Below are 72089 nucleotides of genomic sequence, written 5' to 3'. Positions count from 1 at the left end.
TCCACACTTGGTCTCCATTTAATCGTGGTGGAGGTGATGATGTTTCTATCCTATTCTTTAGGAATGCACTTCGATTTAACCTATATTCATGATCTTCAGGTAAAAATGTACGATGGCAATCAAACCACGTGTACTTTGAGCCATTTTTGAGATAAAAAGATTTTGTTTTTCCCATGCAATAAGGGCATGCATATTTGCCCGCAGTAGACCATCCCGACAACATGCCATATGCAGGAAAGTCACTAATAGTCCACATAATAGCTGCCCTCATAAGGAAATTATTTTTTTTAGAGACATCATAAGTTAAAGCTCCCATTTCCCACAAATCCTTAAGCTCTGCAATCAACGGTTGTAGATATACAACTAAGTTTCCCTTAGGTGATTTGGGACCAGGAATTAACAAAGTAAGAAACATAAATTGTCTTTTCATACAGAGCCATGGTGGTAAATTATAAGGAGTTAGGATAACTGGCCAACATGAATACGATGTCCCAGACTTTCCAACAAATGGATCAAACCCATCTGTACACAATCCTAATCTAACATTACGTGGTTCAGCCGAAAATTCTGGATATGTTTCATTAAAGTTTTTCCATGCCTCCCCATCAGATGGATGTGACATTAGACCACTACCATTAGTGTTTTTTGTGTGCCACCTCATGTCTTCAGCAACACCCTTAGTCGCATAAAGTCTTTGCAGCCTAGGTGTTAATGGGAAATATGTTAGTACCTTTTCCGGTATTTTATTCTTTCTATATCGATCACTGTTACATATTCGACATCGGTTTAATTTTTCATCTTCATTCCAGAATAACATGTCTCCGGTGGGGCAGACATCAATTTTCTGACATGGAAGTTCCAGCCCTTCAAGCAACTTCTTTGTTTTAGAGTAAGTGTCTGTCATCTTGTTATCAGTGGGACACATATCTTTTAGCAAGGAAGCTATGTTATCTATGGCTCTATGAGGAATGTTGAACTCACATTTAACGTTTGTAAGTCTTGAGGCAGCTTCTAAAATTGATAACTTACACCCCTCATATAAGGGCGCTTCAGCACTTTTCAACATATCAAAAAACTTTTTTGATTCAGCATTGGGTTCCTCTTCAACATCGTCTATTAATTGTCTATTATTGATATTAGAACCCGATGCATCCATTGTGGGTTAATATCCGTATACTACCCTTTAATTGCAGGACTATAACGTAAATTTAAACATGCAATTTATAGTCATAAAACGATAAACACAATGAAATGATTAATGTATAGAAATAACCTCGGGTCCTTTAAAATTGCGGCGTAAAGAACAGAAATCAATGCAGATTTCCTCCTAATTGTTACACCCAAGACTTTGTCCGAGATATGCCCTTGTGCTAGAACAGTGTTCTCCGATTGCCTTGCAATATAGGGAGAACTGATGTGAGTTTGCTTGAGATGTGAGATCTCGGTTTCTCTGAGAGAAGAATGCTCTTGAAACCCTAAAAATTTAGCAAGAATGAATTTGGTTAGACAAGAGGAGAAAGCTCTCCTTTTGTCTTGGTGATTCTCGGCCAAACCGAGTGAGAGGAGCCCGTATGGGCTTTTCAATTTCTCTTCACTTAAACTCGCGGTCCGGTCCATCACTCGCTAAGTGTATATGACGTGGTCGATTATAAATGTTATCGGTTATCGGAAATTAAGGCATCGGCTAATAATACGGGTTATTTGAATTATTAATACGTGTCCGACAAAACAAAGTATTGTATAATTATTTTAATATACATTTAATTAAATATAAATCACGTATATTTAATTTTACGAATTAACTGGTTAATTCGCCTTAGCCCATGATATTTAATCCGTATTAAATATAATATCTCAACATCACATATTTGACTAATTACTTAGTCAAATAACTCGGACTAACTGGTTAGTCAATTTTTGGCATCTATATGACAAGTATTTTTTCATCTTGTCACATCTCTCGAACGTATCCTATAGGTGTGACTTTTAGGGACCAGTTGATCACCGCCATCCGTATGACAATAACGTCAAACTTATCTAGCAAGCCAACCGTTATTGATAAACGTGGATCAACGGATAATAATACCAAAGTATGCCCTTTGATCCTTTTAGAGGTTTATAAGTCCTTGCACTAATTGTTAAGGACACCAACCCCAACAAGCTCCCACTTGTCCGTACAAGTGTATGTGCAATGACGTTATCCGCACTAACCGGAGGACACAAGCTCCAACAAACTCCCACTTGTCCGAACAAGTGTAGGTGCGATAACCGATTCTCATATTCATTTAAAATTTCTCCCACTCAATGTAAAACAATTTGCAGATCTGGATCCACAAAGGTCGTATTTTACAATCGATCTGTATCTAGAGTGGTTTCCCCGACTAGAGAGTAACTTAACTGATAAAACGAATCCGTATCCGAGCATGGCCATGCATTTCGATTCTGACTCCTCGAGTGGCCCCGAGAAATATCGAGTACCGATAAAGGCTGAATATTTCCTTCAACTCGACTCCTTCCGATCTAAGCACAGCATGAAATGACCCAGAAAAAAATCTACTTGGCCCCTGTTACGGATGACCGTGAGAAAGAAACCAAAGTCACCCAAAATCTGCCGTAGTCTCAAGAGACAGTCGATAGTCTAAGAATCGACTCTTAGGATCACCATGGAAGTCCTATCCACGACCGGGCAACGAATGTTATAAAACATTTAGGACTCCACGTCGATGTCACAATTGCGTCCTACGAAATATCCGTATAAATCGCCTCTGTGATTGGTCGGTCAACTTTGTTGACTTATGGCTCGTTGAACCCACCATCAACCAACGTCACGAGAATAGTTGCGAGTTATCAGCTCATGTGGGCAATTAAGGACTAACAAGATATGATGTTTGTTCAGATCACTTTGTGGTGTTCAAAATTGTCGTACAATTCCACATGAAAAACAAAATATATATAAAAATATCAAAACGATGATGTCGTATAGAGTACAAAGGAGAATGAATCTGATCCATAAAAGAGTACTACAACTCAGGAACACGTTTGATTCCCATGGAATTTACGTGCCCTTCATGCTTATCTTGTCGTAATGCTTTAGTGAGAGGATCTGCTATGTTATCATCAGTAGCAATCTTTTCTATCACTACTTCCTTTTGCTCCACGTAATCACGGATTAGATGAGCTTTCCGTTGTACATGTCTAGATTTGTTGCTAGACTTTGGCTCCATAGCTTGGAAGATGGCACCACTATTGTCGCAATAGATGGTGATCGGGTCATTCGAACTAGGCACTACAGAGAGCCCATGTAAGAATTGACGCATCCATATCGCTTCCTTTGTTGCTTCGGACGCGGCATAGTACTCGGACTCGTCGTAGAATCACATGTGAGTTTGTTTGAACTCTTCCGGTGATCGCAGCGCCATTAAGAGTAAAAATGAATCCAGACGAGATTTCGAGTCATCTCGATCCGTTTGGAAGCTAGCATCTGCAGAACCGGTTGCGCATAGCTTTTGTGAGCCTCCATAAGTCAATGCCCAATCTTTAGTCCTCCGGAGGTACTTAAGAATGTTCTTGACAACCAACCAATGTGGTTCACCTGGTTTCTTTGTTGGAATCGACTTGTCATACTCAATGCATATGCCACGTCCGGACGTGTGCATATCATGGCATACATGATTGATCCTATAGCCGAAGCATAAGGAATCCGTGTCATGCGCTCTTTCTCTTCCGGTGTCTCGGTGCACGAGACTTGCTCAAATGCACCCCGGAGCCATAGGAAGGAACCCCTTCTTGGAGTTAGTCATCTTTGAATCTCTCTAGGACTTTGTCTATGTAAGACTCTGATCGAGAGACAACATCCGTCGTGGTCTATCTCGATAGATACGGATGCCTAGAATTCTCTGTGCCTCTCCCAGATCTTTCATCTGGAAATGGTTCTTCAACCATACTTTCTCCGAAGTTAAGAGAGGTATGTCATTCCCAATCAGAGTATGTCGTCAACATACAATATTAGGAAGACAATCTTGCTCCCACTCGACTTGATATATAGACATGGTTCCTCGACGGATCGAGTAAATCCATTTTCTTTTATCACTTGGTCGAAGCGATGATTCCAACTCCTTGATGCTTGCTTAAGTCCATAAATGGAACGCTTAAGCTTGCACACTTTCTTAGGATGTACTGGATCGATGAAACCTTCGGGTTGTACCATGTACAACTCTTCCTCCAAAAAGCCGTTTAAGAAGGCGGTTTTCACATCCATTTGCCAAATTTCATAGTCATGAAAAGCGGCGATCGCTAAGATAATCCGAATGGAACGCAGCATAACTACGGGTGCAAAAATCTCATCGTAGTGCAAACCTGGCACTTGGGTGAAACCTTTAGCAACTAGTCGTGCTTTGTAGATATCTTGCTGACCTTCCACAGAATGCTTTATCTTGTAAAGCCATTTGCATTGAAGGGGACGAACCTTAGCGGGTAAGTCAACAAGATCCCACACGTTGTTCTCATACATGGAGTCCATCTCGGATTGCATGGCCTCAAGCCATAGCTTTGAGTCGAACTGGTCATGGCACCTTTATATGTTGCGGGTTCACTACTCGTTAAGAGTAGAACGTCATCTATGTCATGTTCCTCGACCATACCGATGTATCTGTCCGGAGGAATAGAGACTCTTCCCGACCTCCTAGGTTCCTCGGGAATATTCACCGGTAGGGATTGAAGGAATTGGTTCCTCCAATGGTTGCTCGGTGTTTGGTTCTGGAATCTCCGACTGGTCGAAGGTTCTATCACTCTTTGCATTCTCGAGAAATTCCTTCTCTAAGAATGTCGCACTAGCCGCAACAAAAACGCGTTGTTCGGTTGGCGAATAGAAGTAATGACCACGTGTTCCTTTAGGATAACCTATAAAGTATGTCTTGACCGATCGCGGGCCGAGCTTATCCTCGTGTCTCCACTTGACATAAGCCTCGCAGCCCCAAACCCGTATAAAGGACAAGTTAGGGACCGTTCCCTTCCATAGTTCATATGGAGTCTTGTCAACAGCTTTAGACGGACTTCGGTTAAGTATTAGAGCGGCTGACATAAGAGCATAACCCCACAATGAATCAGGTAAAACCGTGTGACTCATCATGGATCGAACCATATCAAGTAGTGTTCGATTTCTCCGTTCGGACACACCATTCAACCGAGGTGTTCGGTGGAGTTAAGCGTAGGGCAACCCCACAAGTCCTTCGGTGTTGATCAAACTCGTGAGAAAGATACTCGCCACCACGATCCGAACGTAGTGTTTTAATCTTTCTACCTAATAGGTTCTGTACCCTATTTTGGTATTCCTTGAATTTCTCAAAGGATTCACTTTTGTGCTTCATTAAGTAGACATAGCCATATCTACTCAAATCGTCCGTGAAAGTGATGAAATACCTATAGCCTTCTCGTGCGGTGATTGACATAGGACCACATACATCCGTGTGTATGAGCCCTAATAGGTCGCAGCGCATTCCAACACCTTTGAAGGAAATCCGAGTCATCTTACCGATGAGACATGATTCACACGTGCCAAATGATTGAAAATCAAAGGCCGAGATAGCTCCATGTTTGATGAGTGTTTTACGCGTTTCTCATTAATGTGTCCCATACGGCGATTGCCATAGATATGTTTGATCTTTGTCACCAACCTTTAACTTTTTATTCATTACGTGTAATATTTCCGAGGTCTGATCTAAAACATAAATTCCGTTCATGGAAAGCGCCTTGTCAGTAAATCATATCGTGTAATGAGAAAATGCAAGCATTGTTTTCTATTACAAATGAAAAACCATGTTTATCAAGCGCAGAAACTGAAATAATGTTTTTGGAAAGACTAGGTACATAATAGCAGTCATATAATGACAACTCAAATCCGCTTGGAAGCTGGATCACATATGTCCCCTTGGAGATGGCAGCTACTCTTGCTCCATTCCCAACACGCAGGTCCACCTCACCCTTTACGAGGGGTTCGATGTTTCGGAGCCCCTGCACATGATTACACAGATGAGAACCACAACCAGTATCAAGTACCCAAGTTCCGTAACTTGCGTGGTTAATCTCAATCATATGAATAAAAGTAGAAGAGAGAGAAGACATACCAACAGGTTTAACACGACCTGCCTTTAAGTCCTCATGATAAACAGGACATGTGCGTCTCCAATGCCCAGTCTTGTGGCAATGATGGCATTCCATGTTTTCACTCTTGCTCTTTGTCATGCACGATGAGTTACTCGACTCACCAGGACTACTCTTACCCGAACCCGACTTCTTGAACTTCGCCTTACCTACTGTTAGGTTTGCCGGAGATTTGCCCTTACCTTTCCCTTTGTTTGACACAACGAGAATATCTGTTTGAGCTCCCACCGCACTTCATGTCCTTCTCGGTCTGTACGAGGAGGGAGTGCAGTTCATGGGGAGTTTTCTTCAAATCATTCATATAGTAATTCGCTCTGAATTGCGAATAACCATCGTGGAGTGAGTGAAGAATACGGTCGATAACAATATTCTCGCTGATGTTCTGATTAAAGGTCTCCGACTTCTCGACATTCTCAATCATGCTTTGAGAATGTGTGGGCTAACGGTTGGCCCTTTCGAGTCTCGCATCAAAGAAGCGAGTGGTATGCTCATAGGTCACGATTCTCGGTGCTTTCGAGAATTCCTTAGTGAGCGTGGTGAAAATCTTGTTTGCACCTTGGGCTATGAAGCGTTTCGGCAAATTGGGTTCCATTGCAAAAATGAGTACGTTCTTTACCGCACTTTTGACTTCTAAAGCGAAATCGTTATACTTGTTGATTTCGTTAATTCCAGCCGTGGGGCCTGGGTTTAACGGCATGGGATCAAGCGGATATCGAGCTTTCCGTCGCAGCGGCAAAGCATTCCGTAATCTTTGCCTCCCGATCCGCGAAGTTGGATCCGTCATTCTTGATCGAGTGGTGATTCATCTGACTCATGAAGATCCTAAGCCAGGACTCACGGTCCAATGTGGCACTTGGCATTGGGTTATCACTTGAACCAGCCATTTGATGTTTAGTAGTTTAAAACGTGATCTACACTGAAAAAGAAAGAAAAACAAAACGAAATAAGCAACTCATCGAGGTGATTTAAGTCTATTTTAAAATTCATTTTAAACATGTAGACTCTCGCACTTGCATAATTGATCTCCCTCAAGAATGATACAAGTGATCCCAAGACTCAATTTCAGTAAATTGATAAGCCAACTGTTTAGCTAATTCTTCCGGAAGAACTCTTGGTCGATAGATTTCCGTAAATCCTATCTATAGTCCACCATGATCACAGGATCGTACGAGTGACCATAGTGTTGAGATAAAATAGGTCAATCGGTTCCAACTTACCCGACGTAGAAGGGGTCATAGTATGCCTACCGACGAAGAAGGGACTCATTGGAGTTTGACCTATAAAGACCGTTCTCAATTTTAGTTTGTACGAGGAAGATCCCATCAACAAAATTATAATTCATTTTAAGTGAACGAATAACTAGCGTCTGTCGTGAATGAATTTATTTGGAAGATGGCTTAAAAACGTGTGACATGAGAATGTCAATGAAAACTAACTCGTGACCTCTATATGTGTCAGTTTTCATGCAATAATTAGGTGGTTTGGTTTTTAGGCGGAATATGATGCAAATTATCGTTGCGAAAAATAAATAAAGGAATGCAAAAACGTAAATAAAATTTTCCTAGTGTGGCCTATCCTAGTATAAGAACATAATACAACTTTGGAATCCACCGTTGGACCCGAAAAGCTTGTCTTGATGTTCCATCTTGATCCAAGTAGCGGGAGTGAGCATCGGTCTCCATCTTTGGTCTTCTCAAAAATTACAATTAAAATTACAAAATATAAACCTATTTACATTCTAATTAAAACTGCAATTACAAGTGAAAAAATCCAAAACGGAGATGCAAGATCTCAAAATACAACCAAGACCGTGCTCCATCATTACGGTAACACGTTCTACTAAGGCCACACTAAGTTACAATCGCTTGCAAAAATTAAATACGTAATAAAAGGCATTCACGGCATTCATAAATTAACGATAAATAAAAATGCATCAACTAAAAACAAATTCATTCGTGACATAATTCTGTAATTATGTTAAATTTATCCAAACCACCTTTTAATGATTAAAATTCGTGTGATAAAACCGCTTCTATCATTTAATTTTAATCTATTATAATCCGTTACTTTAAATATAATTTAAAATAACTTAATGGTACGTGTGTGAACCGTTTCACAATCATAGCGAGTGTACTATATCCGGATAAAGTACATATTGAAGCCAAAAGAAAATTTAAATCAAAAGAAACAAATTTTCAAAGCTGTTAAAGACGAAATCCCTCGATCCAGGGATTGTATTCTTTCATTAAACGATTAATAATAAATGTTGTTTCTTTATCGCTGTTGTTTGATTATCATACCTCGGGCAACCGAGATGGTGATGTCTCCATACCTGAGTGGTCCTGGTAAGGCACTCGGAGTATGGAGACATCACCATCTCGGTTGCCCGAGGTATGATAATCAAACAACAGCGATAAAGAAACAACATTTATTATTAATCGTTTAATGAAAGAATACAATCCTTGAAACCCAAACTGATAGTACGATACATTATTCCAAACTGTCTACTCAAACTGAAATGTAAATAAAAGCTAAACTACAGCGGAAGACTCTATCGTCACGTCGTGGCCATCCCAGCTATCCCGTATCATCTCTATACCTGCTCAATATCTGCTCACCATCCCCGAATGGATCACCGCAGTTTTCAAAAAACAACAGGGGTCGTACTAATCACACAATCAAACAGATAACAATAACAAGACAAACAGACAGTAGAACCGCCACACACACACACACATCCAACCAACCGTCTCAATCATCGATTGTCCACTTTGGACCAGCCCTGCCCGTGGGGGACGGACCGTTCCCACCTAAGCCCCGCTCATCGTACGAGCGATAACCCTGTCCATTAATGTGCACATCCCCTTTCGTGGCGGGTTCCACTAAGGGCGAAACTAGGGCGTGAGATCACTCCCACAAGTGACCCCACTCAACCGAGAACGCATCTCGAGAACCATCAACAACACAACCACAATCACAAACACAATTACAATCAACAAATCAATTAACTAACTACAAAGACATCACCAATATCCCATTATGGGACTAATGCGAGTAGGAAATCCTACGGAAAGCACACAAGGACGGTATCTACAAATTTGTCTCAAAACGCCTCCTCTATGAACTCTCCTCCTAACATAAACATACGAATACTACTATTCAATCACTTATTCACAAAAACCCCCAATTACTAAAATTAGGGTTTCACTAATCTTATCAAAACGTTATAAAAATTATGCTAGAAGCTTACCCTCGACGCAAGGAATCCAACGACACAAACTACGATGCAAACCGACCGTCTGAACTCCGGGAATTGTTAAGGACGCGATTAGGAAGATGACTGACTGCTTTCTCTCTTAAACAGGTTTTAGGTTTTGGTAAAAGTGATTTAGAATAAAGACGAATTGATTTAAATACCTTAATCGCGTAATTAACGAAACCCGAGAAAAACCCCCGATAAACCGGACACTCGATCGAGTACCCAAGGTACTCGATCGAGTACCCCCCTACTCGATCGAGTGCCCCAGCTACTCGATCGAGTACCCATCAGGTCAGAAACTGTTTTATTCTGCGACACACCCTTACTCGACAGAGTAAGGGCTACTCGATAGAGTACCCCCAAGACCATAAATACGGAGTATTACAGTCTTCCCTCCTTAAAAAGGAACTTCGTCCCCGAAGTTCAAACCACTACCAAACAAAGGTACTCCCATAAGCTTCCCGACTCGAAGGTCAAACTAAACACAACGTAAAACATGCTACCCAACCCAACTTATCCCGACAACATACCGACACAACATATACAAGGGGTGTAAACACTCTTAAAAACTCTCGCGATATGATTTGGGTGATAGTAGATCGTCTGACCAAGTCAGCTCACTTTGTTCCAATGAAAGATACATGGACTAAGGCACAATTGGCCATGGCCTATCGAAAGAACGTGCTTAAGTTACATGGAGTCCCTAAGGACATAGTGTCTGACAGAGATGCGAGGTTTATATCAAGGTTTTGGAAGGAGTTGCAGGAATCGTTGGGAAAACTTTGAAGATGAGTACTGACATTTCATCCTGCGACAGGATGGGCGACCGAGAGAACAATCAAGACCTTGGAGGATATGTTGAGAGCGTGTGTGATGGACTTCGGTGGTAGCTGGGAGCAGAGATTGGACTTGATAGAGTTCTCTTACAATAACAGCTATCACACTAGTATTGGTATGGCACCGTTTGAGGCTTTGTATGGGAGGAGATGTAGAAGTCCAATCTGTTGGGACGACAGTCTTTGAGGCGATGGTTTTAGGACCAGAGATGGTACATGAGATGGTGGAGCAGATTAAGATGATCAGGGAAAGGATGAGAGCGGCTCGGGATCGACGGAAGAGTTATGCGGATCTACATCGACGAGACATAGAGTTTCAAGTTGGGGACAAAGTTCTTCTGAAAGTGTCTCCTATGCGCGGAGTTATGAGATTTGGGAAGAAAGGCAAGCTAAGCCAGAAGTTTATAGGGCCTTATGAGATCTTAGAGCGAGTTGGGGAAGTGGCTTATCGTTTGGCGTTACCAGCTGCTTTGGAGAGAGTACATAATGTGTTTCATGTATCGCAGCTGCGGAAGTATGTGAGTGACCCGTCACATATGTTGGAAGCAGAGAGCTTAGAGCTGGATGAGTCTTTATCGTACCTTGAGATGCCTAAGCAGATCCTAGACCGAAAAGTTAGAAAGACCAGGAGTGGTGAGACAGTTTTGCTTAAGATCCTTTGGTCTAACCATGAGACTGAGGAAGCTACATGGGAGGCGGAGGATATCATGAAAGAGCGTTACCCTTTCCTTTTTGATCAGGTATGTATGGTTACGGGGACGTAACCTTGTTTCTTTTAGGGGGGTAGGAGATGATCGCGAGAGTTTTTAAGAGTGTTTACACCCCTTGTATATGTTGTGTCGGTATGTTGTCGGGATAAGTTGGGTTGGGTAGCATGTTTTACGTTGTGTTTAGTTTGACCTTCGAGTCGGGAAGCTTATGGGAGTACCTTTGTTTGGTAGTGGTTTGAACTTCGGGGACGAAGTTCCTTTTTAAGGAGGGAAGACTGTAATACTCCGTATTTATGGTCTTGGGGGTACTCTATCGAGTAGCCCTTACTCTGTCGAGTAAGGGTGTGTCGCAGAATAAAACATTTTCGACTGATGGGTACTCGATCGAGTAGTGGGGCACTCGATCGAGTAGGGGTACTCGATCGAGTACCTTGGGTACTCGATCGAGTGTCCCAGGTTTATCGGGGTTTTTCTCGGGTTTTGTTAATTACGCGATTAAGGTATTTAAATCAATTCGTCTTTATTCTAAATCACTTTTACCAAAACCTAAAACCTGTTTAAGAGAGAAAGCGATCAGTCATCTTCCTAATCGCGTCCTTAACAATTCCGGAGTTCGGACGGTCGGTTTGCATCGTAGTTTGTGTCGTTGGATTCCTTGCGTCGAGGGTAAGCTTCTAGCATAATTTTTATAACGTTTTGATAAGATTAGTGAAACCCTAATTTTAGTAATTGGGGGTTTTTGTGAATAAGTGATTGAATAGTAGTATTCGTATGTTTATGTTAGGAGGAGAGTTCATAGAGGAGGCGTTTTGAGACAGCTGTAGATACCGTCTGCTTGTGTGCTTTCCGGTAGGATTTCTACTCGTATTAGTCCCATAATGGGATATTGGTGATGTCTTGTAGTTAGTTAATTGATTTGTTGATTGTAATTGTGTTTGTGATTGTGGTTGTGTTGTTGATGGTTCTCGAGATGCGTTCTCGGCTGAGTGGGGTCACTTGCGGGAGTGATCTCACGCCCTAGTTTCGCCCTTAGTGGAACCCGCCACGAAAGGGGATGTGCACATTAATGGACAGGGTTATCGCTCGTACGATGAGCGGGGCTTAGGTGGGAACGGTGCGGTCCCCCATCGGGCAGGGCGGGTCCGGTGGACGATCGTGATTGAGACGGTTGGTTGGATGTGTGTGTGTGTGTGGCGGTTAATTTGTCTGTTTGTCTTGTTATTGTTATCTGTTTTGATTGTGTGATTAATCCGACCCGGTGTTGTTTTGAAAACTGCGGTGATCCATTCGGGGATGGTGAGCAGATATTGAGCGGTATAGAGATGATACGGGGGATATTTGGGATGGCCACGACGTGACGATAGAGTCTTCCCTTTGTAGTTTAGCTTTTATTTACATTTCAGTTTGAGTAGACAGTTTGGAATAATGTATCGTACTATCAGTTTGGGTTTCAAGGATTGTATTCTTTCATTAAACGATTAATAATAAATGTTGTTTCTTTATCGCTGTTGTTTGATTATCATACCTCGGGCAACCGAGATGGTGATGTCTCCATACCTGAGTGGTCCTGGTAAGGCACTCGGAGTATGGGGGTGTTACACGAGTGCTCGATCGAGGGACAGGAGGGCTCGATCGACTGAACTGCAAGTCGATCGAGAGGTATGCTAATCAGAAAGTACTCGATCGACTAAGCTGGAGGTCGATCGAGTACCTATATCAGCAAATCTGCTCGATCGAGTACGAGGACAACTCGATCGAGCAGTAGGGTTTAGAAAGGGGTCGATCGAGTACAACAGGGACTCGATCGAGCAAAAGGTTTTTGAGACAGGGTCGATCGAGTACAACAGGGACTCGATCGATCAAAAACAAGACAGAAACAGCACTCGATCGAGTAGAAATACGCTCGATCGAATGCAAAAGTGGCTGAAAACTTCAAAACCCTCGTGAAAACAAATATCGAGACAAGATCAATTGTAATTTTGATCAAAAACGCATCAAAACAAATTTAACAATTGACAAAAACTTGACATGTTGCTATAATCTCTGTATAAAATAACAACATGTAAAAACAACATGAAATTTGAAACAAAACAGCCGTGTAAAACATGGCACGGTTTGGTTTTCGAGACAAAACAACAACAAGAGCAACCGTGTAAACAAGACACGGTTCCCAAAGCAACCAAAAAAACGCAGCAAATTAAAAAAAAAATTTCTGCCGAGTAAAAAAAATGGCTGCCGAGATAAATTTTTAACCAAAAATCATCGTTTCAACAATCGTTTGATGAAAAACACATATAAAAATTTACGTGGCCTCGCTCTGATACCACTTGTGGGTTAATATCCGTATACTACCCTTTAATTGCAGGACTATAACGTAAATTTAAACATGCAATTTATAGTCATAAAACGATAAACACAATGAAATGATTAATGTATAGAAATAACCTCGGGTCCTTTAAAATTGCGGCGTAAAAAGAAATCAATGCAGATTTCCTCCTAATTGTTACACCCAAGACTTTGTCCGAGATATGCCCTTGTGCTAGAACAGTGTTCTCCGATTGCCTTGCAATATAGGGAGAACTGATGTGAGTTTGCTTGAGATGTGAGATCTCGGTTTCTACAGAGAAGAATGCTCTTCGAAACCCTAAAAATTTAGCAAGAATGAATTTGGTTAGACAAGAGGAGAAAGCTCTCCTTTTGTCTTGGTGATTCTCGGCCAAACCGAGTGAGAGGAGCCCGTATGGGCTTTTCAATTTCTCTTCACTTAAACTCGCGGTCCGGTCCATCACTCGCTAAGTGTATATGACGTGGTCGATTATAAACGTTATCGGTTATCGGAAATTAAGGCATCGCTAATAATTCGGGGTTTGAATTATTAATACGTGTCCGACAAAACAGTATTGTATAATTATTTTAATATACATTTAATTAAATATAAATCACGTATATTTAATTTTACGAATTAACTGGTTAATTCGCCTTAGCCCATGATATTTAATCCGTATTAAATATAATATCTCAACATCACATATTTGACTAATTACTTAGTCAAATAACTCGGACTAACTGGTTAGTCAATTTTTGGCATCTATATGACAAGAGTATTTTCATCTGTTGTCACATCTCTCGAACGTATCCTATAGGTGTGACTTTTAGGGACCAGTTGATCACCGCCATCTGTATGACAATAACGTCAAACTTATCTAGCAAGCCAACCGTTATTGATAAACGTGGATCAACTGATAATAATACCAAAGTATGCCCTTTGATCCTTTTAGAGGTTTATAAGTCCTTGCACTAACTGTTAAGGACACCAACCCCAACATCCATAACCATATCATAAAAGGAATTAGGCTCAGCACTAAATGACAATGACTCGTCAACGACATTTTCTGCTTGGGGAAAGCTCTCCCCATGACAAACCCAACGAGTATATCCTGGACTAAACCCTTCCTTGTACAAATGTAATTTAATAGTGTCGACATCCAAATAGGTCCTATTGTAACACTTAATACAAGGGCATTTTAGTTTTGATGACTTTTTGAAACTCTTTTGTTGACATGCTAATTTTATAAATTCATCCACTCCTTTAACAAAGTTATTCGACAGATATTTTCCATTTAATCTTTTGTACATCCATGAACGATCAGACATAACTGCATTGACAAAAAGACTAAATAAAATATACATTCAAGTTAGTGAAAATAAGTTACACTCTCATCACCTATCATCACAAAATGAGTTTTCGCAACATATTAATAAACTACATTCTACACAAAATTGAGACTAGTAATAGTAAGGCTGTATTCAGAACTAAGTCACTCAGCATCAACAATTGGCATGGATGAGTCAATATAGCGATAGTGTTGTAGCTGAGAGCTCAGAAACTGATAATGATATATGCTCATGTGGTAAAACTTTAACTTAGGTGCAAATTTTAAGTTTGGTGAATCGAAATTAACACGCACAAAACCGGCTTAATACTACAAACTAAAGGTAATACGTATACAGGAAATGGAAAAAATAAGACAGCTAGCTAATTTCAGATTTTATATTTATACATATTTATTTCAATTGTCATTTGAATGATATCATTGTTTGTTACATTGATCCAATGTATCTGATGATTTTCTTTATTTAATCTGTATTTATCTTCTTGTCTGATATTTGAAGACAGAACACATGCCTGGTTGGCCACCCTAAAGTTGTAGCTCAAATTTTCACTAAAGTTTAATGTTGACTTAGCAGCATTCACGAGTGAACAACCAAGTTTGCATCTACCAAATTACGTCTTTGATTAATGCAAATACTACGAGTATTAAATCCATAATAGTTTATTAAAATTAGTACAACAGTAATTAATCCCAATAATGGGACTTGATAGAATGTACGGTCTAAGGCCATGTCTAGTCATGAGCGTGAAAACCGATCCTCTGATTTTGGTCATTAAAATTACAAGTTTTATTGATGGAATTCAATCCAAACCTTAAAATAGAGTACACTTATACATTTATATTTGAGACCTCATTTTTTCGAGCACAAAGCCTCCAATTCTCTTAATACGCCCCTTGATAATTTTAAAACTCTAACAGGCATGGTGCAAATTACATAACTTAAATGATGATAGAACCACGTATACAGAAAACGGAAAAAATAAGACAGAAAAAAAAAGTTGCTAGTCAAACATACCTGGTAGAGTGAAGTTGAAGTTAGTGATCTGGTACTCAAATGAGGGCTTTACTTAACTGTCATGTCATAAACAAGATGCAAGTGATTAAGTGTGTATGAAAAAATGAGGTTACTCAAATAATTTACTAACTTTAATCTTGAAATACGATTAAAAAAAAAATAAGGGAACATCCCTCATTAATGGAAGTATCATAAGTTAATGTTCATTCTACAAAGGACAAATTTGGAATCATAGCATACTGAAGTTGACAAATTTGGAATCATAGCATACTGAAGTTGACGTAAGCTAGCTAGCGAAAGGAAAGACAACATTAAGCATCCGTCATATTCATATAATACTCCCTCCGTCTCAATCATTTGTCTAACTCTTTATTCTTTGTGAGGGTATTTTAATCAAAGGTAAAAAAATCAATAAAACGGAGTGAGGTCTTAACACGATTATGCAGATAGAGATATTTCTATTGATAGGAACGGAACATAACCGATAATCCAAACTAATTAGTAATACATACCGATTTTATAACAAACTAAACAAGACATTATATTCTAACAAAGCTTGTGTCGGATATCACCGTCACAAATGAGATTTAGTAATATTCCAAAGCAATCCAAATTAATAAACGAAATTATACGCTAAAGCAAAGAAAGGAGAAACCTTGTACTTAATTTACTTTGATCCATTATCGTTATCCAGAAAAAAAAACATCTCAAAATTGATCTAATTCATTGTTGTTATTGGACTTTGATACTCCCAGAAAGTCAATCAATTGATCTAATTCATTGTTGTTATTCTCAAAATTTGGGATTTTACTACTTATTTTTTTTACTGTGAACATCCAATTACAAAAGTCTTCCTCTATTCTCATAAACAAACAAATCAAACATGTTTATCTTGCTCTTACCCCCATTCAATTAAACAATCTAATATGAAAGCAACATAAGCAACCAAAGTAATTTAACAACAATTGATTGACTTTCAAATTATCTATGAAAACCTAAGAAAATAATCAAATTGACATAGCAAATAGTTATATCGACATAAATTAATCAAAGAGATAAAGAAAATATAAGAATCTAACCTCAATTAGAATTAAAGTAATGACTGCAAGCTATTTGTGAATTATAATCATAGGTAGTTATATATGATATGAATTGGTGGGATATGGGAGAGAAGATAATTTGAGGGGATTTAGGTTAATTAGGCTAACTGAGTATTAGGAAAAAACAAAGTATCGCGGGAATTAAAGCGGGTCGGGTGGAGGAAAAAAAATATGCGCGGGAATTAAAGCGGTCCAATAAATTGCTTTGAACTAGCTATCTGCGGTAATTTTGGTAGCCAAATATACCGGTTGCTACGAAATTAGCTACAAGTCACATTTGGTCTCTAAATTAGCGTCTAATTTCGCTACACCTATAAGTTAGTATCTAAAATTAGAGACTAATTAATATGTAGTGGCTAATTTTGTTACTAAATATTTCATTTTGCTACTGATTTTCACTCAGTTGCTAATTTAGTCTCTATCTACGTCTTCTCTTGTAGTGATGGTATATCCACTTGCAAAACTTTTATTGCATTTCAAATAGTGTAAAAGGTACACTAAATATTATAAGATATGAAGTAGTTATAGTGTATTGTCTATTCATATATGATAATCACATTTATCGTTTGAGTTTTATTAAACTCACCCATTACTTTGTTATATCCAAATGGGTTGTTGAGGCAAATTGAACTCCATTAAAGTGAATTGGATTGACATAGTATTCGCCCCTAGTTACTTAAAGGAGGTGACGTCTCGAAGTGACTAGAGTGTGATGCGATTGATGGCAAGTTCAAGTGCCATTGAGTTATATGGGATGACTAGCCGATCACATAGGCAGACTGTGTGGGACACTCTGTCGGGCAGTGACCGCTTATAGAGTTCTGGTAATTCATAAAGCCTGATCGTGGCAAGAGCTGCTATAGTATTCTTATGAGTCAATTCTTTTGACTAAAGACTATTCGCCCAAGTTGGCACAAATTTCTGATTGGCTTAGATTTATACTCTACGACTGTCATAACTGAGGTCAAATGAGTATATTTTGGGTTATGATGAACTGTGGTTGAACGAAGGGAATAGTGCAATAGGAATTGCCCACCCCCTTGTCAGGGTTATTTGAAATCTCAAGGCCACTCGAGAAGTAGTGAACTGGAAATGCGTGACCACGCTCAGAAAGTATCTATGGTAGATAATTCCGGTCAGACAGTTACACTCCAAGATTGAGGAAACCACTCAAGATATGATCAAATGCAAGTATGGCCTACGAGACACCTTGCAGTGAGTGGGAGATTGTAATAGGACAAGGGAATTGGTGACGCACACTTGTCTCGGACAAGTGGGAAATTGTTGGAATATGTGTCATCAACAATAGTGCGATCACATGTTTAAATCTCATATTAAGAATACGTAAGGGATGATTCATTTATATAGTCAACTGATCAACATTAATCCGTAATGATCAGCTAACTAGAGTTAGACATTACTGTCGTTTGACGGTGGTGATCAGTTGATCCCTTAAGGTCACACGTAAAGGATAATTCCCTTAATAGTCAAATTGATTAATTGTATGACGATACAAGTTAATCAATTTCTTAAAATTGAACAATTCAATTGTGAGAGAGAATATTTTATATCTTATTGTAATTGGATTAAGTAAGATTTATTTTAGTAATGGAAATACTTTATTACTAAAATTGATTATTGTTTGTGAAACATTTGAGATAAGAATGAATGGTTAATTATATTACAATATGTTGTGAATTATAATTATATGACCCATTTTATTTATGTGATCAAGTATCACTAGTCAATTTGTTATATGTAATTTAATTAATGTATAAAATGATATTTATTTGATAAATATGCATTAAATTAATTAATAACATGTAACATACTACATGTGACATATTGTGTGACAAATGACAAATTGACAAAATAAAATGGTAGTCCATTTTATGTGAATGGACCGAAATATTGTAGGTTGTAGAGGATAATGGGTGATTTATTTTAATGTTTAAAATTATTATAATCAAACCTACTCTACCTATTCTTACATACCTACATTTTGATAAGAGTAAAAGCAAAAGCAAGATATCAATTCTTGGCCTCTCCTACCCGACTCCATGCTCCTCTTTTATGAGAATTTTTGTTCTCATTTTTAATATACATTCATTCATTCATCTTACATGCACTCTTCTCTCCCACTTCTCTCTAAACTTGCTTTAGAAAAAACAAAAAGTTGTTCATCATAAATTCTAATCACAATATAAGATTACTAGTGTAGTAATAAGTATATTATTAGAATTAATTTCAAGGGCAATACTATATTAATCTAGTTAATTAATATACTAGTTTAAGGGATTAGTTATGGGTGCAATCAAAGGAAGATCTCTACATTGGGATTTTGGAGGATCATCCAACACATTATAGCTCAAGAACAAATAAGGAAGGTAACCTTATTTGTGCCCTTATTTTCGAGCCACTCAACAATGTAAGGGTCATTGTTTTTCCTTATTAATCTCTTATTTTGTTATGCATGCACTAGATCTAAAGAACACATATTAATAAGTTAATTAGTTCACTATTAGAAGAGTCTAATAATAGGTATATGAACCTAACAAAAACCTCTTCTAACACAATTTTTGATTTTTTCAAATTATCTCATAATTTGTTTAATATGTTAAACATCAGCATGCAAATTACAAGCCTAAGCTCTGATACCACTTGAAAGATCATAGATTATAATTAGACTCTCTAATTAAAAATAAATTATCTCATAATATTATGTTTTGGTGATCTATTTAACATGCATGCAACATAAAAGCATATTAATTAAAGATTAAGGAAATACAATTTCATTACATTGATTTGAAGGTGAATATGGGCACAATCAAGATCTCCTACCTTGATTGTTCTTGTGCTAATGAAAGAATGAAGGATCCTCCTTTACCAAATCTCCAAATTAGAAGATCTCCTTCAAGAAGCACCCAAGAACAAATACCCAATAATCTAATAAATATTAACTAGATATTTTGTTAGAAATACCTTTGATAATATGTAAAATATTACTAACACTCTTAGTAATTATTTTAGAATACTAACATTCTTAGTGAAATGATTTCTATTAATTTTAGAGATATAAACAATTTTTGTTCTTCACATGCAAAATGTTCAAGTAGTGAAAAATGAACAACTGAAAGTGTATAGAAGAGGAAGGGGGGCCGACACCTATGAGGGAGTTGGAGTGTGCTTTTTTTCTTTCTTTTTTATGTCCAATAAGATGGTACATGGAATAGAGAAAAAGATAAAAAAGGGAAGAACAAAAAGCATAAGTGTAATCATCATGTTTCATGCACAATTACACATACAATATCCCATTTTCGGGTCCATTTTGGTTCTAATATTTATCGCACAAATACGTGTAATTTTACTTTAAACATAGTTTTACGTTTAAATGCTTCCCGATTAATTTTGTCCAAAACACTTCGTAAATACACGTGTACCGCTACACATATTATTTACGTACTAATATTAATCTGGTGTCGTCTAAACTCGTCGTCAAAAGCTATCAACCAAAACAATATTTATAACTTCAGAAACTACACTTAGCAAAGAGGTAAGTAAAGGTCGGATCCCAAGGGACGCGTATTGATGTAGCATTTTTAATTGCAAGTGGCTATGTCTTAGGGTGTCACAAATTGGGTTTGAGATGAGATGTGATCTAAACTAATCAACAAGATGAATGTAAATTAAGTAAAGCAATTAAAGGGGTTGTAAACAATTGATTAAAAGCACTAGGGTGTCATGGGTACATAGAGGATTCATGGAAATAGATTATACAAACATGTTCTCAAATAGATGCAAGCACTTATTGTTGTGATGGGATCGAGTTAGTGTATATCTTACAATCCCTAGGATAATTTAGGTTCCGAAGGTGAGTCGTCTAGACTGTACAACACCTACAAGTCGACTTAGTCTCCTCCTATTCAACTCTTATGCATGGTCTAATGAGGCTCGAGTTGGTTTATGTCTTACAAGCATCATTGAAGAGATAGGAGATGGGTAAAAAATGCAAGGATTCATAGGCTCGTATTCAATCAAACATAACATGTGCATAGGTTGAAATCACAACAAGCAAGCAAATTAATTATGAAAACATATTAGATTAAGCATAGATTAATTCCTATGTTTGTTTCCCCTAATTTCCCATTAACCCTAGCAAAAGAACTATTCACTCATGATCAAATTTAGTATGCTAATAAGGTTGTCAATTATACTAACTAAGCAAAACATGATGAATAAATGATGTGATTAAAAATAATAAACAAGGGCAAAAAGGAATTATATCTATGGAGATGATCCAAATAATAAAGCAAAGAATAATAGAAGTACTTGATGATTGATGGAAGGTTGTCAATCCTCCAATAAACCCAAATGATCTTCTAATTACCCAAATAAAACTAAGAACAATTGAGAAATTAAGGAAAGATTAAGATGTGATTAATATTGGGAAATGTATTACAACTAAATTAAGAGATGATTAAGAGTTGATTAAAATGAGATTAAAGCTTAATTAAAACTGGATTCTAATCTAGGTAGTACAAAGGGGTATTTATACTAGAATTAAGTACAAGGATTAGGGTTACTAAGGGCTTAAATGACTATTAAGACCCTAAGAGAAGCTTGAGGAAATGCAACTCCCGAGGGACATGCGCGGATCATGCTTGCAACTCCCACCAGGATCCGCTCGGATCACCTGAAGCACGGGTTGTCCTGTAAGAGGATCCGCTCATCCTGGAAGTCGGGACGCTCGGATTATTGCTCTGGCACGCTCGAGTCATTGCTCTGATCCGCTCGGCCTGAGCTCGGGTCGCTCGGATCGTTGGACAGAGTTGTTCTCTTGTTTGGCTCCTTAACAATCCGCAAGGATTGTGTTGGGGATGCAAGGATCTATTCATCATTGCCCATTTCACTTTATTTATCTACTTAGGCCTCTTGTGTCGGTCTTCTCTTTGATGCTTGGTCATTGGATGCGATCCATTTAGCTCCATTTCGCCTCATAAATGCAAGGTTAGCAATCCTCGCCTACCAAGGACACAAAACCTCAAAGAATATGCAAAATGGAAAAATAAAGATAAGAAATAACTCTAATATATGCTAGAAAGCATGGAAATAAGGCTAACTCGGGGACTAAATGTGCTCAAATATGAGTCACATCAAACATCCCCAAACCTAACCTTTGCTCGTCTCGAGTAAAGAGGTGACTAAAACTATGACCTTTATTTAAACTATCCTACTAATATAGCCGATATGAGACAATTAGCGGGTCTCACTCCGCCCCTTCAACTCACAACAAGACATCCATGAGGTAAGATGCCTTCTTGCAAGGCAAGGTGGGGCTTGCCAAAATGGCGATACATCCAATCATTAAGCACACAAAAGAAGGTAATGGATGCATCTATAAAAGAATAGGCACTTTCCTCATCTAAGTGGCGGAAATTATCTAGAAGGGAAGCAATTTAAGGGTACACATTCCATTATAGATATGGTTTCTTCAAGTTACTAAGCCTAGAAGGATACCAATAAATCACCTCCAAGTTGTGTCAAGCTAGGGTACCTTCGTCCTCAATTGCTAAATGCTTTCGTCAAGAGTAGACTCCTTATGATGTTATAAACACTGTAGGATCGCGGAGTTCCCCCTCTTTCCTAGACAAGAAGAAGAGTCGTCCCCTCTCTACCATGCACAAAAGTGGATTTAATGGAAAAAGGGATCAATAGATTTTGAGTTTTATAGTGGGAGTTTGCTTTTGGTTTTGTTATTCCCCCCAAATTCTTGTGGCATTTGACAATTTTGAGAACACTTTTCTTTGCCATTTCTTTGATGTTTGGCAATTTGATGCTTGACAATTTTCAACTTTTGCATTTTTTTTTGAACATTTTCAAAGTCACCCCAATTTGTAACAAGGGTGCTTTTATTTGAAGCATAGAAGTTCTTATTTTTGTACTCCTCTTTTCTTTGATGCAAATTTGCGCAAACTTCTTATTTTTCATTTTGGTACTTGAACTCAAGTTGATAATTTTTGTGCCCATTCCCTTTTTGTTGACAAAAATGATGATAGAAGTGGAAGATGGTTGTATGGTTTCAAGGGTTACCTTGGAATAAACGGTAGCCAAGGAGTCATCACATCACAAGGTACTCTTGACTAGGCTTTAGTCCGTGGGTCATAGGATACTAGCATGACACATCTTAGGGTGTTTTAGAGGTATTCTAATAAGCAAAGTCTCAAGAAGAAAAAGTATCTACAAGGGCCTTATATACACTTGTCAAGTTTCTCAAATAGATGTTTTCACAATTTTTTTCTAAAATGCAACTACATGCCATGATGCAACTAACATTTATGTAACCTAATACATATGCTTCTATCAACTAGTATGCCATATAAACTATATGCAACTCTTAAGATCACATTGGTTTGTACCGCATCAATCAAAATAAGCCACATAGTCATTAACATGGAGAGGAAAAAGGAAATTGGAAAGATCATACCAAGCGGTCTCCATATTTCTCATGCCTCGGATGTGGCGTAGTCGATCCAATGTGATAGGAGGACAAACAAACACAAGTATATACAATATACAATTCTCTACTACAACGGAAAGGACATGTTTTTGGATTTTTAAATTTTTCAAATTTTTATGGTTTTTGTAATTTTTCAATTTTTATCATTTTTGATTTTAAAAGTTAAGTTAGATTTTCCCATCCCTACACTAGTATGGGCATTGTCCTCAATGGCCAAAACGATAGAAAATTATGCGATGTAAGCTAAATGAATATGCATGATTTCTACACTAATATGCAAGCTATATGACATATATGCATAAGTGATGCAATTTAATCTATTCTATATGATGCATGATTTCTATTGTTCGGAGAGGTAATTTGAATTAACTCGCATCCTTTGTGTTTGAACTTCCCCAAACCAAGTAAGACACTATTTTTAGTGTAAAAATAAGGGGAGTTCATGCACAAGGAAATGATGCAATGCATGAATCCTAATTGTCATTTTGGATTTTCAAAGCGGGAACAATAAATTTATCATCATCTTGATGTTGCTAAGGTGGAAAAATAGTCCTTAATTTTTACAAGGACACCTCTAAAGTTTGAAACAATTAATCATTAACCAAATTAGAAAAGCATGAAATTTTTGACAAGAAAAATGAGGGGGAAATGAAGAGATTTATCGAAGCCATGGTGGGTGCCTCATGCCTGCTCCACCAAGCCTATAAACATCTTCATTGGTTACTATCATCCCCTCCAAGATCACTATCCCATTGCGCTTGTGATTCATCGCTTTCATAGAAATCCATAAATTCGTCTCCATCGCTATTGACCTCCACCGTATCACCGCCACTTGACCCCGCTCCTTCTCCTTCTCCATGTCCATGTGCTCCACCGTTGGCATGCTCCGAGTTTGGAAAAAGGATTTCCATTTGAGCCCAAGAGGGAAGCATTCCCTCTTCACTAATGTGCCCTTGATGAGCCAACTGGTGAAATTGTGGATAAAGAGCATAATAGTTATCTACTCTAGCTTCATATTACTTACGGTGTAAATCTTGGAGTAGACCCGTTACAAAGTCATCTCTAGGAAGGATGAAGGGATTTGGGTTATTGTAAGATTGATATGGAAAGGGGTAAGGCGGGATAGCAACTTTTCCTTGATCATTCGCTTGAGGCTCATTTTGTTGAGGTTGGGTAGGAGGTGGGGTTCGATTTGCTTGGCTTGAACGAGTTGGCACAAGGTAAGATGGTACTTGTGAAAGGGGGCCCCTCCTAGGTGATACTCTTGTTAAACCTTCTATTGGAAGAAAAATGGGGGTGCTTCCTTTGGTGAGCCACATGATCCTTCGCTCATAGCCTTCAAAGGTAATCCAATGGTGGTGTCGGAAGATTAGCATCTCATCAATCTTGGTAGTACCCGGAAGAGGTACATAAGCATTGTTGTTGTTGTTGTTGAAAGATGGATTGAAGAACTTAGCAAGTCTTGTTATTAATCCTCCATTGAGAATGTGGATCATACCATCATCATCTCCATTCCGGAATTTTGCCCACCTCTCAAGAAGCACTAAGGGGGCATTGAAATGATAACCGCTCCTCCCTTGTATCTTCAAATAAGACTCCATAAAGACTAGATCAAGTTCGTTCACAACCGCGGGATCGCGGCGAGCTATGAGAGTGCTTGCAATAAACCGGTAGGTGAGCCGGATGATGGGGTTTTGGATATTAGAGGCCGAGCATTCCTTGATTAATAAGAAATCGCGACCAGTCAAGGCTCGCTATAGTGGTGCTATGCTATAGTTTCGAGGTTTTGATGTACGGGTAGGTGATACATCAAGACCCAACACACCCGCAAATTCCACAAGGGTCATCATTCTTGTTGTGTTCTCAAGTCGGAATTCCACACAAATCGTCTTGTTTAGGGTTGATATTTTCAGAAAAATCAAGAATTCGAGGACTAATGGTCGATATATAAGCTCATGTATGTTGAACAAGGTTGAAAGACCAAATAATTCGAAGAGTGCCTCGGTTTGATGGTATATCCCTAGTTTCCTCAATGTCTCATGGCAAATAAACTTAGTTGGAAGAATATTCTTACTTAGGAGGCGGTGAAAGAAGAATCTTTGCGCATCATTGACAAATTCAATGTTTGAGAACTCATTAAGTCTCGAAAGATCAATGATTTCTTTATTCTCTCTTCACAATGTGTTGAGATGAGAGGTAGAAGAGCTTCCGATAACCCTTGTTCTTCTTCTTTCTTTTGGTAGGGATCCTTTTGGTCTCATCTTGAAAGTAGATCTTGAGATTTTTCTTGAATGAGATAAAGATTAATCATTTCAATTGAGATCCCTTCAAACCCTAAATTTTGGGTCTTTTTGTTTTGGAGATGCAAATGGGTGTTTTTGGTGTGTTTTGAGCATTTGGGAGAAGATTCTATGTTTTATTGAGGAGAGAGGGATGAGGTGTCTTGATATGTATGGTTGAGGGAATAGTGAACTTTGACGAAAGTAGAAGAGTAGCACGGGAGGGATTCGCGCGGATCGCAGTCAGGACGGGCGTCTTTCGTTTTATAGAGAAATAACACAAGCAGGTAGGGGCGCGCAGATCAGGCTCAGGACACGCGGATTTCCTTACAGGGAATTCTGGAACAGCAAAAATAGCATTGAGACGCGCGGCTTCAGCTCGGCTCGAGCGGATTCTTTCTGGGACGCTTGTCTCGTGCCTAGGACGTGCAGTTTTTTTACAGCAAGATTTCATTAGTTTGGAAATTCCCAGGACGCGCGACTCGATAGTGGGGTGAGCGTCCTTTAGTTGGGGACGAGCGTCCTGATGCTGGTCTGCATAGATCTTCTTACAGGACTTTTTTTCCACATCTTGAGGCCTCCAGCCCCCACGTTCCTATGTCAGGACGCTCGGATTGTCAATGGGGATGCTCGGATTGTTTCTGGGGACGCTCGAATTATTTCTGTGGACACTCGGATCCTCTTCATCCCCCACGAGCTCAGGTCTGCTCGTGGGGATTCCTCCTTTTTGCTCTTCTCTCTTCTTGTTTCATTCATTGACAAGGATGCTTCCCCACACTTGAATCGTCATATCCTTCTTTCATCGAACAAGATTAGTGGCACTCCCTCACCATATCTTATGCCGAAATCATGCTATAGGAAATTTAAATGCAAATGCAATAAAATACAAGTAAGAAGGGTTAGTATATTTACAAGTGGTGGTTTAGGGAGGACTCCACCAAACTCTCTCATTTGATGGTCTTCTCATGGTGGGAGAGGTTTGAGGCGGATGACCTCTACTTCTCCTATGAATGCTCTTCATAGTACGGTGTCAATCTTTGACCATTGACTTTGAACTTGTTTCCATCCTCCAACTTTATCTTAAAGTCTCCATACTTTCCCACTTCGGTGATTACATAGGGACCCATCCATCTTGAATTTAACTTTCCCGGAAAAAGTCGATATCGGGAATTGAATAAGAGGACTTTGTCTCCTTTGTGTAAGGCTTTTTGCCTAATCCTCTTGTCATGAAGTAATTTGGTTCTTTCCTTGTAGATCTTTGTATTTTCGTAGGATTGTAGTCGGAATTCTTCCAACTCTTGAATTTGCAATATCCTCTTTTGACCACTTAGCTTATGATCAAGGTTAAGAGCTTTTATTGCCCAAAAGGCTTTGTACTCTAACTCAATTGGTAAATGACATGCCTTTCCATAGACTAGCTTGTAAGGGGAGGCTCCTATGGGAGTCTTATAGGCCGTCCTATAAGCCCAAAGGGTGTCATCAAGCTTCATGCTCTAATCCTTACGAGTCTTGTTAACAACCTTCTCAAGAATTTGCTTGATCTCTCTATTCGAAACTTCAACATGACCGCTTGTTTGAGGATGGTATCCCAAGCCGGTTCTATGTTGAACCCCATACTTTGTAAAAAGAGATGTGAGATTCTTTTCATGGAAATGTGTCCCTCCATCACTAATAATTTCTCTAGGGACTCCGAATCTTGTAAAGATTACTTTCTTGAGAAGTTTAGTAACCGTTTTGGAGTCATCGGTTGGGGTAGAAATTGCTTCTACCCACTTTGATACATAATCGAAGGCTACAAGAATGTATTTGTTTCCTTGAGATGATACAAACGGTCCTTGGTAGTCAATTCCCCATACATCAAAAATTTCTACCTCCAATATTTCTCGTTGTGGCATCTCATTTCTCCATGAAATGTTTCCGGTTCTTTGGCAAGGATCACAATGGAGAATAAATTCTCTAGCATCTTCAAACATGGTAGGCCAAAAGAAGCCCGATTGAAGGACTTTAGCAATTGTTCTTCGTGCTCCATGATGTTCTCCATATGGTGATGAATGACATCCCTCTAAAACACCTTGAACTTCCTATTGGGGTATGCATCTTCGGTAAAGTCCATCACTACATTCCTTGTAAAGATTGGGATCGTCCCAAAAGTATCTCTTCACTTCAAACAAGAATCACTTTCTTTGATTGTAATTCAAATTTGGGGGAAGAACTCCTCCCACAATGTAATTAGCATAGTCGGCGAACCATGGTGTTCTGTGTTTCTCGAGTTGTGAATGAATGGCCATCAAAATATCATCGGGGAAAGAGTCATTGATTGGTATATCTCCCTCTTCATCATGGAATCGAATTCTTGATAAGTGATCCGCTACTACATTCTCGGCTCCCTTCTTATCCCTTATCTACAAATCAAATATTCTTGGAGTAGCAAAATCCACCTCAACAATCTTGGTTTTGCTTCATTCTTTATCAAGAGATGTCTAAGAGCACGATGGTCCGAGAAAACAATCACTTTTGATCCAAGCAAATAGGAACGGAATTTGTCTAATGCATAGACAATGGCAAGAAGTTCCTTCTCCATGGTGTCATAGTTTACTTGGGCGGCATTAAGAGTCTTGATTATGTAATAGATAGCATGCAAAGCCTTTCCTACCCGTTGGCCAAGAACCGCTCCAACGGCGTAGTTACTTGCATCGCACATGATCTCAAATGGTAGTTCCCAATTTGGTGGTTGGATGATTGGTGCCGAAATTTGTGCCTCTTTGATTTTATCAAAAGCTTCAACACACTCATTATTGAATTGGAATTAGGCATCCTTAAGCAAAAGTTGAGTAAGGGGTTTCCCGATTTTGGAAAAATCTTTTATAAAACGGCCATAGAACCCCGCATGACCGAGAAAGCTCCGCACCCCTCTAACATTCACGGGAGGTGGGAGTTTCTCTATCACCTCAACTTTGGCTTTATCAACTCCGATGCCCTTTTCCGAGAGTAAATGACCCAAGACAATACCTTCATTGACCATAAAATGACACTTTTCCCAATTTAAGACAAGGCTAGCATCTTCACACTTTGCAATACAAGAGAAAGGTTATGCAAACAAGAGTCAAAGTCTTTTCCGTAAACGCTAAAATCATCCATAAAAACCTCCATTATGGTTTCTAAATAGTCGGAAAAGACACTCATCATGCATCTTTGGAAGGTAGCGGGGGCATTACATAGCCCGAAAGGCATTCTCCTTTATGCAAAAGTACCGTAAGGACATGTGAAAGTAGTTTTGTGTTGGTCATCCGGATGTATCGGGATTTGGAAGAATCCCGAGTACCCGTCAAGGTAGCAAAAGAATTTGTTAGAGGCAAGCCTCTCAAGCATTTGGTCAATGAATGGTAGGAGGAAATGATCCTTTCTTGTTGCGGAATTCAATTTACGATAATCGGTACACATACGCTAACCGGTGATCTTCCTTGTGGGTATTAGCTCATTCTTATCATTTGTACCACCGTGGTACCTCCTTTCTTAGGTACCACTTGAACGGGGCTAACCCACAAAGAATCCGATATAGGATAAATGATTACCGCATCAAGTAATTTCATAACCTCCGTTTTTACAACTTCTTGCATGTGGGGGTTTAGTCTCCTTTATCCTTGGATGATAGGCCTATGGTCTTCTTGTAGATGAATTCTATGCATGCAAAAATTTGTTGGAGTAAGTGTCCTCGACAATAATGCGATCACATGTTTAAATCTCATAATAAGAATGCATGAGGGAATGTAATATTTTATTATCAACTGATCCACATTAATCGGTAATGATTGGCTGGCTAGAGTTTGACATTACTGTCGTATGACGGTGGTGATCAGTTGATCTCTTAAGGTCATACCTCTAGGGTAACACTCTTAATTGATTAATTAATTAATTATATGTTGATACAAGTTAATTAATTCTTTAAAATTGAATGAATGATTTTGTGATTGAGAATTCGTATCTTATTGTAATTCGATTAATTAAGATTCATTCTAAGTAATGTAAAATTGTTTTATTACTTAGGTTTTATTATTGTTTATGAAACAATCACAATAAGAATGAATGATTTATTATAAATACAAGTTGTTGTGATTTATAATTTTATAACCCATTTTAAGTACTTGTAATTATGAATTACTAGTTAATTTTTGTATGTGATTTATTTTGTTTATATAATGATTTTTAATGAGTTAAAAATGCATTATTAAATAGCATGTCTAGTAACATGTCCAATATGTCAAACTATACAAATTAACATATGACAAACTTAAATTGGACCCTTTTAATATAGAGTGTGCCGTGTAAATGGAGGGGGTTGGGTAGGTTTAGGACTTAATTGTTGCTCTAATTAAGAATTGAGCATAATGATTATGTTTCTAAAAGACCTATACCTTGCCCTACACCCTATATCTTGAGAAAAACATCTTGAGCAGGGATAGGGCACTCTTCCCCTTATACCACCCGACCACCCATGGAGAATAAGGAGAGTTTTTTCTCTTCTTATTCCTATAATTTCATTCTTACATAAATTATGTGGATAATTTTTGGATATTCTCTCTAATTGTCAAGAACAAAATAAGAAAGAGAATCTCACAAAAACACTAATATTATCAACACATTACTATTAGTAGTAAGTAATAATATTAGTAGTTTTTTTTAAGATACATATGCTAATTTCTAGTATTCAAATTAGTATTTGTTTAAGAGGGTTATCTTGGTACAAATCCTTGAGGAGTAGATTCTAATATTGGATCTAAGTTCATCTTTGGAGCACTAGGATTTTCTTAAGAAGACTAATTTGGAAGGTGTCCAATCAGTATAACCATTCGGCCCTCTTTGTAAGTAGATCGATTTCTTCTTACTTAATTTTATATTGTTATGCATGCATAAGATCTTGTTAGTTTATGACTAAACTAAATTTATATAGTTATTAGAAATGTCTAATAAGAGGTTAATGAATCTTTCAATTGGTTGGTCGGACTATCGTTTTCGGTTACTTGTCGTTAGGAGCACCTAGACCAAAACAATATTTATAACTTCACAAACTACTCTACTATTAGTAAAGGGGTAAGTAAAGGTCGGATCCCAAGGGACGGGTATTGATGTAGGATTTTCGATTGCAAGTAGTGGTGTCTAAGGGTTTCACAATTTGGGTTGAGATAAGAAGATCACTAAACTAAATAACAATGTAAATAAACAAGCAAGATAACAAAAATGAGATGTAAACAATTGATTAAAAGCACTAGGGTGTCATGGGTTCATAGGGCATTCATGGGAATTGATCATACAAACATATTCTCAAATTATAAGCAAGCAATTATTGTTGTGATAGGATCGAGTTGGTTTATATCTTACAATCCTAGGAAGGTTTGGGTCCCCGAGCCGAATCGATTAGATTGTGAAACACCTACAAGTCGACTTAATCCTCCCTACTCAACTATATGCATGGTCTAATGAGACTCGAGTTGGTTTATGTCTTACAAGTCTCATTGAAAAGGTAAGTGATGGGTAAAAAATTCAAGGATTCATAGGCTCGCATTTCATCAAACATAACATGTGCATATGTTGAGATCACAACTAGCAAGCAAATAAATTATGTGAACATATTAGATTAAGCATGAATCATCGCCCATGTTGGTTTCCCCTAGTTCCCCATTAACCTTAGCTAAGGAAACTACTCACTCATTATCAAGTTTAACATGCTAACAAGGTTGTCAAACATATTAACAAAGCAAAACATGATGAATGAATGGAAAATGATTAACAATAATTAAAACAAGGGTTAAGAGAATTATACCTAATGATGATTCCAAAATAATAAGCAAAGAATAATAGAAGTACTTGATGATTGATGGAAGGTTGTCAGTCTCCCAATAATACGCAAATAATGTTCAATTACCCAATATAAAATGATGAACAATAGAGAAATTAAGGAAATGAAATTTGTATTAATGCTTAATTAAAAGTTGATTACTAGATTAAAATGAGATTTGGAAGAACATAAATAATATTAAGGATTGATGATAATCTAATTAGTACAATGGGGTATTTATAGTGAGGATTAGGTACATAAATTAGGGTTACTAAGGGCTTAAATGACGATTAAGACCCTTAATAAAAGTTGAGGAAATGCTCCTCTCGAAGGAAGATACTAGTCTACTTTTTGCTAGTCTTTCAGAAATATGCGCATCCCGAGTGGAACAAGGAAGAGACGTGCTGTACTGGGCTGGAATCCGAGCGGCCAAGGGGTCGGGACGCTCGGATTGTAGAGGTCTTGGACGGGCGGATCGTGTTGTGGGACGCTCGGATTGTGTGGTTCTGGGACGAGCGGGCAGGGTGTTGGGACGCTCGGATTGTGGAGGTAGGACGAGCGTCCCGAGGCTGCGATGGACGGATTGTAGTCCAGCAAGCTTCTTCCTCTTTTCTTCTTTTCTTCTTCCAACAATCCTCAAGGATCTTGTCGGAGATGCAAGGATCTTCTTCATCATTGCCCATCTACTACATTATTTACATAGGCCTTCTAGTCTTGTCTTCAGTTTGATGCTTGGTCATTTGATTCGATCAATTTAGCTCCATTTTGCCATGAAAATGCAAGGTTTGCACTCCTCTCCTACCAAGGAAACAAAACCTCAAAGAATATGCAAAACAAAGGACTAAAGATAGTAAATGACCCAATTATGCACTAAAAAGCATAGGAACGAGGCTAATTCGGGGACTAAATATGCTCAAATATTGCTCATATCAAATGTTGTTGGGGTTGGTGTCCTTAACAGTTAGTGCAAGGACTTATAAATCTCTAAAAGGATCAAAGGGCATACTTTTGGTATTATTATCAGTTGATCCACGTTTATCAATAACGGTTGGCTTGCTAGATAAGTTTGACGTTATTGTCATACAGATGGCGGTGATCAACTGGTCCCTAAAAGTCACACCTATAGGATACGTTTGAGAGATGTGACAGTATGAAAATACTGTCATGTAGATGCCAAAATTGACTAACCAGTTAGTCCGAGTTATTTGACTAATAATAAGTCAAAATGTGATATTGAGATATGTTATTTAATACGGATTAAATAATAATGGCTAAGACGAATTAAGCAGTTAATTCGTAAATTGAATGTAAGCGTTTTATATTTAATTAAATGGATATTGAAAATTAATTATACAATATTGTCTTTGTCGGACATGTTTTAATACTTCAACTAATCCGTGTTATTAGTCAATGTATTAATAACCGATAACCGATGACAGTTTATAATAAAAACCCGTCATATACATTTTAGCATTTGGCGAACTGGACCTCAAGCTAAAAGTAAGAGGAAGTGGAAGCCCACTTCCCTATGAGGGCTCTCGGTTTTGGCCGAATTAGGAGAACAAAAGGGAGAGCCTTCTCCTTCCAGTTGACCTAATCATCATTAGTGAAAAACAATTAGGGTTTCAGTGCAATTTTCTCTGAAATTCCTAGATCTCACATCGTAAAACCTCACAAGAGCTTTCTCAATATTGCAAGTCAATTAGAAAGCATTTCTAGCACAAGGGCATAGTCTCAGACGGTCTTGGGTGCAACAATTAGGAGGGAATCTCTGTTGATTTCTGTTCTTTACGCCGCACTATAAAGGACCCGAGGTTGATTCTTTATCTTTGTCGTTTCTATATTGTATTTCGTTTATGACCATATTTCACATGTTAAATTTACGTTATAGTCCTAAATTTAAAGGGTCTTATACGGATATTACCCCACAAGTGGTATCAGAGCGAGGCCACGTAAATTTTCATTGTGATTTTTCATAAAACGATTTGAAACGGTTGTTTTTGTCTCGAAGACCGTGCCTTGTTTACACGGCTGAAATTTTTGAAACCGTGACATGTTTTACACGGTTGTTTCATTTTTTTCGATTTGTTTTTGTGCATATTGTTGTTTTATACGGAGATTATAACAATATGTCAAGTTTTGTCAGATCATAAAATTGTTCTTATGCGTTTTTGATCAAAATTGCATTTGTTTTGTTTCGTCAAAACAGTTTTCACGAGAATTTTTTTTGTACTCGATCGAGCATGTTTTTTATCGATCGAGTGGTTTTTCTGTCTTGTTTTTACTCGATCGAGTCCTTGCTGCACTCGATCGACCACTTTTAAAACCCTGACTGCTCGATCGAGACCTCCTCGTACTCGATCGAACAGTGTTGCTAATAAAAGTACTCGATCGACCTCCGGTTTAGTCGATCGAGCACTTTCTGTTTGGAAATCCTCTCGATCGACTAGCAGTTCAGTCGATCGAGCTCTTTTATTCCTCGGTCGAGCACTTATGTCCCTGGATCGAGTGATTTTTGGTTTGGCAGCTTTGAAAATTTATCCTTTTGTTTTAAATTTTCTTTTGGCCTTAATATGTACTTTATACGGATATTGTACACTCGCTATGATTGTGAAACGGTTCACACACGTACCATTAAGTTATTTTAAAGCGTATTTAAAGTAACGGATTGTATTAGATTAAAATTAAATTGATAGAAGCGGTTTTATCACATGAATTTTAATCATTAAAAGGTGGTTTGGATAATTTAACATAATTACGGAATTATGTCACGAATAAATTTGTTTTAGTTGATGCATTTTCTTTTATCGTTGATTTGAATCTTTGTGAATGCTTTATATTACGTATTTATTTATTTTACAAACGGTTGTAACTTAGTGTGGCCTTAGTAGAACGTGTTACCGTAATGATGGAACACGGTCTTGGTTGTATTTTGAGATCTCGTATCTCCGTTTTGGATTTTTCACTTGTAATTACAGTTTTTAATTAGAATGTAAATAGGTTTATATTTTGTAATTTTAATTGTAATTTTTGAGAAGACCAAAGATGGAGACCGGATGCTCACTCCCGCTACATGGATCAAGATGGAACATCAAGACAAGCTTCTCGGGTCCAACGGTGGATTCCAAAGTTGTTTTATGTTCTTTTTATTAGGATAGGCCACACTAGGAATTTTATTTACGTATTGCATTCTTTTATTTATTTTTCGCAACGATTATATGCATCATATTCCGCCTAAAAACCAAACCACCTATTTATTGCATGAAAACTGACACATATAGTGGTCACGAGTTAGTTTTTTTTTTTTTTTTTTGACATTCTCATGTCACATGATTTTAAGCCATCACCTAAATTAATTCATTCACGCAGACGCTAGTTATTCGTTCACTTAAAATGAATTATAATTTTGTTGATGGGATCTTCCTCGTATAAACCAAAATTGAGAACGGTCTTTATAGGTCAAACTCCAATGAGTCCCTTCTTCGTCGGTAGGCATAATATGACCCCTTCTACGTCGGGTAAGTTGGAACCGATTGACCTATTTTATCTCAACACTATGGTCACTCGTACGATCCTGTGATCATGGTGGACTATAGATAGGATTTACAGAAATCTATCGACCAAGAGTTCTTACGGAAGAATTAGCTAAACAGTTGGCTTATCAATTTACGGAAATTGAGTCTTGGGATCACTTGTATCATTCTTGAGGGAGATCAATTATGCAAGTGCTTGAGTCTACACGTTAAAATACATTTTAAATAGACTTAAATCACCTTGATGAGTTGCTTATTTCGTTTTGTTTTTCTTTCTTTTTCAGTGTAGATCACGAATTTTAAACTGCTAATAACAAATGGTGGTTCTACGATAACCCAATGCCAAGTGCCACATTGGACCGTGAGTCCGGCCGGATCTTCATGAATCGGATGAATCAGTCCACTCGACTGAAGAATGATGGATCAAACTTCGCGGATTGGGAGGCGGCATTACGGAATGCTGCCGCTGGTGACGGGAAGCTCAAATATCTATTAGAGCCCATCCCGGCAAACCCAGGTCCCACGGCTAGAGCTGCTGAAATCACCAAGTTTAATGATTTCTGTATGGAAGCGGGTGCGATTAAAAACGTACTCATTTTTGCAATGGAACCCAATTTGCAGAAACGCTTCATAGCCCATGGTGCAAACAAGATTTTCACCACGCTCACTAAGGAATTCTCGAAAGCACCGAGAATCGTGACCTATGAGCATACCACTCGCTTCTTTGATGCGAGACTCCAGAAGGGCCAACCAGTTAGCCCACACATTCTTAGCATGATTGAGAATGTCAAGAAGCTGGAGACCTTTGATTGTAAGATCAGCGAGAACATTGTGATCGACCGCATGCTTCACTCACTCCACGATGGTTTTTCGCAATTTAGAGCGAATTACTATATGAATGATTTGAAGAAAAGTCCCCATGAATTGCACTCCCTTCTCGTATGCACCGAGAAGGACATGAAGTTCAGTGGGAGCTTGAAACAGGATGTTCTCGTTGTGACAAACAAGGGGAAAGGTAAGGGCAAAGCTCAGGCAAACGTAGCGAGAGGTAAACCGAAGTTCAAGAAGTCGGGTTCAGGTAAGAGTGGACCTGGTGAGTCGAGCACCTCATCAGGCACGACAAAGAGCAAGAATGAAAACATGGAATGCCATCATTGCCACAAGACTGGGCATTGGAGGCGTACATGTCCTGTTTATCATGAGGACTTAAAGGCAGGTCGTGTTAAACCTGTTGGTATGTCTTCTTCTTCTTCTACTTTTATTCATATGATTGAGATTAACCACGCAAGTTACGGAACTTGGGTACTTGATACTGGTTGTGGTTCTCATCTGTGTAATCATGTGCAGGGGCTCCGAAACATCGAACCCCTCGTAAAGGGTGAGGTGGACCTGCGTGTCGGGAATGGAGCACGAGTGGCTGCCGTCTCGAGGGGAACATATGTGATCCACTTCCTAGCGGATTTGAGTTATCTTTATATAACTGCTATTATGTACCCAGTCTTTCGAAAAATATTATTTCAGTTTCTGCACTTGACAAACTTGGTTTTTCATTTGTAATAGAGAATAATTCTTGCATTTTCTCATTACACGATATGATTTATGGCAAGGCAGTCTCCATGAACGGAATTTATGTTTTAGATCAGACCACTGAAATATTACACGTAATGAATAAAAGGTTAAAGGTTGGTGACAAAGATCAAACGTATCTATGGCACTGCCGTATGGGACACATTAATGAGAAACGCGTAAAACTGCTCATCAAAAATGGAGCTATCTCGGCCTTTGATTTTCAATCATTTGGCACGTGTGAATCATGTCTCATCGGTAAGATGACTCGTATTTCCTTCAAAGGTGTTGGAATGCGCGCTGCTGACCTATTAGGACTCATACACACGGATGTATGTTGACCTATGTCAATCACCGCACGAGAAGGCTATAGGTATTTCATCACTTTCATGGACGATTTAAGTAGATATGACTATGTCTACTTAATGAAGCACAAAAGTGAATCCTTTGAGAAATTCAAGGAATACCAGAATAGGGTACATAACCTATTGGGTAGAAAGATTAAAACACTACGTTCAGATCGTGGTGGCGAGTATCTTTCTCACAAGTTTGATCAACACCTTAAAGACTGTGGGATTGCCCTACGATTAACTCCACCGGAACACCTCGGTTGAATGGTGTGTCCGAACGGAGAAATCGAACACTACTTGATATGGTTCGATCCATGATGAGTCACACCGTGTTGCCGAATCATTGTGGGGTTATGCTCTTTCTGTCATTTGCTCTAATACTTAACCGAAATCCGTCTAAAGCTGTTGACAAGACTCCATATGAACTATGGAAGGGAACGGTCCCTAACTTGTCCTTTATACGGGTTTGGGGCTGCGAGGCTTATGTCAAGTGGAGACACGAGGATAAGCTCGGCCCGCGATCGGTCAAGACATACTTTATAGGTTATCCTAAAGGATTACTAGGTCATTACTTCTATTCGCCAACCGAACAACGTGTTTTTGTTGCGGCTAGTGCGACATTCTTAGAGAAGGAATTTCTCGAGAATGCAAAGAGTGATAGAACCTTCGACCTATCGGAGATTCCAGAACCAAATACCGAGCAACTATTGGAGGAACCAATTCCTTCAATCCCGGCTGCGGTGAATATTCTTGAGGAACCTAGGAGGTCGGGAAGAGTCTCTATTCCTCCGGACAGATACATTGGTATGGTCGAGGAACATGACATAGATGACATTCTACTCTTAACGAGTAGTGAACCCGCAACCTATAAAGGTGCCATGACTAGTTCTGACTCAAAGCTATGGCGTGAGGCCATGCAATCCGAGATGGACTCCATGTATGAGAACAACGTGTGGGATCTTGTTGACTTACCTGCTAAGGTTCGTCCCCTTCAATGCAAGTGGCTTTACAAGATAAAGCATTCTGTGGAAGGTCAACAAGATATCTACAAAGCACGACTAGTTGCTAAAGGTTTCACCCAAGTGCCAGGTTTGCACTACGATGAGATTTTTGCACCCGTAGTCATGCTGCGTTCCATTCGGATTATCTTAGCGATTGCCGCCTTTCATGACTATGAAATTTGGCAAATGGACGTGAAAACCGCCTTCTTAAACGGCTTTTTGGAGGAAGAGTTGTACATGGTACAACCCGAAGGTTTCATCGATCCAGAACATCCTAAGAAAGTGTGCAAGCTTAAGCGTTCCATTTATGGACTAAAGCAAGCATCAAGGAGTTGGAATCATCGCTTCGACCAAGTGATAAAAGAAAATGGATTTACTCGATCGGTCGAGGAACCATGTCTATATATCAAGTCGAGTGGGAGCAAGATTGTCTTCCTAATATTGTATGTTGACGACATACTCCTGATTGGGAATGACATACCTCTCTTAACTTCGGTAAAAGTATGGTTGAAAAACCATTTCCAGATGAAAGATCTGGGTGAGGCACAAAGAATTTTGGGCATCCGTATCTATCGAGATAGATTACGTCGGATGTTATCTCTCAGTCAGGAGTCTTACATAGACAAAGTCCTAGAGAGATTCAGCATGACTAACTCCAAGAAGGGTTTTCTTCCTATGGCTCCAGGGGTGCATTTGAGCAAGTCTCAGTCACCAGAGACACCGGAAGAGAAAGAGCGCATGACACGGATTCCCTATGCTTCGGCTATAGGATCAATCATGTATGCCATGATATGCACACGTCCCGACGTGGCATATGCATTGAGTATGACAAGTCGATTCCAACAACATCCAGGTGAATCACATTGGTGGTGTCAAGAACATTCTTAAGTACCTACGGAGGACTAAAGATTGGGCATTGACTTATGGAGGCCCTCAAAAGCTATGCGCAGAACCGGATTCTACGAGATGCTAGCTTCCAAACGGATCGAGATAACTCGAAATCTCGATCTGGATTCGTATTTACTCTTAATGGCGCTGCGGTCATTTGGAAGAGTTCCAAACAAACTGTTACAAAGAGATTCTACGACCGAGTCCGAGTACTATGCCGCGTCGAAGCTACAAAGGAAGCGATATGGATGCGTCAATTCTTACATGGACTATCTCTAGTGCCTAGTTCGAATGACCCGATCACCATCTATTGCGACAATAGTGGTGCCATCTTCAAGCTAAGGAGCCAAAGTCTAGCAACAAGTCTAGACATGTACAACGGAAAGCTCATCTAATCCGAGATTACGTGGAGCAAAAGGAAGTAGTGATAGAAAAGATTGCTGAGATGATAACATAGCGAGATCCTCTCACTAAACCATTACGACAAGATAAGCATGAAGGGCATGTTAATTCCAAGGGAATTAAACGTGTTCCAAAGTTGTAGTACTCTTTTATGGATTAGATTCATTCGCTTTTGTACTCTATACGACATCATCGTTTTGATATTTTATATATATTTTGTTTTTCATGTGGATTTGTATAACAAATTTTGAACACCACAAAGTGAACTGAACAAACATTATATTTTTGGTCCTTAATTGCCCACATGAGCTGATAACTCTGGCAATTATTTTGTGACGTTGGTTGATGGTGGGTTCAACGAGCCATAAGTCAACCGGTTGTGACCAATCACAAAGGCGATTTATACGGATATTTCGTAGGACACAATTGTGACATCGACGTGGAGTCCTAAATGTTTTATAACATTCGGTGCCCGGTCGTGGATAGGACCTCCATGGTGATCCTAAGAGTCGATTCTTTTGACTATCGACTGTCTCTTGAGACTACGGCAGATTTTGGGTGACTTTGGTTTCTTTCTCACGGTCATCCGTAACAGGGGCCAAGTAGATTTTTTTCTGGGTCATTTCATGTTGTGCTTAGATCGGAAGGAGTCGAGTTGAAGGAAATATTCAGCCTTTATCGGGTACTCGATATTTCTCAGGGCCACTCGAGGAGTCAGAATCGAAATGCATGGCCATGCTCGGATACGGATTTGTTTTATCAGTTAAGTTACTCTCTAGTCGGGGAAACCACTCTAGATACAGATCGATTGTAAAATACGACCTTTGCGGATCCGGATCTGCAAATTGTTTTACATTGAGTGGGAGAAATTTTTAAATGAATATGAGAATCGGTTATCGCACATACACTTGTACGGACAAGTGGGAGTTTGTTGAGGCTTGTGTCCTCCAGTTAGTGCGGATAACGTCATTGCACATACACTTGTACGGACAAGTGGGAGCTTGTTGGGGTTGGTGTCCTTAACAATTAGTGCAAGGACTTATAAATCTCTAAAAGGATCAAAGGGCATACTTTTGGTATTATTATCAGTTGATCCACGTTTATCAATAACGGTTGGCTTGCTAGATAAGTTTGACGTTATTGTCATACAGATGGCGGTGATCAACTGGTCCCTAAAAGTCACACCTATAGGATACGTTTGAGAGATGTGACAAGTATGAAAATCTTTGTCATGTAGATGCCAAAATTGACTAACCTTGATTAGTCCGAGTTATTTGACTAATAATAAGTCAAAATGTGATATTGAGATATGTTATTTAATACGGATTAAATAATAATGGCTAAGACGAATTAAGCAGTTAATTCGTAAATTGAATGTAAGCGTTTTATATTTAATTAAATGGATATTGAAAATTAATTATACAATATTGTCTTTGTCGGACATGTATTAATACTTCAACTAATCCGTGTTATTAGTCGATGTATTAATAACCGATAACCGATGACAGTTTATAATAAAAACCCGTCATATACATTTTAGCATTTGGCGAACTGGACCTCGAGCTAAAAGTAAGAGGAAGTGGAAGCCCACTTCCCTATGAGGGCTCTCGGTTTTGGCCGAATTAGGAGAACAAAAGGGAGAGCCTTCTCCTTCCAGTTGACCTAATCATCATTAGTGAAAAACAATTAGGGTTTCAGTGCAATTTTCTCTGAAATTCCTAGATCTCACATCGTAAAACCTCACAAGAGCTTTCTCAATATTGCAAGTCAATTAGAAAGCATTTCTAGCACAAGGGCATAGTCTCAGACGGTCTTGGGTGCAACAATTAGGAGGGAATCTCTGTTGATTTCTGTTCTTTACGCCGCACTATAAAGGACCCGAGGTTGATTCTTTATCTTTGTCGTTTCTATATTGTATTTCGTTTATAACCATATTTCACATGTTAAATTTACGTTATAGTCCTAAATTTAAAGGGTCTTATACGGATATTACCCCACAAATGTCCCCAAACCGAACCTTTGCTCGTCCCGAGTAAAGAGGTGACAAAACTAGGACCCTTATTTAAACTAACCTACTAATATAGCCGATATGAGACAATTAGCGGGTCTCACTCCGCCCTTTCAACTCACAACAAGACAACCATGAGGTAGGATGCCTTCTTGCAAGGCAAGGTGTGGCTTGCCAAAATGGCGACACATCCAAGCATTAAAGCACACAAAATCAAGTAATGGATGCATCTACAAAAGAATAGCCACTTTCCTCATCTATGTGGCGGAAATTATCTAAAGGGGAAGCAATTCAAGGGTTTACACTCATTTATAGATATGGTTTCTTCAAAGCTTATAAGGATACCACTAAATCACCTCCAAGTTGTGGCAAACACTCTACTCAGGTACTCCATGGCAATGGTAAACAAAAGAGGAGATAAAGGGTCACCTTGCCTTAACCCTTTTGCCCCTTTGAAATGACCAAAAGTTTCACCATTGAGGACTAAAGAATAGGAAGCAGTTTGGATGCATTCCATAATTAACACAATAATCTGAGTAGGGAAGTTTAAATAAACCAACATCTGCTCTAAGAACCCCCAATTAACTGAATCATATGCCTTTTTGAGGTCTACCTTGAGCATAAATCTAGGAGAGATGGCTTTCCTGTTATAACATCTCACTAAGTCTTGACAAATTAGGATATTTTCCACAATACTCCTCCCTTGAATAAACCCACCCTGATTTTCACTGACAATATGAGGGAGGACCTTTGCCAACCTATTACATATCAACTTGGATATGCATTTGTAAACAACATTGCAACATGAAATAGGTCGAAATTGAGTGACACTATGTGGCATGTCACACTTGGGAATTAAAGAAACAAGGGTATGATTAATTTGTTTGAGGATCTTCCCAGACTTGAAGAAATCCTGAACAGCATCACACACAGTCCCCCCCACTATGTCCCAAGTGTCCTTGAAGAAAGCACTAGAATAACCGTCTGGCCCAGCTGCTTTAGAATTAGGGATAGAGAAGATAACCTGTTTAATCTCTTCATTTGTGACTGGGCTCAGAAGAAGGGAATGATGTTCACTAGTACAAATCTTTCCTTTCTGAACAACAGCGTTAGAAACATTAATAGTCTCACCAGATGTCCCCAACAAATCAGTATAAAAATCAATAAAGGCTTGCTGAATCTCCCCATTATCCTCACACAGGACACCCTGACTATTCTCAATCCTCATAACTCTATTCCTTATTTGCCTGCCTTTAATAATACTATGGAAATATTTACTGTTGGTGTCACCTTTCTCCACCCACATTGCTTTAGACTTCTAAATCAGAAACTCATGACAGGCATCCTCCAAAAATCTGACACTACTAGCTGCTTCCAGTTCAGAATGAATAAGTTCAGCATTTTGAGGTTCACTTCTAAGCTTAATTTGGATAGACTCCAAATACATTCGAGCCCTAGCAGCAGAATTCTCCACATCATCAAAATCAACTCTATTGAGCTCCTTCAGGGGTCTTTTAAGATGCTTCAACTTTTTAACCAAATTAAACATCTTAGTTCCAGGCCACTGTTTTCCCCAATTAATCTGCACACATTGAGTAAAGTCCATAGACTTACTCCACATGTTGAAATATTTGAAGCTCCTATTTCTTTTACCCACATCAATCTTCCTTTGTACTACACAGGGAGTATGGTCAAAAGTGCTTTCACAAAAGAAGTGTGCAAAAGCCTGAGCATTATCCCTCAACCAGTCCTGATTAACAAGTACTCTGTCAAGTCTGCTATAAACTCTGGTAGCCGATCATGCTTATTACACCAAGTATAAAGAGAGCCAGTAGCAGGACAATCCATAACCTCACACTCATCAACACATGCTTTAAAATCTTCTATTTCTTCAATTGTACTATTACCTCCTAATCTTTCTGAAGGAGATAAAACAGTGTTGAAATCACCACAAATCACCCAGGGCCCATGTACAGTTTTCTTAATCTCACACAACCTGACGCATAATTTTTTCCTCACTTGAGTATCATTGAAAGCATAAACCATTGTCACATAAAAAGTAGCCCCAGCAGCCAAATCATTAGCTTCCAAATGAATATACTGAGCATTGTAGTCTAGAATATGAACTCTAAACAAGGAAGGATTCCATAAGACCCAAATCCTCCCTCCCTTATGATATTGAGTATTAGTTGTTAAACACCAAGAACTACACAAATTATTCCTCACTGCATTTAGAGGCAAAGGCTTTACCTTTGTCTCAAGGAGGCCAAACAGTCCTATCTGATGAAGGGCAAGAAATTTTTTTATAGTAGATTGCTTAGATAGACTGTTCAACCCCCTGATGTTCCAAAATCCCCAGTTACTCATTACCCCCAACTGGAGGTAATGCACTACCATTTGTCCCTATTCCAACTTTGGGGGTAACATTGTTAATAGACTCTAAAAGGTTCGTATTCCTACTCTGATGAGAACCAGAGCCTGCTGCCATAATTTCTTGTCTATTGAGCCTAATAATTTTACGAGCAGGAGTATTGGCCATATGATACTTACCATTACTAGCCCAGGTCACATCAAAATTATTAGGTTTTTCATAAGGAGTGCACACATTAACAGATGGAGCTGGAGCCGGAGGAGACCCAACAGGAGTGCTACTGTTAACAGCAGCAGCCGGTTGCTTTGGCCTCCACTGCTTCTGAGGACCCTTCTGTGCAGGAACTTTTGAGTACCCCCCTTCTTTTCCTTTCTACACTTCGCTGTCTCATGTCCTATTCCTTGACACTGAGTACATAAGACTGGTTTCCATTCAAACTCCACTTTCAGACTAATTATACTACCATCAGAATCCATGAATTTCACATTACTAGGTATAGGTTTACCAAAAGGGACATCAATCATCACCCTAGCAAAACTTAGCCTAGTTTTTTCAGTTGTAGCACCATCACCCTAGGGTGTTTTATAAGTATTCTAACAAGCAAAGTCTTAAGAAGAAAAAGTATCTACAAGGGCCTATATACAATTGTCAAGCTTCCCAAATAGACGGTTTCACAAAATTTTTCTAATCATGCAAACTAAATGCCATGATGACACTAAGATATATACATCCTAATGCATATGCTTCTACCAACTAATATGCCAAATAATCTAAATGCAATCTGATGTGACCATAATTGGCGCATATTTAGCCCCCGAATTAGCCTTGTTCCCATGCTTTTTAGTGCTTATTTGGGTCATTTCTTATCTTTAGTTCTTTGTTTTGCATATTCTTTGAGATTTTGATCCCTTGGTAGGAAAGGAGTAAGAATCTTGCATTTTCATGGCAAAACGAGATTAAATTGATCGAATTCAATGACCAAGCATCAAGGAGAGACAAGATTAGAAGGCCTTTGTACATATTATAGTAGAAGAGCAAAGTTGAGAAAGGATCCTTGAGTCCCCAAGGAAATCCCCAAGGAATTTATGAAGAAAAGGGAAGAAAAGAAGAAGATTTGTTTTCGACGACAATCCGAGCGGATTGTCACCAATCCGTCCGTCCCGCAGCAGCACAATCCGAGCGGCTTTGCCTTAATCCGCTCGGATTCTACCTCCACAATCCGACCAGATTCCCCTGAATCCGCTCGGATTCCAACGCCAGAATCCGCCCGTCCCGACCCTATTCCGCCCGGATTCCAGCACAGCACGGATTGTCTTCTCCAAGCTACGAAGAAAGAAGCCCTTCTCTCGAAAAATACCGGGTCCTCCTTGCTCAATCTAAAAAGTGTAATTACTAGTTTAGCCCTTAGTTAACCCTAATGCATCCTCCCTAATTTCCACTATAAATACCCCATTAGTCTAATTAGAGGAGCATGTTCTTCTTATCAATAATTAGTGTAGTTAATATCAATCAAATCTCTCTTTAATATTGTAATCAAGTATTAATCAAGTTTTAATCCAAGTTTTAGTTCTTTAATCTCTCTTTTGTTCATCCTTTATTTTGGGTAATTGAAGATTATTTGGGTTATTGTTGGGAGATTGAAAACCTCTCAATCAAGCAATCAAGTACTTCTTTTATCTTTGCTTTATTATTGGAATCATTAGTAGGTATAATCTCTTAATCCCTTTTTAATTATTGTTAATTACTTTCATTTATTCATCATGTTTCATATTGTTGGTATGATTTACAACCTTGCTAGCATGATCAACATGATAATGAGTGAGTAGTCTCTTAGCTAGGGTTAATGGGTGATTAGGGGAAACCAACATGGGGAACGATTCATGCTTAATCTAATATGCTTTCATGTTTTATTTGCTTGCTTGTTTTGATCTCAACTCATGCACAAGTTATATTTGATGAAATGCTAAGCCTATGAATCCTTGCATTTACTATCATCTTCTATCTTTTCAATGAGACTTGTAAGACATAACCCAACTCGAGTCTCATTAGACCATGCATGTTGTTGAGTAGGGAAGATTAAGTCGACTTGTAGGTGTTGTACAATCTAATCGATCGGCCTCGGGACCCAAACTTTCCTAGGATTGTAAGATATAACCCAACTCAATCCATCACAACAATAATTGCTTGCTTATAATTTGAGAACATGTTTGTATGATCATATCCCATGATTCCCCTATGATCCCATGACACCCTATTGCGTTTAATCAATTGTTTACACCCCTTTTATTCATCTTGCTTGTTTATTTTCATTGCTATTTTAGTTTAGTGACCTTCTACATCAACCCAATTTGTGACACCCCTTAGACACCACTAGTTGCAATAGAATTCTCATTTCAATACCCGTCCCTTGGGATCCGACCTTTACTTACCTCTTTACTAATTGTAGAGTTGTTTGTGAAGCTATAAATTGTGTTTTGATTCGACCGTGACCCAACGACCACATCTTAATTTGTGAACACTTAGCGGGATCGCATCAAAAATGGCGTCGTTGCCGGGGACGGTGTTTACTTGATTTAGATTTCTTTTTATTGTTATTAGTTGTATCTTTTTTCGCCTTGAGGAAGTAAAACTCCTCAAGGTTTGTTCTAATTGTTTTCGAGTTGTTTGATATTTTGCATGTCTAGAAGGTTACAAGGTGATTTGTTACCTTTTGACCGTGAAATCGAAAGAACCTTGACGAACAATAGGAGACTTGTTAGGAGGAATTTAAGAGGTATTAGTGAAGTTGTTCAACCCACTAGTGAGTTTGTCAATCCTTTCGCAATAGAAGGAGAAGAGAACCCATTACACAATACCCCACAAAATCCACCTACGATGCCTAAATTCTCGTCGCACTCCGTACCCACCGAAGAGAATCTACCAAATGGTACTCCTACACCGCAACATCTAACCGGAAATTTTATTGCCAAGTCCGCCTTCATCCAATTAGTTGAGAGGAGCCAATTCGGGGGGATGCCTAGTGAGGACCCTCATTCTCATATGGAAACCTTTTGCGACTATTGTGATGCAATCTCTCAAACGGGCGTGACTCAAGACCAAATTAGATGGGTCTTATTTCCTTTTTCCTTAATCGGCACCGCGAAGCAATGGTTGAAGGGCCTTGATAAGGCCACCCTTGGAATAGATTCTTGGAAGAAGTTGGCTCTAGCTTTCTACAAAAAATTCTACCCACCGGAAAAGACTAACATGCTAAGAGCTCAAATTACGGGTTTTAAGCAAAGGGATGAAGAGTCTTTGTATGAAGCTTGGGAGCGGTTCAAGGGAATTTGCCGCTCATGTCCTCACCATGGACTTAACGAATGGTTTTTGGTGCAACAATTTTGGAATGGTTTATATGAAGATTCTAGGAACATTCTCAATATGGGATCAAATGGAATGTTCACCGAAGTTGATGACAATCAAACATGGAACAAGATTGAGGAAATGGCGGTCCATAACTCACAATATAGTAGACCTCGCAAGGCTACTAGAGGAGGAAAGCATGAAGTGGACTCCGTTACTCAATTGGGTGCTCAACTTAGTGCTCACATTGACACAATCAACTTGAAGTTTGAACAAGCTATGGCTAGACTTGAGGAAAACTCAAAATTATCAAAGCATCATGTTAATGCCATGACGGCATCCTCATCAATCCCAAGTGGGATATGTGAGAATTGTGGAACTTTGGGACATGACCAAGGTGAATGTAGGGGAACAAATGAACAAGAGAAGGCTTTCCAAGCATACAAGAGTGGTACCCCTTATTCCAACTTTTACAATGAAAACACCAAATTCCATCCAAATCTCTCATACAAAAGCCAAAATGTTCAAAACCCTCAAACAACATACACTCCACCACCCATGAGAAACCAAAATCAAAGACCCTTTTACAATCAAACCCAAGGTTACCAAAATCAAAATCCATACAATCACCAAAATGACCAAGGTTTTGATGTCCAAAAAAAGGTCCTCCAAATGCAAAATAATCAACAAGAATTTTTCACTCAAATGCAAAAAAGATAGCCAAGCAAAGGAAACCACCATCAACAACATTCTAGCTCACACCAAGATGTTGGAAACACAATTGACTCAACTAGCATCTTCAAGCTCACAAAGACAAAAGGGGCAATTACCACCTCAAAGTAATCCCCCTAGACATGAAACGGTTAGTACCATTCACTTGAGAAGTGGTACAAGGTATGAAGCACCGAAGAAGCAAGTTGAGGATGAAGTTGTGGAAGCTAGTGAAAAGGAAGAAATTGTGCAAAACTCCAAAGATGGAGAATCGTCAAAAGAAGAAAGTTCAAAGAAAAATGAAGACAAGGCCAAGGAGAAGGAGCCCATTGTGATTAGACTCCCTTTTCCAAGTCGGCAAGCCAAGCCCAAATTTGATGATCAACTTGGAAAATTCATGGAAATTTTGAAGAATTTGGAAGTCTCAATTCCTTTCACGGAATTAATCAATCACGTGCCGGCCTATGCGAAATACATGAAAGATATCCTCACAAAGAAGAAGTCGATCCGGAAGCTTGAGACTATCGCCTTCACTAAGGTGAGTAGTGCAATACTTCAAGGAGTTCACCTCCAAAACTAAAGGATCCGGGAAGCTTCTCAATACCGTGTACCATTGGCGACACGACGATCAACAAAGCCTTATGTGATCTAGGGGCTAGTGTGAGTGTCATGCCGTACTCGGTGAGTAAAAGGTTGGGGATGGGAGATCTTAAATGCACCAACATCACACTCCAAATGGCTGATAGATCGACGAAGACACCGTTAGGGATATGGAAAGATGTCCCCGTGCGAATTGGGAAGTTTTTCATCCCGGTGGACTTTGTCATTGTTGATATGGAGGAAGATTCCAACATTCCAATCATCCTAGGAAGACCTTTCCTACACACCGCGGGTGCGGTGATTGATGTGAAACATGGTGAGCTAACTCTAGAAGTGGGAGATGAAAGCATAACTTTTAATCTTGACAAGACTATGAGAGCTCCTCGTTTGCATGAACCATGTTTCATGATTGATCATTATAGCCGAAACGATGAAAGGAAGAAATCGGAACTCCAATGGAAGAAGAAAATTGAAGATGCTCCATTCAAAGAGCAAGTGAATTGTGACAAGGAGAGCTTGCAAAGCTCATCAAAATCAACCAAGGAAGAAGAGGATGGCCTCATTGGCCAAGAGAAGAAATTGGGAGAGTTGTCTCCATCTAAGCAAGAGATTTTCAATGATCAACTTAATGAAGTTTGTGGTCTTTGGGACGACGAATTTGAAGGAATCTTTAATCCCTACATTGGTAATGCCATCGATCAAGACCAACAAGGGCCACGGTCTATTGATAATCTCTACCATGCTAATGAACAAGCCTTCGATTACTTTTTCAAGGTGTTGAGCAACATCAACAACACCTTGGACATGCCCCCTTGACATCTCATCAAGAATGAGAGTTTGGTGGAGTCCTCCCTAAACTCCCTAACTTACATTTCAATTCTTGTATTGCATTTTTTTTTGTCATCTTTGGATTTTTATTTACTTTGATCAAAATAATTGTCATGTTTGAGAGAAGTGAGGGAGGGACTAACAATTTCAATTGATGTGTAGTGCTTTTAGCTTAGTGTGGGGATGGCAATTGCCTAGGCTATCCATGCCTTAGTAGTGCCCCCACAATGAAGAACACAAGACTTGAAGAAAGAATGGAAGAATGGTAAGGGAAATGCAGTGTGCACGGATGGAACTGAATCCGTGTACACAGGGAAAGAATCCGAGCGGATTCCTGAAAATCCGCCCGTCTTCAGTAATCCGAGCGTATTGCAGAAAAGACGCCCGTCCTGAACTGAGCTGAATTTTGAAAAATTCTTGATCGTGATCGAATCCGGGCCCCGAGAAGCAATCCGCCCGTCTTGTAGAATCCGCCCGTCTTGAAAGAAAGACGTCCGTCTTTGCAGCTGAGGAAAACAAGCAAAATTTTTCTGGACTGAAATCCGTCCGTCTTTAAGCAAATCCGCCCGTCCCGTGTTCAGCAAATCCGAGCGGATTGTCACCAATCTGCCCGTCTTTAGGCGAGTTTTGCAAAGTCCAGAAAGAGCAAAATCCGCACGGATTGGGCAGAATCCGCACGGATTGCCCCTGCAGATTCGAAAATTTCGGTCTCTTTAAAACCCCTCCCACCTTCATTCATTCATTCATTCATTCATAAACACTACCCACAACATCAAAACCCTCATCCTCTCCATCACAAAAACAAAAACCCTCAACAACATTCACCAAATACAAATCAAACCATCCCTCCAACAACAAATCAATCACTCCTTCTTCAACAAAAATCAAAACCAAGCACAAAATCTTCAACCTTTGAGTCGATTTTTGATTTCATAAAGGCAAACCCTTTCACCTTCAAATCGATTTGGGCATACTACAAATTGAAGATTTTTCATTCTTTTCTTGGTTAGTTCATCAATGGCAAGGACTAAGGGAGCAACAAAGGCAACAAAGGCACCAAAGGCTAAGGCACTCTCACAAAGGCAAAAGGCTCTTCAAACAAAGAAAGCATTGGCTATGGTGGTAGCAACACCAAACTTGGAAGTGCAACAACAACAACAACCTTCTATGGGAGCAACAACACCATCTACTCCGGTAATTGATCAACTTTTGCATTATCCGGAGGTAACTTTTATTTCTGATACCCATAGAAATACCTTTGTCAAGTTTGCTATGAAGTCATTACAATCCACCAAATTTATATGTGAAGATACCTTAGAAAAATTGGGTGTTCTTGAGCAAACTAGAGCCTTTTTCAATGCCATGGGGTTGAAGAAATTGTTTGAAACAAAGGAATTGACATACCCCTCCCTTACCTTGGAATTTTTAAGTTCTTTGAAAGTCACCAAAGTTCAGAATAGGGAGAATCTCGAGTTTCGTCTAGCTAATGTTAGTTGACGCATTACCTTTAGGGAATTGAGTGAAATTTTGGGTCTTAGTGATGAACCGAGTTATTTTAAGAGTTATGGAAAGTATGACCCCGAACCACTTTGGGAGGCAATCTCCGGGAAGAAATTTGAGGATTTTCATGCGATTCGTGCTCTTTTGGTCCACCATCCGGGCATAAGAGTATGGCACAAGGTCGTGGGTAACACCATAATTGCTAGGAAAGATACCAACCATTTCACAAGACTTGATTTTATTCTCCTTGAATCGGCTTTGAATATCGGAAGAGTACACACCAAGCCTTACAATTCTTTGAGGCTCTTGGTAGATAGATGGCTCAACATTGATTGTGGGAAGAAGGGCACGACCGTTATTGTCAATGGCGGCCTAGTCACTATCCTAGCCAAGCACTTTGATCCTAACTTCAATAAGGATAACAAGTACAAAGCAAAGGAGGGTGGCCATCTTGTTGATATGCATACAATGATTTACAAGTTCAAGTGGGTTGCCCATAACCCCCTTGACACTAAGTATGGATGGCTCACTAGTGAAGCTAGATCGTTCACCTTGCCTTCGAAGATTTGTCGTCTAAGCGTCCACCGGACCAATTATCTACTTCCCCTTTCCAAAGAGGCCGAGTATATCATTCAACAACAAAAGGGTGATCTTGAAATGCCCTCCTCTTCCATTGAAATACCACCTTACCCCTTTAAGTATGAAGAGTTCAAGCCGGAAGGAGTTGAAGTTGGGAAAGACTATGTGACTCTTCTCATGCAAGCAATGCACAAGCAAGCCTATGAAGATCGGAAAAATGCCTACTTGGCTCAATATCCACCCCTCCTACATTTAGCTAGGCAAGGACTACTTGATCCATCTTGTCCTTTGCCTCGTTGGGCGGATAGAGAAGTCCTATTTCCGGGTGCATCTAGGGTCGTTTTGGGTGACAATGAGGTTGTTGGTTATGATGAAGAAGTTGATGATAATATTGAGGAAGAAGCAAGTCAAGAAGAAAAGGATGGTGAAGATGATGATGAGGAAGATGAGGAAGAAAGTGAAGAAGCAAATGACAAGGAAAGTGGCAATGTGACCACGTCTAATGAGGGAAGTGATGTTGATAGCATGATGGAAGATTAGCAAGCCTTGGAGACTCCTACCCTCTCATTGTTTGTCTATTTCTCTCTTTGTATTTTATTTCATTTTGATCATCGTTGGAGTAGTCCTAGCCCCATTAGAGGACTCACACCTCGGTACCATTGAGGTGTTCTCATTTCATTGTTCCCATTTTCAAAATCCAAAATGACAAATTAGTTTCATGCATAGCATAGTGTGTGCATGAACTACACCCATCCTTGGACATTAGCAATAGTGTCTTACTCGGTTTGGGGAAGTTAATGCATACACAAAGGGAGGTAATCTAAATTATCCTCTCCGTCATAACAAAAACCATGCATCATGTAGTATAGCTTAGTGTAGATTGCATTTACTATAGAAATCATGCATCATCTTGCATAATTTCCATCATTTTTGGCCATTGAGGACAATGCCCATATTAGTGTGGGGATGGGAATTCTAACATTTAACTCTTATTCAAAAACCCAAAAAATTTGAAAAATCAAAAAATCATAAAAATTTGAAAATTCAAAACCCAAAAACATGTTTATTCCCTTTTGAAGTCTTGTATATATTGTCTTGTATATATTGTGTTTGTTCTATCCTTGTTCACATTGATTGACTACGCCGCATCCGAGACATGAGGATATTGAAGACCGCATGGTATGATCTTTCCAATCTCCTTTTTCCTCTTTATGTTAATGACTATGTGGCTTTATTTTGATTGATGCGGTATAACAATGTGAATTTAGGACTTGCATTTAGTTTATATGTCATATTAGTTGATAGAATCACTTGCATTAGGATGTCTATATTAGTTGCATCATGGCATGTAGTTGCATGTTAGAAATGTTTTGAAAAATGCCTATTTAGGAACTTTGACAAGAGCAACTAAGCCATTACAAATACTTGTTCAACTTAAGACTTTGCCTACTAGAATGGTTGTAAGACACCCTAGATAGTGTCATACTAGTGTCTTTTGACCCATGATCCAAGGCCTAGTCAAGGGTTTGCATGTGAGTCACCTATCCAACCCCGTGATGCGATGTAGACTTGGTTAACTTGCCTAGGTGACCTTGTTTGACCTTGTGGTAAGGCAACCCAAAAATATTTTCTATCAATAAGCTTGAAGTGCTCATTTCAATGAAATTTTGTCATGTGGAAGTAATGTAATGCCAAGGAAACCTCAAATGTTATAAATTGTTGAGAAATTTAAGTTGTTTTGATGGAGGCGTACCACTTCGATGTGCTTTGGTGTGGGATCCATTGAATTGGGCCCCCATACGGTTGTGAATTCGGCCGCCCAGAGACAGAGTGACTATCACCCCGAAAAGCTATTGTCTAGAGGTTAACCGGTTGCCTAATAAGCGATTGGCGAAAGCAAAGGACACTAGCCCGGAAGGGACAAACCCCATCTTAAATTTTTGAAATGTGAAAGTGAAATGAGGACAATTTTGAATACTAGTCATATCCACCCGTTGTGAATAAAGATTTGAGCATTTCATTCCCAAAAAGCCTTTTGTCAAGCCACTTGGTCGAGTTTGGGACGATCCATGACCTTTACTTTTGTAGAGAATTCGAGACTTGTCATGTCATATGCTACTAGCATCATAAGGATCATCATTCCACCACCATCTGATCGCTCTTGACGAAAGCATTTGGAAATTGAGGATGAAAGTAGTCTAGTTTAACACCATTTGGAGGTGATTTAGTGTCATCCTCTTAGACTTAGTAATTTGTTGAACTAGTATTTGTGAAGGATTACATGCTCTTAAATTTGTTCCTCTTTAGTGCCTCCGCCACTTGATGAGGGAGTGGCTATTCTTTTTGTAGATGCATCCTTTATGTGATTTTATGTGCTTAATGTTTGGATGTGTCGCCATTTTGGCAAGACCCACCTTGCCTTGCAAGAAGGCATCCTACCTCATGGTTGTCTTGTTGTGAGTTGAAGGGGCGGAGTGAGACCCGCTAATTGTCTCATATCGGCTATATTATTAGGATAGGTTAGTATTGGTCCTAGTCTTTGTCACCTCTTTACTCGGGACGAGCAAAGGTTCGGTTTGGGGATATTTGATGTGACCATAATTGGCGCATATTTAGCCCCCGAATTAGCCTTGTTCCCATGCTTTTTAGTGCTTATTTGGGTCATTTCTTATCTTTAGTTCTTTGTTTTGCATATTCTTTGAGATTTTGATCCCTCGGTAGGAAAGGAGTAAGAATCTTGCATTTTCATGGCAAAACGAGACTAAATTGATCGAATTCAATGACCAAGCATCAAGGAGAGACAAGATTAGAAGGCCTTTGTACATATTATAGTAGAAGAGCAAAGTTGAGAAAGGATCCTTGAGTCCCCAAGGAAATCCCCAAGGAATTTATGAAGAAAAGGGAAGAAAAGAAGAAGATTTGTTCTTTGATCGACAATCCGAGCGGATTGTCATCAATCCGTCCGTCCCGCAGCAGCACAATCCGAGCGGCTTTGCCTTAATCCGCTCGGATTCCACCTTCACAATCCGACCGGATTCCCCTGAATCCGCTCGGATTCCAACGCCAGAATCCGCCCGTCCCGACCCTATTCCGCCCGGATTCCAGCACAGCACGGATTGTCTTCTCCAAGCTACGAAGAAAGAAGCCCTTCTCTCGAAAAATACCGGGTCCTCCTTGCTCAATCTAAAAAGTGTAATTACTAGTTTAGCCCTTAGTTAACCCTAATGCATCCTCCCTAATTTCCACTATAAATACCCCATTAGTCTAATTAGAGGAGCATGTGCTTCTTATCAATAATTAGTGTAGTTAATATCAATCAAATCTCTCTTTAATATTGTAATCAAGTATTAATCAAGTTTTAATCCAAGTTTTAGTTCTTTAATCTCTCTTTTGTTCATCCTTTATTTTGGGTAATTGAAGATTATTTGGGTTATTGTTGGGAGATTGACAACCTCTCAATCAAGCATTCAAGTACTTCTTTTATCTTTGCTTTATTATTGGAATCATTAGTAGGTATAATCTCTTAATCCCTTTTTAATTATTGTTAATTACTTTCATTTATTCATCATGTTTCATATTGTTGGTATGATTGACAACATTGCTAGCATGATCAACATGATAATGAGTGAGTAGTCTCTTGGCTAGGGTTAATGGGTGATTAGGGGAAACCAACATGGGGAACGATTCATGCTTAATCTAATATGCTTTCATGTTTTATTTGCTTGCTTGTTTTGATCTCAACTCATGCACATGTTATATTTGATGAAATGCTAAGCCTATGAATCCTTGCATTTACTATCATCTTCTATCTTTTCAATGAGACTTGTAAGACATAACCCAACTCGAGTCTCATTAGACCATGCATGTTGTTGAGTAGGGAAGATTAAGTCGACTTGTAGGTGTTGTACAATCTAATCGATTCGGCTCCGGGACCCAAACTTTCCTAGGATTGTAAGATATAACCCAACTCAATCCATCACAACAATAATTGTTTGCTTATAATTTGAGAACATGTTTGTATGATCATATCCTATGATTCCCCTATGATCCCATGACACCCTAGTGCCTTTAATCAATTGTTTACACCCCTTTAATTCATCTTGCTTGTTTATTTTCATTGCTATTTTAGTTTAGTGACCTTCTACATCAACCCAATTTGTGACACCCCTTAGACACCACTAGTTGCAATAGAATTCTCATTTCAATACCCGTCCCTTGGAATCCGACCTTTACTTACCTCTTTACTAATTGTAGAGTTGTTTGTGAAGCTATAAATTGTGTTTTGATTCGACTGTGACCCAACGACCACATCTTAATTTGTGAACACTTAGCGGGATCGCATCACAATCCTAAATTCACATTGTTTTTACCGTATCAATCAAAATAAAGCCACGTAGTCATTAACATAGAGAGGAAAAAGGAGATTGGAAAGATCATACCATGCGATCTTCAATATCCTCATGTCTCGGATGTGGCGTAGTCAATCAGTGTGAACAAGGATGAACAAACACAATATATACAAACAATATATACAAGACTACACTACAAAGGAAATGAACTTGTTTTTGGATTTTTCAATCTTTCAATTTTTTTGTATTTTGTTTGAATGAAATTGAAGGACATATTTTTGTGTTTTTCAAATTTTTAATTTTTTATCATTTTTGTTTAAAAAGCTCAAGTTAGAATTTCCCATCCCCACACTAGTATGGGCATTGTCCTCAATGGCCAATACGATAGGATATTATGCAATTTATATGAATATGCATGATTTCTAAGCTAAATGCAAATGATATATAAACAAGAGTGAATGCAAACTAAGCTATGCTATATGATGCATGGTTTTTGTTATGGTGGAGAGCATAATTTAGATTAGCTTCCAATGCATATGCATAAACTTCCCCAAACCAAAATAGACACTATTTTTAATGTCAAAATTTTTGGGGGAGTTCATGCACATGGAATGCAATGCATGAAACTAAAATTTGTCATTTTGGATTTTGAAAGTTGAGAACAATAAATATGAACACCTAAATGAAGCCAAGGTGTTAGTCCTCTAATGTTGCTAGGACTCCACAAAATGATCAAGATAAAATAAAAACAAGAGAAGTAGACAAACCATAAAGGAGGTGTAAGAATGTAGGAGCCTCCAAAAGTTTGCTAGTCCTCACCCATCGTGTAATCATCATCATCTTTTTCCTCACTTGAGGCATCATCAACCTCCATGGATGTGGAGTCATGTCCACTCTCACTTTCACTCTCTTGTTCTTCCTCACTTTCCTCTTCTTCTTGAACTTCTTCATCTTCACCTTCTTGGTTACCATTCTCATCAACAACCATCTCCTCTCCACCCGGTCTGCCACCACTAGAAGTGTTAGGAAAGAATACCTCCTTATACGCCCAACTAGGCAAGGGACAAGATGGATCGAGAAGTCCTTGTCTAGCAAGATGTAGGAGGGGCGGATATTGGGCCTTGTAAGCATCAACTCTATCATTGTAAGCTTGTTTATGCATTTCCTTAATTAGTAGAGTCAAGTAATCATTTCCCGCCTTGGAATTTTCGAGGTTGAACTCGTGGTATTCAAATGGATAAGGTGGGGTGACAATGGAGGAGGAGGGCTCGGTAACTTCTTCCCCTTGGTGTTGAATGATGTATTCGATCTCTTCGGAGAGTGGGAGAAGGTAATTCAGTCTATGACCATTCAAGCGGTAAATTTTGCTAGGCAATGTGAAAGGATCTAGCTTCATTCGTCAACCACCCAAATTTGTTATCAAGAGTATCATTCTTGACCCATTTGAACTTTAGAATCATGGTGGGCAAATCAATAAGATGGCCTCCTTTTACCGGTGTATAAGTGTTATTCTTGTTGAAATCCTGGTTAAAATGCTTAGCCAAATAGGTAACTAATCCTCCATTGGTAATAAAGGCCGTGCCTTCTTTGCCACAATCAACATTAAGCCATCGATCAATCAAAAGTCGTAAAGCATTATATGGCTTGGTAAACTCTCTCCCAATGTTCAAAGCCGACTCAAGAAGAATAAAATCAAGTTTGGTAAGATGATTTGTGCCTTTCCTAGCTATCAAAGTATTCCCAATGAACTTATGCCATATTCTAATGCCCAGATGATGGACTAAGAGAGCACGACAATCATGATAAGATACGAATTTCTTTCCGGAAATGGCCATCCAAAGAGGAGCGGGGTCATATTTGGTAGGATTCTTTGTAAAAGTCGCATTATCACTAAGGCCAAATATCTTACCCATTTCGTCATAAGATAAGCATCTATCAACATTTTCAAGACGAAACTCAATAATGGTTCGGGTCTCCACCTTTGTGACTTTCAAAGAGCTCAAAAACTCTAAGATGAGGGAGGAGTATGTCAATTCTTGCATTGCAAACAATTTACTCAACCCCATAGACTCGAAAAAGATCTTAGTTTGCTCAAGAACACCCAATTTTGACAATGCATCGTCACAAATGAACTTAGTAGGCATGATGGTTTTCTTAGCAAAGAGAATGAATTTCTTCCTATGGGAGTCGGAAGTGAAAATTACCTCCGGATAATCGGCTAATTGTTCAATGACCGGAGTGGTAGAAGTAGTAGCTTCCATAGGAGGATCTTGTTCTTGAATCTCCGACCTTGCATTATGAACTACCAATGCCTTTGATGGTTGTTTGTCTTGAAGAGCTTGTTGCCTCTTAGAAAGTGTCTTCTTTTGGGGTGCCTTGCTTCCACCTTTTGTTCTTGCCATACTCCTTTGCTTGGTAACACCAATAAAAGCTTGAAATCTCCAATTTCTAGTAATGCCCAAATCGATTTAGGATAGATGAAGGCTGCCTTGTATCCTAAAAATCGACTCAAAACTTAAAGATTTTGGTGTTTGAATCACTTGTTGTTGCTAAAGGAGTGATTAATTTTCGTTTTGAGGAAGTTTGGATTTGATGTGGTTGAGAAAATTGGTTTTTGTTGATGGAGAGGATGAGATATTTAGAGTTTTGGGTAGTGTTTGTGCTTTGAAATAATTAAAATGAATGGGAAAGGAGGGTTTTAAAAAGACCCGTTGGTTTTTTATTTGCAGAGGGAGACGAGCGGCTTCAGTATCGGGACGCTCGGATTCCTCAATTTCTGGGTTCAGAAAAAGACGCATGGGACGAGCGGATTGCAGGAAGGACGAGCGGATTCCTGAGCTGAGACGAGCGTCTTTGGCTTAGGACGCTCGGATTCCTTTCCAGTGAAAAATCCCAAATTTTAGCAGTAAAAAGACGAGCGTCTTTCCTCTTGGACGACCGTCCTGACTGAGACGAGCGGATTCCTTGCTTGGACGCTCGGATTCACAGTCAGCCACAAAAATATTTTCTGCAGCCTCATAAGACGAGCGTCTTATGCCTTGGACGCTCGGTTTCTTTCAAGACGAGCGGATTATCCGTCGGGCCGCTCGGATTCTTCCTTAACCACACAGATTCAGGTCCATCCGTGGGTGCTTCGTACCCCGTGTCACTTCATTCTTCAATTCTTGTGTTCTTCATTGTAGGGGCACTACAACGGCATGAATAGCCTAGGCAATTGCTATCCCCACACTAAGGCAAAGCACTACACATCAATAAACTCATAAGTCCCTCCCTTACTACTCTCAAAATGATTAAAATCTTGATCAAGGCATAAAAATGTAAATCCAAAAATGACAAAAATGCAATACAATAATTGAAATGCGAGTTAGGGAGTTATAATATTTACAAATGGTGGTTTAGGGAGGACTCCACCAAAATCTCATCCAATGTGAGATGTCAAGGGGGCATGTTCAAGGAGTTGTTGATGTTGCTCAACACCTTGAAGAAATAATCAAAAGCTTGTTCATTGTCATGATAAAGGTCCTCAATAGACCTTTGCACTTGTTGTTCTCCATGATGGTCTCGGGTCATAGCATTAACAATATAGGGATTGAATATCCCCTCAAACTCATCATCCCAAAGACCGCATACTTCGTCTACTTGATCACTAAAAATGTCTTGAGTTGATGAAAACAACTCCCCTTTTTTCTTGTCTTGGCCAATGAGGCCTTCTTCTTCTCTTGTCATGGGTGAGCTTTTCAAGCTCTCAATATTGCAATTTCCTTGTTCATTTGATGGAGCATCATCCACTTTCTTTTTCCATTGAAATTCCAACTTCTTCCTATTATCTTTCCGGCTATAGTGATCAACCATAAAACATGGCTCAAGCAGTCGGGGAGCTCTCATAGTTTTGTCAAGATTGAAAGTGATGGTTTCATCTCCCACTTCAAGGGTGAGCTCTCCATGTTTTACATCGATCACCGCTCCTGCGGTGTGCAAGAAAGGTTTTCCTAAAATAATAGGAATGTTGGAGTCTTATTCCATGTCAACAATAACGAAATCCACCGGGATGAAAAATTTTCCAATTCTCACGGGAACATCTTCCCATACCCCTAAAGGTGTCTTTGTTGATCTATCCGCCATTTGAAGCGTGATGTTGGTGCATTTGAGTTCTCCCATTCCTAGCCTCTTGCTTACCGAATATGGCATAACACTCACGCTTGCCCCAAGGTCACAAAGAGCCTTGTTGATCGTGGTATCACCAATAGTGCATGGAATGGAGAAACATCCCGGATCCTTGAGCTTTGGAGGTGAACTTACTTCAAGAATAACACTACTTACTTTAGTAAAAGCAATAGTCTCAAGCTTCTGGATTGATTTCTTCTTCGTAAGGATATCTTTCATATACTTTACATAGGCCGGGACGTGATTGATTAATTCCGTAAACGGAATTAAGACTTCTAAATTCTTAACAATCTCCATGAATTTTCCAAGTTGGTCATCAAACTTTAGCTTAGCTTGACGACTCGGGAATGGAAGTCTAATCACAATAGGCTTCTTTTCTTTGGCCTTCTCTTCATCCTTCTTTGAAATTTCTTGAATGGTGGGTTCTTATTCTTTAGAGTTTCCAACAATTCTTTCTTGTCACTAGCTTTCACAACATCTTCATCAATGGGTTTCTTCGGCCCTTCATACCTTGTACCACTCCTCAAATGGATGGCACTCACCGATTCTTGTCTTGGGGGATTACCTTGGGGTGGTAACTGCCCCTTTTGTCTTTGTGAACTTGAAGATGCTAATTGAGACATTTGGTTCTCCAACATCTTTGTGTGAGCTAGTATGTTGTTAATGGTGATGTCTTTTGCTTGGCTATCCTTTTCCATTTGAGTGAAAAACTCTTGTTGGTTTTTTTGCATTTGGAGGACCGCTTTTTTAACATCAAAACTTTGGTCATTTGATTGAGTGTATGGAGTTTGATTTTAGAAACCTTGGTTTTGGTTGTAAAATGGCCTTTGATTTTGGTTTCTCATTGGAGGTGGGGTGTGTAGATACCCAATATCTGCACCTTCCAAAAACTACTCGATGATGATCAGACTGTAACGTGTTTTTGATATGCGTGCGTGGATTGGCTATACATGAGATGGTTTAATGCACTACTCGGATATGAAAAATGATTTCAAAAGTTTTCTAACTTCATTTGCATTAAAATAACACTATTTAGAGTTAAAACCGTCTTCGAACCCAAAACTGACTCAGACACCCGCAACTCGAGTCAACCTGAGTCAAACCCAGTCAACCCAAATCTCAAATGTCAAAAATAATGTCATGAATGTCTTTATCATGTCATTTCCATTAAAATGACCCTAATTAGAGTCAAAACCGACACCGAGCCAAAAACCGACTCGAAATTCAAATCCTGACTCACACGGGTCAAACCCGAGTCAAAGACACAAATCACCTACCTCAAGTAACACCAAAATCATCTTATTAGATGCCCATATTGTTACACGACATTTTATATGAATGCCACATATCAACAATGGATGGAGAATTGGCCACGTCCAAATTGCACCCCTTTCCATTACGAGGTGGCTCGCGCCTCTTTAGGCCACCTGCTTAGCCTCTAAGCAAAATCAACCGACCTACCATCCCACATTTCTCTATAAATACCCACCATCGCACACTACAATCTACACATGAGAGTCGGCCCCCTCACATCTCTCTTAAACTTCTATACTCGACTTCCTAAGTCAACAAATCGACACGTGTTTATGAGCTACCGATCGTAAACACAAACCTTACACATTTTGTTTGGTACCGTCGCCGTGCATTCGACTGGCCCATTCGACCAACTCAATTCATCAATCAACATGTTTTAATTAACATATTTTCAACTCATTTTCAAAACAAAATCCTTTCTAAAGGCACTCTTTTAAACTTCTTTGATCGCTAGTAGTCACAACGAGAAAACCGTTTCTAAAGTCGTCTACCACGCAAACATCAAAATACGTAAGTTTGAGGGTGTAAATATCTCATTTATTTCATGTCTTTACGGTTTAATCCGTGACTCGATGATGTTATTTGGTTAATTACATTTTAATGGGTATTTTAACACCCTTTTCTTTTATTTACCATTTTTCTCATTTGTTTACATTTGTAAATATATTAGTCATAATTCATAATCATCCTTGGTTCTTTATACCATGTCGGTTTAATTCGAGTACGATGATTAACTTGACTAATTACAAAGAAATGAACTTAACATGATTAGCTCAAATCAAATATTTTACATTTTTGTTTGTAAACTATACTTTTCAAACATGCAAATCCGACAACGAATGTTACTAACGCAATAGTAATTATTCCGAGTCATGTAAACAACATTTGCAAATCTTTGATCATAAATACGGTTTTAAATAACCTTTTCAAGAACAAGGAGACGCCCCCTTAGGTCGGCTCATGGCTCGCGCCCCAAGCGGTTGTCTGTTTCCATCTTTCAAAACCAAGGCAGAGCCCTTTATCTCGCCAATAGGCTCGCACCTTAACAGGGTTGCCTGGCACTGTTCTGTCCCATTTCGGTACTTGTCTAGGACGATCCCGATTACAGTTTATCCGAATACATGACGGTTAAGATTGACAAGTTTACGTGTTTTTACACTTTGTCATTTGACACCCTTTTTCAAAGCAATGGAATCGTGTTAAGCATCGTAATCCGAATTTGGTAAATGGATGTTTAATTTCTGTTTTCACATGCAAATCAATCTAAATCCAACTCGACATCAATTACTTGATACTTGGATTAAATCAACCGACAAAGAAAGCTCTCACATGTTAGGTTAACACTTTTGGATGTGCATTCATGCATTTACACCGTTTTATCAACTTTTGCACTTAAACAACCACGATTGATCAGTAGAGGCCGCTAACTTGGGCGGGATTGGGTGTCCGATTAAAGGGCTTCTCAATACGTACCCTCACCTCTTACTCAGAACCTTTGGATAGTGGATGGCCTTATCCAGGGCGTACGAGAGTCGTTTTAGGCATAGAATGCTAAAAGGGGGACGAGTCCTTATCTTTAGTACCTATGTCAAGCACCGCTTTTTGCCTTGATTGACCTAGGTATAAAGTGGATTCGAACGGGTTCCAGGCATCACATAAATGCTTGGTGGCGACTCCGAACATCTCTAATTGTTTCGAGACCTTTACCGAGACGAAACCGACCGATATAAAACGATCCGGTCGAAAGCATTTTTATGCCGCCGAGCGTGGCTTTCAAAAGACCGTTGCATGTCCACAGATTGACTTGGCGTGCAGGTGGGCCGTGACCGCAGATCGGTAGGTGGCCCAAATCCACAGACCGGCCTGTGGCCCATGTCCACAGATTGGTGACTCTGCTGGGGACAAATAGGACACTTGTGTCTTTGTGATCCTTAGAGGTGAAACTCGAACGAGGTCGTGGTTAAAGTGCATTAATTAATATTATTGTCATAAGTCGGGTTTCTTATTCGGGCCCACAACCTATCCTTTATCGACCAATTGGCTCGTCTCGTCGGCGTGAGTTTTCTCATCCCCGCGTTTCGAATCCCGATTGAGTCAAGCATGCCGTTGACGTTACACATTTCTGTTTCGTCAAAGAGCTTTCAATTCCTTCGAGCACGAGGCTAGGTCACCCTCCTTACACATTTTGTTTGGATTGGTATCCCTCTCAAAAATCGGGGTTTGATTGCTTGGTATGTAACCCACTCTTTTAAGCCAAAACCCGTGTCAGCATTATGCATAATATAATGAACTGTGAGTGCTTATGTGTTATATGATCATAAGTCCTTCCGTGTCATTTTTCAACTTTCAAAACACCCTTTTGCGCCGTTATAATGGCCATTTTAAACCTCGGTCTTTCGCCGACCGTTGTATTTCAAACAACACGCCTTTCTAGGCCGTCGTAATGACGATTTTCAATCCCAGTTTTCTACAACCGTTTCAAAAACGCATTTCATGCCGTTATAATGGCCGTTTCAAATCTCGGTCTTCCGCCGACCGTTTCACACCTTTCTAGGCCGTCATAATAATGATTTTCAAACCCGGTTTTTATAACCATTTTCAATTACACCTTTTCATGCCATTGTAATGACGATTTCAAACTTCGGTTTTCACAAACCATTTCAAAACACCCTTTACGTCATCGTGATGGCCATTTCAAATCTCGGTCCCTCGCCGACCGTTGCATTCTTAAAATGCCCTTTTACACCATCATAATGACGAATTCTACCCTCAGATTTTCAAAATTCGAAATCGGTTTTCAAATAAAAACGTTTTTCAAACCGTCGTAATGACGACTTCAACCCGTGCAACTTTCCAAATTTAAATCTCGTTTTCGAAATCAAATTTAGCTTTTCTAAGCCGTCGTAATAACGATTTCAATTCTCACACTTTTCGATTTGCATACCGTCTTTCAAAAGTTAAACGGTTTTCTAACCCGTCGTAATGGCGAATTCAATCCTCACGATTTCCAATTTCAAATCTTGAAAACGAATTTAACCGTTTTCAAATTCCAATTCAAAATCAAGCCATTTGAAAGCCAATTTAACTGCTTTCAAATTCCAATCAAAAATAAAAACATTTGAAAGCCAATTTAGTCGTTTTCAAATTCCAATCAAAAATCAAATCATTTGAAAACGAATTTAACCGTTTTAAAATTCCATTCAAAATCAAATCATTTGAAAACGAATTTATCCGTTTTCAAATTCCAATTCAAATCAAATCATTTGAAAGCCAATTTAACCGCTTTCAAATTTCAATCAAAAATCAAATCATTTTAAGGCTAATTTAACCGCTTTCAAATTTCAATTCAAAATCAAATCATTTGAAGGCCAATTTAACCGCTTTCAAATTCCAATTCCAAATCCAAATCATTTGAAAACAAATTTAACCGTTTTCAAATTTCAAATTCAAGATCAAATCTTTGAATACAAATCTATCCGTTTTCAATTTTCAAATCCAAAATCAGTTTTTTTTGAAAACAAATTTAACCGTTTTCAAATTTCAATTCAAAATCAAATCTTTGAAAACAAATTTCACCGTTTTCGAATTTTCAATCCAATTTTAAATCCTTTGAAAACAAATTTAACTGTTTTCATGGCCATTGTGATGACGATTCCAAATTCTTCAATTCTCGATTTCCAAATCTGTGATTCGGAATTTCAAAAACCATCTTCGGAAAAAATACATTGTTTTCAGAGCCGCCGCAATCTCAACTTAAACCGCCTTTTGAAAACAAACCTAAGACAACCCCTTCGACTGGCCGACATTCTAAAGATCTCTACTCTTCGGAAGCCGTCCATAAAACGACAAATGAATCTTTTTGAAAATTTCTATTTTCGAAAATTTCAGTCCACTTTTCCGATTCAGCCTCGAGTCGATTTCAAGTCAAGTCCTCTATAAAACGTCAAGTCTCCGCCGAAGTTAGTACCTACCTTCTAGTCTAGGTCATGTCGCCTAATTGTCGAGACATCTCCAATGGCGTTAGCAGAGTCGAAACCTGTCGGGTTTTAAACCCGCATTTCCCTTACATTACGGGTCAAAGGTCAAGTTTGTGTGCATGTCTTGTCCAACGGCGTCACGCCATCAATACACCTCCAAATCTCGTCATAAGTTGTCTGTCTAGGCATCACTATGCCAAAGTTGACACTCGAGTCTAAATTCAAAGTCATGCACCAAGAGTTCAAAGACAAGAGGTCATTCACGATCTTTAATGAACTCATAACCTAGTCACGCCGTCGCGTCTTCACGACAAAACTGCCTTTTGTACATATGTGTCGCACTTGCCTTTGTTTGTGCAATACCTTTCCAAGACAAGTTATAACGCCTATCGTTATGTCAAATAGGAATCCCTTGGGTGCCATCGATCGTCAACCAGAAACTCAAGAAGCTGATCAACCTTCATCCGCCATGACTTCTGCTGAAACCAACAACATGGTCCTACGACTCCTAGCTACCGTGGAAAACTTGAGCACTCGTCTCTCCCAAGTTGAGGACAAGCTAATAACCGGGAATTTTCCCTCTTCTAATATTGAGCAAAGGGTTAAGCTCCTTGAAAGCCGGCTACTTGCCATCGACAAAACCAAAACCAGACGACCTCATAGGTCCTTCCCTGATTTGGGTATGCCTTATGTCACAGCCTTGGAAAGGCTACTATCACAAGGAAAACTCAAACCAATTGGTCAAACTCCAGACCCTCTACCAAACAAGCGAGGACGTAGATGGGACAGAAACCTCTTTTGCCAATATCACCAAGGCCGCGGACACGATACTGAAATGTGTCTCCCCCTAAAGGGTGCCATCCTTGATATGATCGAAAAGGGCGAGTTACCATTACATTACCTCCCTCAACAAACCACAAAAATAACCCTCCGGAAAATCCTATTGGACGCAGTCAGGAATCTTCCCTAGACTGGTCTCATCTCGTCTCTACTGACGATGAGAAAATTCATGCAATTGACGAAGATGGCCTACAAAGCGCTATAATGATGCTCTCCGTCTCCATCAACAACATATTCTCAAAGCTGCAAGTGGCTATCGATGATTTGAACACCCGGGTAGCTAATTTGGAGAAAAGGTTTGGTAATACCGAAAATAAACCTGACCATCAAGGAGAAAGCCAACCCTCCATTCACCAACCAACAGCTGTTGAAAATGAGGAGTCATCCGATGGTTCCGACATCCACGAACCTACCAACAAAGAAATCACCTCACCAAAATACCATTAAAAATATCAAACAACATCCCCAAAACTTTCCATTAACAATAATTAAATCCTGTTTCCGCCCAGGATTGACAAAAACAAAAACAAAAACAAAACTCACAAAAACGTCCCAAAAAACAGAAATGTTGGAATCATGGGAAAACATTAAAGGGTATTCACAGATCTGGGAATAACATATGGCACTGCTCTGGAGATACTTGCTTTAGAAGGAATGCTCCAACCCATTGGTCCGACTCCGGACAAACCCGAACACAAAAGAGCCCGATCCTGGGATGGTAATGTCTATTGCCAATACCATCAAGGCAAGGACCATGACACCGAAGCCTGTTCCAAACTCAAGCATACAATTCAAGATATGATTGAAGTTGGCAAAATCATAATTGCACCTCTCAGTCAAGACAATCCTCCTGAATGACTCAAATCAAACAGCAAGGTTGAGCGTTCTCAAAGGACATTCACTAAACTCAACACAGCCTATGCCGCAGCTCTTCAAAAGCTCATGACTGAAGGGAAGCTACAAACAATCGGGCCCACTCCGGACCCATATTAAAGCAGGAGATCCCATTTCTGGGACGGCAATGCATATTGCCAATATCATCAAGGAAAAGGTCATGATACTAAAACATGCTTCAAATTGAAACATGCTATTCAAAATATGATCGACAACCATGAACTGATAGTTTCATCCCTATGCCAACCAAGTGATGAAAACAACCCTGATGAACATCTCTTTCTGCAAGGAGATGAAAGCCTCATCGACTATTGTCCTCATATCATCCCCAACAACGAGAGTGAAGTGCTCAAGTGGGTTAACGCTCAAGACCAGACATTAAAGCCGCTGGATGATTCAAAGGAGACCTTCGAGGAGGAACATGATGATTAGGAGTTCGCATCTACGATTGAGTCTGAGTCCGAGTCCGAGTCTTAGGCTTTCTCATATCTATCCTAGCTTCTGTCCTTTTATTCCTAAGTGACAAACTGGGGGCTGTCCCCATGAGTCACATGTATTCATCGAGTCTGTGCTAACCTCTTATTTATCTAAATAAAAGAATAATTTCCTACTATCATATATTCTCCCCTTTACCATTTCCCGTTGACAACGAGAATTGATTTGAGAAATGATTTAAAACAAACAATATGTTCCAATTCAATGTGAGTACACTCGAGTGACGTTTCGTACCGAGTAAGCGGAGGACTCAAAACTCCGTGTCCATTCTCTTTACCTATTCCATGTCTGGCAATAGGAACCTTTCATTAGCACCCGATTTCGAATGAGCTTTTATCAACGGGATTCTATGACGAACCCAGATAACAAACCAAGAACATCTCCTTGTTCATGATCAATGACATAAGGCAAGCCCATTCACCACAAAAACATCCCATCACCAAGAATCGACCTCTCACCAACGGGTATATCCCCGTCTGCACTTTTACCTGCCTCGAACAAAGGACGTCAAAGAACCAATAAATCAAAAACCAAAGCCAAAGCAAAACCAGAGCCAAGGCCAAAATCAAAGGCCCAAGCCAATAGCCATTCACCAAAATCCAAAGCGAAAGGCCAAAATCAAAGGCCTAAGCCAATAGCCATTCAAGGCCATTCGCCTAAAGCCAAAGCAAAATCAAAGCAAAAACCATAGCCAAAAGCTACTCAGGCGAAGGCCAAGACCCGAGCCAAAATCAAAACAAAACCAGATTGAAACCCTTCTCAAGAGGCCGAAATCCCCAAAAGCACAAACAAAAGTCTAACAAAATGTTGGGCTAAAGTCAAAACAAAAAATGAAATAGTGAAATTCAAATTCGCTATTTCCACAAATTCCAAACGACGAAATGCAAAACCGTCACTTTTCAAAAAATGAAATAACAGAATTCAAAATTCGTTATTTTCCCACGATTTCAAACGACGGAATTAAACCGTCACTTTTCAAACTTCGGACCAACAAGTCCAACACCAAAACACCAAGTCCAGGACCAAGGAGTCCAAAGCCCAGGACCCATGAGTCCAAAACACCAAGTCCAGGACCAACAAGTCCAAAGCCTAGGACCCATGAGTCCAAAACACAAAGTCCAGGACCAACAAGTCCAAAGCCTAGGACCCATAAGTCAACCACACAAAATCAAGGACCGACAAGTCCAAAATACCAAATACTAAAACCTCAACCAAAACTGCTTCACCCCTAAGTCCTTCTAGAGACTGTTACAGGGAGACCTATCTAGGATCCTGGGAATTCCCCTCAAGATCATAACCAACATCGCTTCACCCTTAAGTCCTTCTAGAGACTGTTATAGGGAGAACTATCCAGGCTTCTAAGGATTCCCCTCAAGCTCGTCATATCACACCTTAACCTTTAAGGTCCAGACATGGGAATCTGATCCAACATTATTTACCAACCATTTCGTGCTCAGGCCACATCAAGCCGGAGACCCCATTCCGCACCACATCACAAGAAGTAACCCACCGGCCTAAACACCACAAATACCAATTCCAGATTTTTATCTGTCAAACAAACTTATTATTACAAGGCTCCACATTCCATAATGTCGAAGCCATTTTCACCCTGACCCAAATACGGAGTTTTAAAAAAATACATCGCTCCCCGGAACGGGACATGTCCATTTCATTCTTAGGGTCCACTTTTTAGTGTGCTCACACAACAAGAAACATTTTCACAAACTATGCCTCTTCGATTCATGATCAAGAGGAATTTCTCTGCAATCAACTTTCGAGTCACCAAACGGAATTTTCCATCATGACCCTCAACTCCGGATTTTTATCTGTCAAACAAACCTATTATTACCAAGCTCCACATTCCATAATATCGAAGCCATTTTCACCCTGACCCAGATACGGAGTCCTTCAATGCTTTGCTACCGAGAACGGGACATACCTAGTCTACCCTTAGGGTCCACTTTTTAGTGTACTCACATGACAAGGAACATTTTCACAAATTACACCTCTTCGATTCATAATCAAGGAGGAATTATCTCAAATCAATTTCTCGAGTCACCAAACGGAATTTACTGTCATTACCTTCACACTTTAAGGTCCTAACAACTCGCTTATGGACACATTCAGACGAGTCACCAAACGGAATTTACCATCGTGACCCTCACACTTTAAGGTCCTAACATCTCGCTTAGGCACACGTTCAGAACTACGATCTGGTTTGATTTCACTTCACGTGAATACGTAGGCAGTCCTTTAAGGACACAACCATACACCTCAAAATCACTTTAAGGTCCTCACAACTCGCTTAGGCACACACATGCAAAACTACGATCTGGTTTGATTTCGCAAACACGCGAATACGTAGGCAGTCCTATTACAAGGGCACAACCACACCCCCACACACATTCAATTTTCAAACCTTCAATTTGCAACCCATTGCACACACACTCAGAACTATTATCTGGTTTGATTTCGCACACACGCGAATGCGTAGGCAGTCCTATTACAAGGGCACAACCGCATACTCTTTTCACAACCTTTCCAATTTTCAATCCTCAATAACCAGCTCAGAACTACGATCCGGTTTGATTTCGCAAGCACGCGAATACGTAGGCAGTCCCCCAACAAGGGCACAACCGCATACTCTTTTCACAACCTTTCCAATTTTCAATCCTCAGTAACCAGCTCAGAACTACGATCTGGTTTGATTTCGCAAACATGCGAATACGTAGGCAGTCCCCCAACAAGGACACAACCGCATATCCCTTTAAATCTCAACCATCAACATCAATCCTCAAAAGTAGCCCACCCTGCTGTAAAAATTAATCTCATACCTCTTTACTGGGGGCTTCTTCCTTAAGACGTCGCCCATTCCTTGTTTTGTCAAAATCCCACCCTTTCACTCTGGGGGCTTCTCTTTCAAGACGCCGCCCATCCTTTATCCTCAAGTATCATTTGAGTCTCAACTACAGTCCAAAATAAACCGCCCATAGTCTAGTGCTCGGTTCGGACGATGACAAGGTCTTGGTTCCGCTCTCCGAATCATCATACCTTGAGAAGGGATCTCAAACAAGCAAACGAAGGTGAAGATGTCTAGAGAAGTTAATCAATTCATGTTCCCCAGCCGAGCGAACCTTCTACTGCAAGGATTTGATACGCGTGACCACCCTTTCATGGCTAGGAGTTGCACTTACATGTGCAAAGTCTGTCAGAGTCACCCCCGTGTCGTGTCGATACTTAGTTTGTATCATGTTCGCGACCGTCTGTTTGTCAGTCTATCAATATGCTTTCATGTGAGTCAATGTCACAACGGTCACGTGTCTCCAATCTATCAGTCACGGATCCACTAGCATCAAGACTCAATTTTAAGCTTCACAACTTTCGAAACTCCCATCTCCCCTCGCATGAGATATACATGCTAGTTGCTTATATGCTAACTGCTCACATGCTTATGTGCTTACGTGCTAGTTGCTTATATGCTCACTACTCACATGCTTATGTGCTCATGTGCTTATATACTTGCGTGCTACATGCTTGTCTATGAGACTGCGGATTTCTGTGGTCACTAACCATGCAGGTATTCTTGCGAAGACAAACACACTCCAACAGAGTACTGGGTTCTTCCCAACAAACGGCGACCCATCAAGTCTAAGAGCTTTAACCCAGCCGATTACATGGCACACGCTACCTCCCAACGAGCAGCAACTCATATCCCCGGCGAGTCCTGAGAAGTTTCTAACTCCCCAGCGAGTGCCGAATTTTTAAATGGATGTCATACATGCTATTTTCCATAGTCGATCATTCGACCATAGATGGCTGGCGAGCATTACAACGCATATGGCTGGCGAGCCCTTGTCTGCAAATAAGACACAACTCAAGGACGTATCCCGAAGATGCCTCGAGTACGACTCCTTATCACAGCTGGCGAGCCTTTGCACGCACGCAAGATACGACTCAAGGACATATCCCGAAGATGCCTCAGGTATGACTCCTTCCTATGGCTGGCGAGCCTCAAAACGCACCACCTTCAACACCGGCTGGCGAGCCTTTGCGCGCAAAAGATTTAAGGACGTATCCCGAAGATGCCTCAGGATGATTCCTTCTTACGGCTGGCGAGCCTTTATACATAGTCTAATGGACTTTAAACGACCCGAATCGAAAGTCGACAGACTCTAAACTGTTCCCGACGATAGGTCCTTGGCTCGTACCCTCGAGTCGCCTTGGCGTTGCCCTTCCCGACGGCAGGTCCTTGGCTCAAACCCTTTTGAGTCGCCTCGACGTCGCAATGGTCTTCACATTGTAATATTCGATTGACCAGGAGATCATACTTTGACTTTCACCCTGTCCAAGCCTCAGTCAAAGTGGGGGCTCTGTAGATACCCAGTATCTGCACCTTCCAAAACCCACCCGATGATGATCGGACTGTAACGTGTTTTTGATATGCGTGCGTGGATTGCCTATACATGAGACGGTTTAATGCACTAATCGGATATGGAAAATGATTTCAAAAGTTTTCTAACTTCATTTGCATTAAAATAACACTATTTAGAGTTAAAACCGTCTTCGGCCCCAAAACCGACTCAGAAACCTGTAACTCGAGTCAACCTGAGTCAACCCAAATCTCAAATGTCGAAAATAATGCCATGAATGTCTTTATCATGTCATTTCCATTAAAATGACCCTAATTAGAGTCAAAACCGACACCGAGCCAAAAACCGACTCGAAATTCAAATCCCGACTCACACGGGTCAAACTCGAGTCAAAGACACAAATCACCTACCTCAAGTAACACCAAAATCATCTTATTAGATGCCCATATTGTTACACAACATCTTATATTAATGCCACATATCAACAATAGATGGAGAATTGGCCACGTCCAAATTGAAAGGGACAATACACCCCTTTCCATCACGAGGTGGCTCGCTCCTCTTTAGGCCATCTGCTTAGCCTCTAAGCAAAATCAACCAACCTACCATCCCATATTTCTCTATA

At 39.5% G+C, this 72089-nt stretch overlaps 1 protein-coding gene and 1 non-coding gene across 2 annotated transcripts in view; both read right to left on the bottom strand.

Annotated features, from left to right (window-relative positions):
• The window catches only part of LOC141601834 (uncharacterized), a 1818-nt gene extending 662 nt beyond the window's left edge, over nt 1–1156 (bottom strand). Inside the window, exon 1 of the mRNA XM_074422139.1 lies at nt 1–1156. This exon is cut by the window's left edge and continues 662 nt beyond it. Within this exon, the coding sequence (XP_074278240.1) occupies nt 1–1156 (1156 nt within the window).
• Nucleotides 1157–46747: 45591 nt separating this feature from the next.
• Nucleotides 46748–46854, bottom strand: LOC141602870 (small nucleolar RNA R71). Its single transcript, XR_012524776.1, has one exon. It is a non-coding gene; the product is annotated as a small nucleolar RNA R71 (small nucleolar RNA).
• Between the last annotated feature and the right edge of the window lie 25235 nt (nt 46855–72089).

Source organism: Silene latifolia, chromosome 9 (assembly GCF_048544455.1).
Source record: "Silene latifolia isolate original U9 population chromosome 9, ASM4854445v1, whole genome shotgun sequence".
NCBI classification, from domain to species: domain Eukaryota; kingdom Viridiplantae; phylum Streptophyta; class Magnoliopsida; order Caryophyllales; family Caryophyllaceae; genus Silene; species Silene latifolia.
The sequence above is the reverse complement of the archived record's forward strand: the minus strand, read 5'-3'. Positions and strand labels throughout refer to the sequence as shown.